This window comes from Nicotiana sylvestris, chromosome 1 (genome assembly GCF_000393655.2).
Source record: "Nicotiana sylvestris chromosome 1, ASM39365v2, whole genome shotgun sequence".
Taxonomy (NCBI): Eukaryota; Viridiplantae; Streptophyta; class Magnoliopsida; order Solanales; family Solanaceae; genus Nicotiana; species Nicotiana sylvestris.
In genome coordinates, this window is record NC_091057.1 from 49,429,399 (window position 1) to 49,501,487 (window position 72,089).

The 72,089-nt window shown below is 35.0% G+C and overlaps 3 protein-coding genes and 1 long non-coding RNA gene across 4 annotated transcripts in view; 1 reads left to right on the top strand and 3 right to left on the bottom strand.

Moving 5' to 3' along the window:
* Window positions 1-12,623: 12,623 nt before the first annotated feature.
* Window positions 12,624-16,163, bottom strand: LOC104239554 (inactive beta-amylase 9). The gene is made up of 3 exons (XM_009794210.2): window positions 15,747-16,163; window positions 13,969-14,451; window positions 12,624-13,722 (listed from the first exon to the last, which is right to left on the bottom strand). Exons 1-3 carry the CDS (start codon window positions 15,999-16,001, stop codon window positions 12,844-12,846), a joined length of 1,617 nt encoding a protein of 538 aa, XP_009792512.1. The 5' UTR covers window positions 16,002-16,163; the 3' UTR covers window positions 12,624-12,843.
* Window positions 16,164-36,525: 20,362 nt separating this feature from the next.
* On the bottom strand, window positions 36,526-41,656 carry LOC104215584 (probable serine/threonine-protein kinase At1g54610). Its single transcript, XM_009765425.2, has 7 exons — window positions 40,878-41,656; window positions 40,487-40,771; window positions 40,071-40,388; window positions 38,745-38,972; window positions 38,393-38,493; window positions 37,916-38,033; window positions 36,526-37,070 (listed from the first exon to the last, which is right to left on the bottom strand). The coding sequence occupies exons 1-7, from the start codon at window positions 41,289-41,291 to the stop codon at window positions 36,789-36,791; spliced, it is 1,746 nt and encodes a 581-aa protein (XP_009763727.1). The 5' UTR covers window positions 41,292-41,656; the 3' UTR covers window positions 36,526-36,788.
* Window positions 41,657-50,315: 8,659 nt separating this feature from the next.
* Window positions 50,316-52,892, bottom strand: LOC104215583 (uncharacterized). Its single transcript, XR_708230.2, has 2 exons — window positions 52,456-52,892; window positions 50,316-50,581 (listed from the first exon to the last, which is right to left on the bottom strand). It is a non-coding gene; the product is annotated as an uncharacterized lncRNA (long non-coding RNA).
* Window positions 52,893-71,439: 18,547 nt separating this feature from the next.
* Window positions 71,440-72,089, top strand: part of LOC138870046 (uncharacterized) — a 973-nt gene continuing 323 nt past the window's right edge. The window contains exons 1-2 of the mRNA XM_070147556.1: window positions 71,440-71,689; window positions 71,865-72,089. The exon at window positions 71,865-72,089 is cut by the window's right edge and continues 11 nt beyond it. Coding sequence (XP_070003657.1) covers window positions 71,440-71,689; window positions 71,865-72,089 — 475 coding nt within the window. The remainder of the gene's footprint in view (window positions 71,690-71,864) is intronic.

A 72,089-nucleotide genomic window follows, 5' to 3' on the forward strand; every position in this document is an offset into this window, starting at 1 on the left:
TGCCATTTTAGGAAGTTTGTGGTTATTTTAGTGTTTAAACATTATATTTTATCATTTTAATCTTTGATTATGAGTTTAATTAGCTTTTCTTCTTTATTCTCTTCAATTTCCATTATGAGTAACTAGGTTTTTACTAGGGTTATGACCCAACCCTAGTGTGTAAAACTTTAGGGTATTTAATAAATGCTTGTTTATGATTGGATGTTGATTATTTAGCTTAGTTCATGCTTTAATTTTAGAATTAATGGTTGAAAATATTGATTCATGTCCTTTTGACTTAGTCTCTACTTGAGAAAGAGGGACCTAGTCTAGGACAACTTGGTTAATAAGGAATTGGGCTAATTAAGAGTTTGATTAGTCTAATTAAAGGGTTCAAACTAGAGATAGTAAGAACCCGACTTAAGCGCATATCAACTATTTTGTTTGATACCCATTTGGACTTGAGAGGTCCAAATTGGGCAGAATCACTGTCTTACCGAGAGGTATTGAGTGGGTAATGTAGAGTTGAGAGCTATAATACACCTCAATCAATAAAACAAATATTAACGTCTCTATCCCATTATGCGAACACCTAGGTTATGGTCACATCCCTAGGTTTTTAAACTATTTGAAAAAACATCATAAACAACCGTTCATTTCTAGTTTTTTTCCTTAGCTTGCAATTGCTAGAGTAATAGTAGAAGTAGAAATCAACACTTTGTTGTGGAAGTGCAAATTTAGTTATTTCATTCACTCTTATCAAGTATATACTCCTAACACCTCTTATAACTCCTTGTGGATTCAACTCCGACTCATAGTTGGGTAATTTATATTGTATACGACCGTATCATATCTTTTATCGAGGTGTGTTGTGGAAGTCATCAAGGACTTTATCCTATTAACTATGATTTTAGTGACAAGCTTATACATAGTGTTGCACAGCCCAATTGGTCTAAAACTCTTAAGCATAGTGACATTTAGGGACCAAGCACAGGAGGGTCCTATTAGCTTCCGAGGGCATGGTTGAGGTGGTGAATACCTTCTGGAAAAAGTTGTTGACTTGGGTAGATATGATGGTCCAGTATTTTTGGTAGAAGAAAAGATGCAGCCCATCAGGCCTAGGGGCCTTAAAGGGCTTGAAATAATTCATGGCTTTCTTGATTTCTAAGTACCTAAGGGGTTGATCAAGGGATACCCTCATGCTATCATTAAGGACTAGATGGGTGTCCTCACTGTTGTACTTCTTGTAGGTAAATGAGGTATGGGATGTGGTAAAGAGGTTTGCAAAGTAGCCTCTGGTGGTTTCTTTGATGAGGTTGGGGTCTTTAATATGATTACCTACCTCATCTGTTAAACTGAGAATCCTATTGCTCATTCTTCTGTTGAGGGTGGTTGTGTGGAAGAACCTAGTATTAGAATCTCCTTCACATAACTAGCTAACTCTGAATTTGAGCTTCCAAAAATCCTCCTCATTCTTAAGGATAGCTGAGAACTCAGCTTGGAGGTTTGATTCTAAGTTTTGAAGGTAGGTGCTGAAAGGGTACGCATTAGAATTTTGGATGCCATTAATCCTAGCTAAAATGTGCTTCTTCTTATGGAAGATGTTTCCAAAGACATGCCTATTCTAGGTGGTCGCTTTATCCTTAAATATGTTGGTTTCACCCACCAGATCTTCTATTGAGCTGAAGCTATTTTGAAAAATAGAGGGGAAGGTGACCACACCACATAGATTCAAATCTAAAGGGCCTTCTATGATCACTGTACTATTGACTAGTAATGTTGAGAAGCAGTGGACAGTGGTCAGAGTGGGTTAGGGAGGTGGGTAACAGTCTCAATCCAGTCATCAGTGGCAAAGCATCTATCCAGCCTTTTTAGGATAAGGTCTTGCATGTTAGTGTGTATTTTATTAGATCAAGTGTATTTCGAGCCTTTGAAACCTAGGTCAACAAGTCTACATCGATTCAAACAAATCTAAAAACAATTGCTCCTACTATAATTAATGTTGTTGCCCCAAAATTTATCCCTGGCTTTGAGGACTTCATTGAAGTCACCTCCTACAAGCTAGCTACCTTTATAAACAGAGGCCATGTCCTCAAGGGATTACCATAATCTTATTTTATCATGTAGGTTACTACTAGCATAAATAGGAGAGAAAAGCCATTTAGAGTCATCAGGAGTTACCTTCACCATGAAATATACACCCTAGGGTGTGGTACAGACCTCCTCAAGATTCACTAGGTCATCCTTCCACATGACAACAATTCCTCTAGATTACCCAGTGGCGGGGATTGGAATTGAGCTCTGAAATAAAGCTCAACAGTCAAATGCGTATGGTCAACCATTCTTGTCTCAAGGAGAACAAGGACAATAGGGTTGTGCAGCTTGACCATGGAGGCATAGTGTCTGCGAATTTGAGCATTTTTGGCTCCTCTCGCATTCCATATTATAAAGTTCATAAGTAAAGGGTTTTGAGATGGGGCTTTCCTCTTGAGGCCCTTCCCCTTTACCGTAGGGGTCGCTCTCACTCATCCCAACACAGGGCTTATTACTAATGCCGAGTTCCATAATTTTGGAGATAAGGGAACTTGGATATTTAGTTTGCAGCTTGTTAGCTTTCTAGGGCAGAGAGCAATAAGCATTTCTCCGAACGACTCTTTGAACTCGATCACCTAGGCTTCTTACATGAGGAGAACTATTGTTTTTGAAACTCCTAGCTTTTCCAGGATATTTTCTAGGTCTGCATTCGACTCCTTAAGGTACACTAGGGTCTGGTTCTTCTCCTTGATTATTTGGTCCATTTTCGTAGACTGGGTTGATGGTAGGGGAGTATGCTAGTTTACCTGTAGCCACAAGGTGAAGGCAGATGATGGATGAGGTATGTTCAGGTCCATTATTGGAAAGAAAGGCATTATTTGACAGAGTTTCCCCATCAGGCTGTTGAGCTCCTCCAGGAAAAGGGGTTTTTGTGTGCCCATGTCTTAGGACTGAAAGAGAGTTGACAGCCATTGTTGGTGGCCGAAGTTGGACAAGCCTTTATGAAGGAAGTGGGTCTCCAGTCGTGACAGGTAATGTGGATCTTGGATGATGATGGAGATTGGGACGAGCCCAATCATCATTTTTGCAGTGATTAGGAGTGGCCATCCAGAGCTATCTCCAGCAAAGATTCCTGCATCAAATCTGGTGGTAATGGGAGAGTGGACATTATTAGGGGGTTGAGGGTTGGGGTTGTTTAGGTTCACCATTGAGAGGTGAATTTTTGGCGAGATTGCCGGTTATGCTTGAAAAAAGATGCATCTCTTCAGCTGCCTGATTATAATCCTTTTGATGGCTATTGGAATTCGTGTTGGGACGTTTGAAATCTTTGCTTAATCTTGAAGGATTGACACTCAATGTCACTTTACAACTGAGATGGTGTGGTTGAATTTTTCCAGGCAATTGATTGCCTCTATTGAGAGAGGCGCAGTCAGAGAGAGTGTAGATATGGTTGGAGTGTGGGTTTGGGATCGAGCTAGGTTGGGTTGTTGGGTTTGAGCGGTGTACCACTTTATCAAATTTTTTTGGATTTATTAGAAATGTGGGAGGCTATCAGACTCGGTAATATTACTTGATTTGAGGGGAGGCAGTTTTGGGTAGGCTCCACCCTTTTCCCTTCTCGCTGACACATTGCCATATTCTAAAAAAATGGATCTTTTATCATTGGGTCAAAGGCATGTAATTGCCTTTTTATCCCAGAGTATTTTGGATTTGGGCTTGTGTGTGCCTTGCCCGTGGTGCTGATAGGAGATGGGCCATAGTGAGCCAGGCCCAATGTTTGGTCTACATCTTTGCCACCTTTGGTTGGATTTGATGGCTACCCATTAAGCCCTATGGCATCTGTAGTCCCCTTTGATTTTGAAATACCTTTGCCGGAATTCATGGCCAATTTTTGGTTGAGATCAAGAAATGTACTTGAGGAGGCATTGAACCTCTATACCTGGGTGTTGGCTTGAGTGGCTTTGTTTGGATGATGTCTATATTTGGAGAAGGGGAAAATGCGCCATTAAGAGGTTTGGTCCCTTGTGGTACCCTTGTTGTTGGGGTTGCTAGTGGATGTTGCTTGACGGTTTTCTTGGGTGGGGATGGAAATGAACTCGCAGCTTCTCAGGATGTGGCCAATTCTCCTACATCCCGTACATATAATCCATTCCTCTTCGTACACGAGAGATTGGTTATGGGTGCCAATAGTGACGTTTGTTATTGTCGGGATATCCAAAGGAACCTAGACACATATTATGGCGTACCTTTCTCTTAGAGTAGAGGAGGTGCAAGAATCAATCTTTAGAAGCTTACCCATTATGTTGCATACTTGTTCTGGAATTGGCTTGTCATAGAATTCCGTTGGCAACTGTGGGAGTCTTATCCAAACCGCCGTTATGGCTAATTTAGAGTCTGCTGGAGCAATATTTGGTTCCCATCTGCAGATTGACAAGAAGTGCCCAGCTACAAAACGTGGCCCTTCTTGCTGAATTTGGCGATGAAAAAATCTTAACCTAGATCAATTAGGGTGAGTGGTTCGTTTGGTTTCTATAGATTGGAGAGTTTGGCCTTGAGTAAGTGATGTGGGATTTTTCCCCAAACAGTTTGATAATCAAGGAGTATTTCCAAGGTTTGTAGAGTCTGATTTTTTCTTCAATTGATAGTGAGATTGGTATGTTCCTCGGGTTTAATTCAAAAGCCTGTGTGTGCAAATCGGATTGGAGTGGATCATAGATTGTAGTGGAAACTAGTTTTTTATCGAGTAAGACTTCCTTGAAGGAATTTTTTTCAATGTTGTCTTCATCTATAGCAGAGTTTGGATCTAAAGTTAATATATTAGGGGATTCTGGGAGTTTTCCGATGTGTGGGTCACTATTTGGGTGTGGGGATGTGGCCATGCCTGTGTGACTGAGTGGTTAGTATATAGTTATAGAGAGGTGAGTCTTTCTCTCTATGTTTTCTTATTAAATTGCCTCTCTATGGATCTTTGATATGCTAACACTAACCATTTCAGCTAGCAATCGTCGCTCCATAGCACCACAAATTCAGGCTTTTAGCTATTGGACCTCCTCTGGCTCATATATATATATATATATATATATATATATTTGTGTGTGTATAACCTTGTATAATTAATATATAATCTATGTAAATCAAATAGAAAAAGACAAAACTCAAAATTAAGTTCTCAAGCCCTTGAATGGTATCAGATCAAAAGTCCTCGAGTTAAGTATTGAAAGGAGATTCTCTTTAGATTTAAGATGTTCTGATTATAGTCCTCACTGTTTCTTGAAATAAAATATTATAATTTGGTGCTTGTTATGAAATAAAAGCAATTTAGTAAAACATGAACAAGAAATAGAGATAGAGAGAAGGAAGAGATTTTCTTCTTCAATTGTGTGTATTTTCCTATCTATTACAAGGCCTTTATATAGGCATGAAAAGTGAAGAAAATATGTCATGGAATATGTCATTGAACATAGAAAATATGTCATTGAATATGTCATTAACCATTTGAGAGAAAGATCATGGAGGAAGAGTAGACATCCACCATATTTTGATTTTTATCATAACACTCCCCCTTGGATGTCCATAAATAATGTGCCTCGTTAAAACCTTATTAGGAAAAAACCCTATGGGAAAAAAATCCTAATGTAGGAAAAAGAGTACACATATTTAGAAATACGCCTTTTGGTTGCCTCGTTAAAAACCTTGCAAGGAAAACCCAATGGGACAAAACCTTGTAAGGGAAAAAGAGTACAACGCGTATTAACTCCCCCTGATGAGATCATCAGTTCACATCGTTGAGCCTTCGTATCCCAATCTTGTACACTAGTTTCTTGAAGGTTGACGCCGGTAGATATTTGGTGAACAAATCAGCCATATTATTACTTGAACGGATCCGTTGCACATTAATATCACAATTCTTTTGAAGATCATGTGTGAACAATAATTTAGGTGAGATGTGTTTTGTCCTAACTCCTTTATGAATCCTCCCTTTAATTGGGCAATGCATGTTGTATTTTCTTCATACAAAACTGTGGGTAGTTTATCACACTTCAAACCACATTTGTCTCGAATAAGATGTATAGTAGACCTCAACCATACACATTCTCGACTTGCTTCATGAATAGCAATTATCTCAGCATGATTAGAAGAAGTAGCCACGATTGATTGCTTAGTCGATCGCCAAGATATGACAGTGCCACACATGTAAACACATAACATGTTTGAGATCAAGCCTTGTGTGTGTCAGATAAATACTCCACATCGACATAACCAACAAGATCGGTATTGCAATCATTGCCATAAAATAAGCCCACATCGGTAATCCCCCTTAGATAACGCAATATGTGCTTGATTTTATTCCAATTTCTCCTTGACCAGAGCTATATCATGTTAAGACATTAACTGAAAAAGTTATGGCATGCCTTATAGTGTTAGCAAGATATATTAGCGCACCAATTGCATTAAGATATGGTACTTTAGGATCAAGAAGCTCTTCATTATTTTCATGAGGTTGGAGTGGATCTTTATTTATATCGAGTAATCTCGCAACCATCGGGGTACTTAATGGATGTGCTTTATCTACATAGAAGCTCTTTAAAATCTTTTTAGTGTATGTTGATTGAAGGACAAAAATTCTATCTTTCATATATTCAATTTGTAGACCAAGACAAAATTTTGTCTTTCCAAGATCTTTCATTTCAAATTCTTTCTTTAAACAGTCTACTGCTTTAGGAAGCTCTCCGGGAGTTCTAATGATATTTGAATCATCAACATACATGGCGATTATAACAAATTCAAATCCATATCCTTTTATAAGGACACAAGGACAAATTGAAATTATTCTTATACCCTTCTTTCAACAAGTATTCTCTCGGGCGATTATACCACATGGGCCCTGATTGTTTCAATCCGTATAAGGATTTTTGAAGCATTATTTAATAAATTTCTTGGAAACCTTAATATGCTCCAAGACAATTTAAATCTTCAATGATATCCACTATACGCATATCAAGTTTTTCATATATTGCCAGATTAAAACCTGAAGTGACTATATCCACTATAAGAGAACATGTCTCCATATAATCAATGTGAGGATATTTACTAATTTTCTTGTGCCACAAGTCGTCTTTATGTCTATCGACTTGAACCTTTTGCACAAGAACACATTTATACCTCAATTGACTTTATATTTTTAGGTGTTGGACTATCCGTCCAACTTCACATTTTTCAAGTGAAGTAAATTTCATATTTTTTATTTGGCCAATCTTTTATCCGTCCAAATTTCATAATAGATTTGATCTCAAGATCCTCGTTAATATTAATCATATTGAGCGCTACATTATATTAACAATATTGTCGACAATCATTTTATGTCGGTTCAATTATTACCCAATAACGACATAACTTATTGAGATCTCTTTATTTTATTATTTTCAGGTACCTGAGCCTCTCCCATGAGGTCTTATGAAGTGTTATGTCGTGGTGCTCTTCTAGGGCACTTGCCTCCTTATTATGACCATTTTGAATATTTGATCTTCTCCTTCTTCAAGGAGTTTTATCTTTGAAACCGGTTGGTCTGTTACACTTCATGCGTGCCATAGACTCTGTCCCTCATGGACTTTATTCTATTTGGAGCATTAGCAGCTGAAATATGACATTTAGCTTTGGGTCAGCAAATGCGTCTGACAATAATTTGTAAATGAATTATCACTTGAACTTCAAGTTTATATTTTCTTGTGCGAGGATCTATATGTATTCATAATAATTCATTTCACGTATCACTTTCTCAGCTGCCCATTTTCTCCCCCTAATGTTGGAATCACCAACACATTTCCCAACCATCTTTGAGAACTCATCTTTGTGCATTTTGGTGGCATAATTAATTCATATAGCACATCCATATTTCTATATAGAAATTATTTGGTTCCTGACCCTGAACCGATTGTGATAGGGAGAAATTTTTATAACTTGGCTAGATGCGTACAAGTATTGTTGTATATTAAATAATAAATCTCATACCAAATTTCATTTTTTTGGAGTTTTGTTCTCATAACCAATGATTTAGCTATAATTGGAGGCATACAATTTCTGCTAAATCAACTTGGATTTAAACCAGTATTATCAAGATAAATCATCATAATTTATATTCTGGAACTGTGCTCTAATAATTTGAGCAAGCAATCTTGCAAAAGTCAAACTGCAAGTTGATAACAAATGCACATGTGACCATAGAATAGATGCATCTATTAAAAATCATATATTAGTAAACGGTCCACATGGCAGGTGACTGGGCCCATATATTTATCACCTTTTATTCGTTCCAGAAATCAAGGGATTCAATCCCAACCTTAACTGGTATATCATGAGAATAAGCAGCACAAGAGAATTCTTGAAGAATCTTCTATTCTTCAATATATGTCAATGTAATTCTTAATTAATTTTTCGCATCATAATTGAACCGAGATGGTCTACCGGTCATGCCAATTAATATTTGTTTTAGTAAACCTCTAGTTTACTTGTGGCATATGATTCCATCATCATGCTTATATTTGTGTAGTACAAATAGGAAAAAAATCGGGTAACCTTTTATATTTACCTGGTATAATTATAGAAATATGAAGATATTCAATCTTCATTTCATTTATAGTCTCAATTTGACAACCACTTTGACTTATACATTTGAAATTCAAAAAGTTTCTTTTGAGACTTTACAATATTAATGTCATGAATAATTTTATTCATCTGGGTAGTAACAAATTAGTTTTTTCGGAGCTCTTAACAACTTTTGTACTACAAGATCTTTTATCATACCATTCATATGGTAAATGTCTCCTTCACGGAGAAACTTATATCATAATAAATTGTCATGGTCAAAATTATCATAAGCAAAATTATTTCTTGCTTTAATTTTGCCTTTAATAATTTTTATAAGGTATGCCAAAATATTTTGGCGTATCACATGTACGAGACCAATGACATATTCATGTAACCACACAATAATATTTGTTCTCTTTATTTCATTCAAACCTCCCTCAAAGGTGAGTTGTGTGGTACTCATCCAATCATGCCTTGTATGTCTTTATTCATTACTTTTATCACATATTACCACATTCACCTTTAGGAATGGGTCTGCATTCTCAATGCTTATCACAAGTCACATTCTCTTCAAAGAATGGATCATAATCAGCGATGTGCTTCATACCAATTTGATGATAAACATTGCCTTCACATTTTGAAGGACTATTTTGAGAACCTTGTTGTTCTCCTTTTATAATCATTGTGATGATTATTGTTATTTGGAACGCTCTCGTTCATTGTTCAACCACTTGTCTTCATTTAGACTTATTATGCACTGCTATCACATTTACTTCAAGAATGTAGCAAATCAAGTGGGACAATTTTCATGCCTTTTCATGAAAAATATATTATTTTTCTTTAGTCATCATTATATCATAAATATGGTACATTGGGACTCAAACCCAATATCTTACCAATATAAAGGTATGTTAGGTCATAATAAATTGGGACTCAAACCCAACTCTTATCATTATGGAGCATCAGGACTTGATCTCGATGTCTTACCCTCAATCAATGGCATAATAGGCTAAACAATATTGAGATTCATTCTCAAGACTTAATTTCAATCATATGCCAAGAAAGTTATACACAACTAATTTGCATCTTAGCAAATCAAATTTGCTTTGTTAAATAAGTGTACAAATCTCAAATCAGCGTAAAGCTTTATTAATCATTTGTAGCATCTATATGAAATACAACCGTTTGTAGTCAGAATATTTTTTTTAAATTCTATTAGAGTTTAAAAGGATCATAAAATCATTGTCATAATATTTATTGAGTCTCTCTCAAAAATATTGTTGTTTTCAGGGTATACCCTACCTATTGGATTTGATTAAATGTCATGACTTTCCTTCACTCAATTCAACCAAGCAATTAGTGAATAAATTTATCAAAAGTACACCATATAGGTAACAATACATATATATAGTACTAATACACAAATTCAACATTTATATTGCCTGAAAAGTGACATTATAGGTCACAACTTACCAGTTGTAGCTTGTGCATCATTCATATAAAATACTTAAAAATGGTAAGTCAGTAGCAAGCATCAAGTAGGTCATGGATACTCAAAAATACCTCTTCTAGTAGTCATACTAATCATTGTTTGCTTTCAAATGATACGACCATAAATTATGAAGTATACTTTCTCAATAGCTGGTTTGTTTTCCAAACTTCAAAGAAGTAATTAATCAACCTAGATAAAGATGTGAAGTATTTCTTGTTTTCTTCAAGATGATTTATGCTTTTAATCAGTATGACCAATTTTATTTTATTTTTTATTCCTTTTTTTTGGTGCTATATGCAAGTGTAAAAATCCAAAAGGAAAAAAATATTCATCCAAGTAAAAGAAAATGTTTAAAGCGGCAAGACAGATTGAAGATAGTTAACACATAAATATGCATAGGACAATTTATATAAAATATCCTTGGTTACCATGACATGCATCATATCAACAATTAACTGCTACTATGATTTTCACATATAGAACTTCGAAAATTTTATTCCATTCATGTGATATAAAAGATGTAATATTAATATGTGCTTATGCAATACAGGTGTAGTACGAAGTTGTGTGCATATGAGATTTTAAAGGAATGACAAGTATAAGATAATCATACCTTCTTACATTTCATTACTTACCATATGTAGTTTCTCTTTACATTTAACCATGTGATGATATGTATAGCTTCTAATTGTAATTTTTTCGGATGTAGGAAAATTTTTTGTAGGTATATATGAAATAAAAGCAATTTAGTAAAACATGAACAAGAAATAAAAGCAATTTAGTAAAACATGAACAAGAAATAGAGATAGAGAGAAGGAAGAGATTTTCTTCTTCAATTGTGTGTATTTTCCTATCTATTACAAGGCCTTTATATAGGCATGAAAAGTGAAGAAAATATGTCATGGAATATGTCATTGAACATAGAAAATATGTCATTGAATATGTCATTAACCATTTGAGAGAAAGATCATGGAGGAAGAGTAGACATCCACCATATTTTGATTTTTATCATAACAGTGCTATATTTCTTATCTTTAATTTCGCAAGCACAGAATTTTGTGTTACAATACAAATCTTTTTCAATTAATGTTTAAATCTTACCAACTTTTTTCCCCTAGCACGAGTTGACACCTTCAACAAAAACCTTTTTATCAAAATAATATTATTTTAAGCAACTTTGATATAGAAAGCAAATCTCGGCTTCTAATATTCAGCCCAGAAATTTGAATTGATACACAGAATCCACCACATTGCTAGAATATAATCAATATATCATCGATTTTCTCATTGAATTATAGGGTAGGCATTTGAATATAAACAAATAGATAAGTGGACACGCTATACATTGCCAAATGTAAGGTTTTTTTCCATGTTCACGAGGTTTCTTGTTTGTCGTATGTTACTCTATATTTTGGCCGGTAGCCGCTGTTACGATACCTACTTTCTTATCTGTACAGTTTTCGTTATCTTCAAAACCAAGGAGAAACAATATCGTAATTATCTATTTTCCTTATCCAGGCGAAATTATGATTTGAAGTTTGTAGCTTTTAAACTTGCGGTTGAATGCATAATTTATTTTAATTGTTGAATTCACAATTATATATTGATACGTATTTAATAAATATTTAATATAAATATACAGTTTAAATAAAAATTATTGAGTTCGTTCAAACCTAATTTTGTAGCTTAGCCCTGGTTTGTTGCTTGGCGGAATTGTGTTATTAAAAACTTGGCCCAGTTTTGTCTTTATAAGGCAGGTTTGTCACTTATATGTAAGAAAATCAGAGATTCTAAGATATCGACTTGTCCATCTTTGGGTACATGACAAATCTTGGGAGCAATTTAGTTTGAATCATATGCCTGATTTGAAAGAATTAATATCAATCTATTTCAAAAACGTTATGATCAGTTCTCTTAACCTAGTCATCTTTGTATACCAAAAAATGTGAAAAACATGAACAATGCTGCTTTACATTTCTATATTGGTGTGCCTATTCAATGAATATTTTGTTTCAAAACTTAGTGTTCTTCAATTGGCTGATCAAAACTATTAACTAGTATAACACAAAGGTTTTGGTCTAGCGTGAAGCAAGTGAAAATCATGAAACATCATGTTCAAATCCAAATCTACACAAACAGCTACTAATTGATTTTTAACAGGTAGAATAGTCAAAGGACGGAACCACAACATGTTCCATCCTCTTCCTCCTCCCTTTTGTTTACTTAAGAAATTTGAACTAATACAATCAAAATGTAGATATCTTGGTCGTTACTATCAGCGTCCAACTAAGAAAAAATAAGAGATATTACTTAGGGACACCAATAACGAGGAATCCAATGAAATCCCACAAGTAAAATTTAAAAAGGGTAATGTGTACGCAAACCTCATCTCAAGAATACTACCTTTTAACCGCAAAATACGAAAACCAATCACCCTTGTAATTCATGAGCTTTCAAAATAAAATCATAGTACTCGACAAGGGAATATTTGCAGAGAGACATCATTTCCTGCGGCTCATTTTGCTCTTCAAGCTCAAGAACAAACAAATAGCAGAATATCACAAAGTTATTTTCATAATTTATGCCAAGGACTTTCTCATACTAGTTATTATAATAAATATATAACAGATAAACCGAATGATTGCAACTTTCAGCTACAACCAACTTATCACTAACAAATGTGTACTACTAGCACTAGAATTTCTAAGTGATATACATAAGATGATGTCCAAATATATACATAGAATCTGATCCTAAGCTGTTTGCTTCTGGAGATTATTACCAGTAAGCGATTCAGCACGTTCTTCCTGTTTCATTGGCTGATCATCTGAATCCAATTCTGGTTGATTAAGGTTCCGAACGAATTGAGTGAATGAAGGGAAATGTTCAGGAGAAAAGAAATCAGCACCCATTCTTTGATATGTGAACAAGCTCATGACTTCTTTTTCACCTGACAAGTTCTTTATTTGTTCGAAACCATTTGAGGCATTTGCAACCATTGAGTTTTGCCCCAAGATTTCCACTCCGTGCTTTCTGCAAGATGCTGCGATTTGAGCAAGCAATAACTCCGGGCTCGAAAGGGATTCATTCGGCTGGTGCTGGTCTGAAAGATCCATCCCGGGCAAGATAATTTGGCACGAGTGCTTTGCGAGCATCTCAATAACAGCTTCATAACCATCTCTGTTGACTGTGTTATAGAAACCGGCTGTTAGCTCGCTAGGGTGGGATTGGGTTCTGTACCAAGAGTGCACAAGGGGAATTTTGCCACAAATCGAGATTGGAACGTCATTGAAAGTTTCAGAGGCAAGAGAAAGAAGTTTGCTTCCATGTGAAATCAGCTGCCCCGAGTACCAAGAAAGGAAAAAGTCACCATAAGTCGTGCCCCAAGAACCTCCATGCTCTTTGAAGAAGTTGCTTGACATGGGTGGTTGATCATAACCAGGGGCGTCATGTGGACCGCCCAACCCCCACAGAGGATTTCCACTGTTTTCAGCATACTGTTTGAGAGAACTCAACATGTATTCATCATAACACTGGAATTCACCAGCTCCCTGATGATTGTTCATTTTAGATGGATTGTGATGAGAAGGATAGCGAAGCTCACCTTCTGGTCCTAGACCAAAGGAAATTCCCTGAAAGATGACAAAATTTAGCCACTGATGAGTTTGACATCAATAGGTCACTTTAACTATAACTATAGGCAATCATTCATAAAAGCGAGATTAGTAACATTGACAAAAAATCAGGTAACTTACTACAACGGCAACAGGTTAAAATATACTAATAGTATAGATTCTTTACAATCTCAATGTATGTAAGTTAAATCCGATATAACTATAATGCTCAAAAGATTAAATGTTAAACTGAACAATTCATACCGTGATTGTGGAACCCATGAATGGGGAAAACGCATCTTTGAAGCTCTCACAGAACTCTCTGTATACTTGAACTGGAGTCTTTCCATCAAGAACAGGAGCATCAGTAACCGCGAATGAGAGACAATCTTTATAGAGTTGTCCTGACCGATCCTTAAAGAAGATACTAGGGTCAGATTCACCAATCCGAGAAACCCATTCTGGAAGTGGGATTTTCGGTTCCTCTGATGCATGGAAGCAAAGTGAGACATGAAGATTAAGACCCAGTTTTTGGATCATTTCAGTAAGCGCAAGGTAACCTGTCCAATCATACTTTCCCCTGGCTTCCTTCTCAACCACTCCCCACCAAACGGGGAGTTCTATGCCATCTACACCGAGTAACTTCAACGCTTTTAATCCAGCTGCAATTGCTCGAGCATGGTTTACCGTATTAGCACTTGAAACAGCATCAAGTGGCAATCCAACAAATAGTTTCACCCCATCATTCTGCGAAGAGCAAGAAAGTCAATATAGCAATAGAACAGTGATTTCAAAAGCAAAAAGTGCAAACAAAAGAAGATTACAAGGTCCATGAGGCTTGAAGCAAACAAAATCCATGGGGTTGAAGCAAAAGCGGGAAGTGAAGCGCACAATTAACGGAAAAAAATATCAACATATGTTGGATTTTAATATTATAATAATAGATCGTGATTAGCATAACCAATTTTAGCATCCAATATACAATAACGTTGATACTAATCCAATTTCTCAAAGTTGATTTTCAGAAAAGCGATCATTCTCGTTGGGATCACTTTGCCGCCGTTGATTAAAGAGCGCACATCTCTGAAGCGCATAACTTCACTAATGAAGCGATAACTTTTCACTTCCATAGCTTCATCGCTTTAAGCGACAAAGCGATGGCTTTTATAACATTGCTATAGATCATGCAGAATTCACAAGTACAAGAAAATACAACATGGCAAGAAGAACTGGTATTGGCCTACAAATTCATCAGCAAATAAAAGTGTCATACGTTGTTCTATTGACATTCCTAATTGCTGAACTATTTACGATTTTTGAACTCATAAATTCAAGCTCAGTGTTATCTTCAACAGTCTAAACTCCTAAGAGACAAAAGTGGCCCCCTTTTAACTAATCTAAATGCAACAACGCACTCATCATGGTACTGCAGAAGGCAACTCAATAGTCGAACTAAATGCTTTACAAAGCAACGTTAAATGTTGTATTCACACATCCATAAACAAAAGACTAGGACAATTCAAACCATAAGAAATCATATTTATTGCTTAAGGAAACAATGCACGCTCCATTAGCTTGATTAGACTGGCGAAAACACCACAGGATACAATAATATGTTACTCTCTAAAATTTACATTGTCAACTATATATCTGGATTTCAACCAAAAAACACCATTTTACTTCCTATTTACTTTTTCCCCAAATATCCAAAGCATTCTAAGTCCTTTTTTCATCACAATTTATAGCTACAAAGCTCGCTGTTCCTTGAGCCGAGGGTATATCAGAAACGCCCTCTCTAGGGGTAAGGTCTACGGGTAAGATCTGCATACACGCTACCCTCCCCAGACCCCACTTATGGGGTTACACTATATTTGTTGTTGTTATAGCTACAAAGCCTCAAATTTTAAAGCAAAAACAAGACAATTAACATATATGCTGAGAAGGTCACATTTACCAATCTTTTTTTTTTCATACAAATGAAATAATAATAGTACTAATAAACTAGAACCCAAGTGAAAAAGAAGAAAAAACAGTTAGCTTACCGGCTTAGATTTTCTGTTGCTAGAATCTTCCTCTGATATAACTGGTTCAAGTTGTGAACAAGCAGAGGCTTTCAAACTGAATCCATTCAAAGATTTTAAAGGCCATTTAATATTTTGGCCAACACATACTTTTGAAATCTTCACAGAAGAAGAGATCTTTGAATTTAAATTCTTGGTAAAACTACAATTACCAATTTCTCTGCAACCCACATCACTTCTACCCAAATTCACCTGACCAATCACTGAAACCTCCATAATTCCCAGAAAAATCCGGAAAAACTTTGAATCTTTATAAAAATTACAACCAAAAATTTATGATATGGCAAGAAAAAGGGGCTTTATTTGAAGAAATTTGGTAAAATAAAGGATTTAGAGGTAAAATTGAAGAATTTTGAAGGAATTGTAAAAGAGGAATGGAGATTGAATTGGATTTGGGACCAGTTTATAAAGAAAGAGAAAAGGAATAAAAATAGCCGCAAGATGAATGAGCCACGTGTCGCTTCCACGGCAAAAGAAAATTCAGCCGCATGATTTTAAATTTTTAAGCTTATTTTATTTCCCTTTTTTGCTCGAATATTCTGAACTGTTGCGTATGTAGCAATTTGCTTAAAGTTATTTTGATTGTTTATGGAAAAAATTAATACAAAATCTCGAAAGTTCTAATGAATTAATCAATATTGCTGGATGACTGTTGGGAAATCTAATTTAAAGTTAGTGTAGAAAATATAAAATGCTTAAGATATAATATTTGTTAATTTTTTAAAATTATATTTAAGTAGGAGTTGTAATCAAAATTATATTCAAATAAATTTTAGTTTCAAGTTAAAGTAAATTTTATATTACTATAAATATTGATGTTGCTACCAATTTTTTTGTGTGGGAGTTGTGGAAAATATTGAAAGATGTATTTCAATTTAATCAGATGTATTTATCTTAATTTGTTAAATTAATGATGAATTTATTCAATCGATATGTTTTCTTCCAGCTGGATTCACAGAATAATATGTTAAATTTAACCCCATGTTCATTGTTCAGAATGAGAGGGTACTTTTTTCTCATAAAGAATTAAGATGATGATATCTTATCCAACAACTTTAAATTAGCTGAAATAAAATTATCCTTTTTTTGAGACAATTTTTTATTTTTCATTTTTCCAAATAAGCTAAAGCCAACAAAGATTTTTGTTTGCTCATATTATACAGAAGACTATGTATTAGTAAAGTAGCATAATAATTATTGATAGCTATATGAAATTCGAAAATAAAACGTGTGAGAAACCCTTAAAAGAAAAAGAAAAAAAAAACAGAAGAAAACATTGGGTGGTAATGGGAAAGATGGATATTTTTTTGTGGATATAACAAAAGATCAAAGGTTCAATGCTGACATGTTAAAAGGGCCAGGGATGCCAACCAAACTAACGACCACTTGTTTTATTTTACTTTATATCTCACTTTTTTGTATTTTAATATAATTTCTATTTTCTACTACTATTTAAATCCACTCAATAATGCAGAAAACCATAAACGAATTGGCAGGACACGTGTCATGATCATGTGGCTCTGCTGACTCATCTCCTTGCCAGTTTGTTCAAACAAAGCATTCATTAGATTCGTTGACTGATTGGTTTTGATTGCTGACCATGTGAATAATCATTAACTGTACAATCTCAAGAAAATGTGGATAAGGTTTAGGCCTATATGGAAAATACATTGATATTAAACATAACTAGTATTATACATTGATATAATTCTATTTTCTTTTTTGGTACCATTCTCGTCATTGGATCCTGAAAATAGTCAGGAAGCAAAATAATAACTCATATCTATGCCAAAACAATCAAAGGTTGAGGCTATGAAGGATTCTTTGGATACGACTTGACTGTTATATTATTACTTGAACTCTTATTTGGTGTGTTGATATCTTTCAAAAAATATTTCTATTTTAAAATATCAGTTTCTAAAATTTTATTTTTCAATAATAATTATGTTTACAATAATGGAAGTAAAAATATTATCCTTAATTTAAAAACTCAGTTTAGTCGGGTATCTAAAAATTTAAATAATTCTTTAGCCAGTGAATTTATTTTTTCCAGTATGACTCTATTTTGATATTTGATACTAACTATATTAAACATTTGAGTTGTTTGAATTATATATAAATAACCTTAAAATTTAAACCTTCTATATAATTATAGATTAGATATTAATTAAGAATACTACATGAAAAAAAACCTAATATTTTTTCAAATCTCGTACATTAACAACAACAACCCAGGAAAATCCCACAAATGGGGTCTGGGGAGAGTAGTATGTACGCAGACCCCCGAAGGCGTAGAGAGGCTGTTTCCGAAAGACTCTCAGCTCAAGATAATAAGAAAAACAAAAGGAGAGAATATTAGTTTTAAATCTCGTAGTGATTTTTTTTTGAACCATTCTTATTGGAGCCATTGGAATCTAAAAATAGTTACGAAGCGAAATAATAACTCGTATTTATGGCAAAGTACAAAGGCTGACACAATATGAACGACTTTTTGGTTACGACATGACTCTTTTACTATGACTTGAACTCTTCTTTGGTATGTTGTCATCTTTCAAAAAATATTTTATTTTGAATTTCTAATTTTAGTTTGGTATGTTGTTATCTTTCAATAATGATTAGCTTTATAATGATGCAAGTGAAGATATCATCCTTAATTTAAAATTCACTTTAATAGACTATCTAAAAAGTTAAATAATTTTTTAGCCGACGAAACTTTATTTCAGTATGGCTCTATTTTGAGTTTATTGATATCTCTAGCCACAAATTTTAAATTTTGAATACCCTATATATACAATTTTTTTGTTCTTTGAATCATTAAATGTTAAATTAGTTGATTGTTATTATATAACATTGCACATATTGTCTTAAAATTATCAAGTAGTTTTTTCTCGACACTATACATGGCTTAACATCAATGCAAACTACTCAAATTGCATCTAAATTCAAATTCGAATATCATATCAGTTTGTTAGTAATAGTAATTTTTTTTGAAAGCGACACACAATGTAAGTTAGAAAAAAAATATATTCTAAGATATCCTTATCTTAAAATCTATGTATTTGAGTTGAAAAAAATATTTTAAATCGATGAGATCAGCTTCCAAATTTTTTATACTCAACAGAGATAAAGAGAAGAAGAAATTCGTTGTCATCTCTATTTTCTGGTTCTTAGATTTTCCATACATTTTTTCTATCTTTATTTTCTTTTATCTTATTTTTTATGTCTTTCTTTCCTTTGTAATAAAAAATTAATTTATTTTGCTATAAAGGTATGGTTTTTAATAGAAATTGTCTACATAAGAAATTTATGTATATTTTTAGTCTTTGGTTAAAAATATTTCATATTTTTCTTTTGGCTTTATCTACACAACAACAACAACAACAACGACCCAGTATAATCCCACAAGTGGGGTCTGGGGAGGGTAATATGTACGCAGACCTTACCCCTACCCCGAAGGGTAGAGAGGCTGTTTCCAGGAGACCCTCGGCTCAAAAAAGCAATAGGAGATGATATATTAGTACCATAAAAATGTGTGATAAAAATAACAACAATATACAAGAGACATGAAATATGAAATACAGCATACGTGTATTTCAGCTACATGTATATTTGGCTTTATACATGTATTTGGCTTTATCTAATCAACCTAAATATGTGCTCACCTAACCACTTAAATTAAAAAAATTAAAGAATGTGTAATTTAGATATAATCCATATATAATACGTGTATAATCATGTATCGTCAGTATATCATCTATGTATATCAGCTATAAAAGATCAACGATAAATCTGACCGGATATTTATGTAAATATTCCATAAGATTTCGGGTACTTGATTTCATCCATGATATGAGTTCTATTATAATAATTTAAAAATTCTCTACTAAAATTCAAAAATATCTTATCCTTTTATTTTTAAAATTACATTATATTTTATAAAATAATCACAATTTGAAAAAAAAAATTTACTTTAAAAAAAATATTTGGTGTCATACCATTTATTTTTAAAATATACTTTTTGTTATACTTTAAAATCGATATAGAAACTACCAATTAGAAACCAATATTCCTCTTGTTGAAATTCGAGAAACCTTTCACATAATTTAATGATTCAAAACTAATATTCTTCAATGAAAAAATATTATAACCCTGCAATGATGGCTTAACTGCAACTAAATGAAAAGGTTTCAACTTATACCTTTTAATTCCTAAAAGATGCTAAATTAAAAGTAATGATAGCAATTGTATAACCAATAGTTTGTTATTTTTTTGATGTCCATTTATAAAATTTGACTCTTCAAACAAACATTCTTCAAAAAAAAAAAAATGAATATTAACACATTATTGTGATGTTTCTTTCTATACCATGTAGCTTTACTTCATTGTATATGTAAGTAAACTTTTATTTGATTTTTAAACTCTTTTTTGTTATTTAAATAAACATAGACATGTACTCTATATATTATATTTATTTTAAAAGAAATCTTCTTTATTCAAATCTAGCTATAGTATTTTAAAGAACTATAATTATAGGGTTTTAGATGTGAAATAGTTTAGAATTATATGGAGAATTTTTTTTCCTTTTTTGCCAGAGGCAAAGTAATATTTAAATAATTATAAAAAATTAATTCAAGTTCTTAACATGATTGCATATGATCATTAACTTAATTAAGCATGATAACATGATAACAAAAGATAAATTTCCTTTTATTTTTATTTTAATTCAAATTTTAAAACTTTATATATAAAATTCAAAATTATCTTTTAATGCAAATTCAATTATATATATATATATATATATATATATATATATATATATATATATATATATATATATATATATATATATATATATATATATATTTGTATTTGACTAGCATAATCAAATATAGAATAAAGTTACCATACATTATTAGCAATTATTAGCTTGCCACTTTGCTTAACCACAATGCTAATTATATTTGGTAACTTTATTCATTTAGCATATATATAGATTTGAATTTTTTTTTTTTTACATTTAAAAAAAATATTTGGTGTCATACCATTTATTTTTAAAATATACTTTTTGTTATACTTGAAAATTGATGCAGAAACTACCAATTAGAAACCAATATTCCTCTTGTTGAAATTCGAGAAACCTTTCACATAATTTAATGATTCAAAACTAATATTCTTCAACGAAAAAAATATTATACCCCTGCAATGATGGCTTGACTGCAGCTAAATGAAAAGGTTTCAACTTATACCCTTTAATTCCTAAAAGATGCTAAATTAAAAGTAATGATAGCAATTGTATAACCAATATTTTGTTATTTTTTTGATGTCCATTTATACAATTTGACTCTTCAAACAAACATTCTTCAAAAAAAACAAAAAAATTTGAATATTAACACATTATTGTGATGTTTCTTTCTATACCATGTAGCTTTACTTCATTATATATGTAAGTAAACTTTTATTTGATTTTTAAACTCTTTTTTGTTATTTGAATAAACATAAACATGTACCCTATATATTATATTTATTTTAAAAGAAATCTGCTTTATTCAAATCTAGCTATAGGGTTTTAGATGTGAAAGAGTTTAGAATTATATGGAGAATTTATTTTTCTTTTTTGCCAGTGGCAAAGTAATATTTAAATAATTATAAAAAATTAATTCAAGTTCTTAACATGATTGCATATGATCATTTAACTGAATTAAGCATGATAACAAAAGATAAATTTCTTTTTATTTTAATTTAATTTCAAATTTTAAAACTTTATATATAAAATTCAAAATTATCTTTTAATTCAAATTCAATTTTATATATATATATATATATATATATATATATTTGTATTTGACTAACATAATCAAATATAGAATAAAATTACCATATATTATTAGTATTTATTAGTTTGCCATTTGGCTTAACCACAATACTAATTATATTTGGTAACTTTATTCCTGTAATGTATATATAGATTTTCAAATAAATGGTTGCAAATTCATCTTGTAGTATTACTTATTGTAGTGGTACAATTAAGAATATTAGTAAAGGATAAAATAACTATCTTCTCTTCCCCAACTATTTGTGAGTACATTTCTAGCTTAAGATACATTTTGAAAAGGGAAAACAATAATTAAAAAATGCATTTGTTTTGATCCTAATTCATATTATTATGGTCTTAAGAAAAGGGCTACTTATTGGACAGATCGGCCGGTTGTTTACGCTTAACGGTTTGGCTTATCGATTATCGACTTTTAAAAGTATTAATCAGCTAGCCATCTGATAAAATATCAGGCAGATTGGCATGTTAGCTATTATGGAGCGGTTATCAGACGATTTATAGCCCTATTTAAATCTGTATTACAGAGGCCTAATTTGACAACATACTGGAAAAAAAACATACAGTGATACAATGATACCACAACTGCACAAGAGGATATACTAAAACCTTTTCAACATATTGATAGTATCACAAGACACAAAAAATAATGGACAAACATACTTGAACCTACACTGAGGAGCAAGGCAGCAAGCTCCTCAAAAATAGCATGCAACCAAGCTTATGGCTCTGCAGTCTACACATTCTTCAGCTAACATAACAGTTAACACTTCTAATATTGGATAAGTGGAAGGGGTATTTAATATACATATGAATAAAAAATTATAAATATAAAAATTCATAACGGGTTAACGGTTTATCCAATAAGAAAATTGAATAATTCGCCCCCAAATCGATAAATCGTTAATAATAAAATTTTAATTCATTTACCACTCGTTAATCCGATAATCCGATACCAATAAACCATTAAGTCACTTTTGCGGTTTGGTTTTGAACACCCCTACTTAAAAATATGTCTTAAATGTGTTTGGTGGTTCAAAGTCCAACTCCGAATAGTACAAGACTATTATGTTAGCCTTGGTCGATGTCTATTTTGTTAGAAAAATTCTAGATGATATATAATCCACTAAATTTTTGATAAATTCGTGACCAAGGAAATTAAGAAATGACTCATTTATCTTGTATTATTGTTTATTATCATCGTGATGATGTCATTGATCAAATTCCCATCATCCGTTTGCAATTTGTTACATATAATAAGTGTGCTTTGTCCATCATAGATTCATCACTAAGAGGACATAAAGTTTATGGACACAAATTCCCATCGTAATATTATTTCACAACAAAATTTATGTAAATTTCTTGAACTTAATGCCAATTCAAATGATGCGACATAAAGTTCAAGTAATTACTTACATCATATTTCTTGTGTTGAGTCTGACTCCTATTAAGAATAGCTTCTCATTTTCTTGAAAATGCAACTCCAACTAAATTTTACAGGTAAAGTAAATTATAAGTAATAGCTTGGAAAATAGCAAGAATCTCGATGACTTGGAGCTAAACTATATACATTGATAGTATATAAAGTTATGATACTATATAATATATATAATCAGTTGTAACATATTAACTTATCTCTTTTTTTTAATTGATAATTAAAAAAATTTATTACCAACGAAAAAATATTTACAAGTAGGACAAAAAAACCCTAAAGTTGAACATAGGCCCCCCAACTTTAGTGTGAACAAACTAGCTACCTATCCTCCATTTTTCCAATTAATCTAAGCCAGAATAACCACCACTACACCTATTACATCAATATATCAAAAAACAACAAAGGAAAAAAATTTAAGCATATCAAGTTGTGTTGCCATTCTTGGTAGGCATGGAGCTAGGTGAGCGAAAGGTGTTCTACCGAATCCTCTTTGTTAAACATTATTTGTATGTATATATATATATGGTTAATTTTTTTTTCATATATATATATATTAGGTGCTCAATATACAGTCAAACCTTTATAATATCCTCATTTTATTTCGATATTTTTTGGCTGCTATAATAAAGTGATGTTTAAGAGGACATATATTATAACATAACATAAGAATCGGTTCCAAAAAAATATGATTTTTATAGTGAATGATTGTTATATAGATATATTGTTATAGAGAGTTCTGATTATATCCCCCTAGCTTCTTTGCGTGTTTATTTTTCTAATTTTTGAATTCCCTTAATAAAAATTCTGCTTCCACCACTTATTCTTGGTTTCCCAAACAGTCTACTCATCAATCTTGAATAATTTGTTTTACAATATAATCTCCATTCCTTGTCTTGTTCTGGAAAAGCTTGAGGTTTCTCTCTTGCCATACATGTATCAATATATCAAACAACTATTCTTTTTTGAGCTACAAAGACACGCTTAATTACTATAAACCGCCATAGTAAATCCCTATAATTAAGGCACGGATTATATATGAGGATTGAATCAAGTAGCTCCCACGTAGACGTAGTGGCCAAATCAGCCCATGCAATTTGGCCAAATTTTAACGTTTAAAATTTGTACGTCTTAAATTATTTGCTTGTCACTGACGTCTATGTTGCATGATTAATTGAAATCAAGTAATAATTAAACACCTAGCTCCCTTTCCCAATGCTTTGCACTAATCAAATTATTTTGAGTGAGCAGAATTATTAGATTTGTGACCTGGCCAAAATGAGACTATGACCTCAATTCAATGTTGTTTCACATATATAATTGACAAGTATTTATTATGTATATTAAATTTTAGATTGCAATACCGTGTCGAAACTTATCTGGTCTATCGCGCACGTTTGAACGATTGAAAGTTTGCAATCAGAGTTCTAGTACTTTAATTTATTGTTTTATTGGGTTTAAATTCTATACAGTGACAATTTAAATAATATATTTACGTAATCATATTATTTATAAGGTAATTACGAAAAAATCTCTATGATAGATATTTGATAAATAGTAATAATAATAATAATAATAATAATAATAATAATAATAATAATAATAATAATAATAATATGTTATCACATATTTAATAATCTCAGATAGTATGGCAGTAGAGAGTTATAATTATGTTATCCAGGGAAAGTATTTTATTTCACAATCATTTATCCACAAAGCCTGACACAAAAATTATTTATCAGTCATGAGAATGCAAAAACTGAATTCTGTGTCCATAGAAACCATTGGCGTTGAATATAACTAGTGCCTAGGCACCAATTGTTTTGTGACAAAGCAGAGATAATTACGTGATACATGCTAGGTAGGACTAAGGACAAGTTACAAAATAATTGTGATAATTCATTCTGCCCATATCATGCATGTACATAAACTCTTGAGAGAATTCCAATTTATTACATCCTCTGCAATCTCCTTTTTTTTTTCCTTGCTAAAATAAAATATGAGTAAACACATAAAAATGGGTGCCAACATGGATTGTCAGACTGAGATCCGTGTAGCCAATAAGGACTTAAGATTAGATGCAGGTGGGGTGAGTCATTGCTACTGAAAAATGCATAGGAATTAGAGAATTGACCAAAGGGGGACGTATCTATGAATTCACAATCCATAGATGGATAAGCTAAGCAAATATTACTATACTATATGGAATGAGATGCACAATCGTTTAACTATTCAACACAACTGCGTAGTTGCTATTCAACACAACTTGAGATCGTCTTTCTAGGAACCGATAAACTTAAACACCTGAATCTGCCTCTGCACATAGTACAAACATATAAGAAGCATTATTACGCACATGTTGCACTTTTTTCTTTTCTTTTTGGCATTACATCAAGTCATGATTGAACACTTATTACTATGGGTGTACAAAGAACACCGACAAATCGCACCAACCCGATAATTCGAGTCAAACCGAGAAAAAAAACCCGACTATGATTTAGTTTGGTGTTGGAAAAAAAAATCCTACCATAATTGATTTGGTTTGGTTTGGTTGTAACTAAAGAAAGTCAAACTGAAACCAAACCAACCCAACCCAACATTATATATATAGAAATTTTAGATATATTTAATATATAAATATATTTATTGTGATATAATTTATAAATATTTCTTAAGATTTTTCATTATTTTATCTTTTAAGATATTATTTCAAGGTTGGATTTAGAACTTTTGAATGTTCCAATAAGTTTCATAGCCATTAACATTAATAAATTAAATAATGCTAACAAAAGCCCAAACCAAAATTAAATCAATACTAATGCTAACAAAAGACGTTCAATTCAATACTACAAACGGGAATGTATTGAATATCTATTTTTTATTTTGCAATAATTTAGATAAAAATGCATAACCTATTTTTTTTAGTCTTTAGTCATGTAATTAATACTCCTTCTACTTATTTTAGCATAACTTAGTACTTTTAGATTATGTTTATTTTTATTATGACTTTTTAATTAACAATATTTATATTACATAATTTTATTATCTTTATTATTGAATATTTTAGGATAATGCCATGACACATCTCATATTTTGTATTACTTTATATAGTTGTATCTTATTAGGATTAAAAAAATATTTTGAACACAATTTATATGTTTTGTTCTACGAAGATTTTACCGAAAACCCCCGAAACAATCCAAATAACCCGAGAAAAAACAAGAGCGAAAAATCCGAGTTTTATTGGTTTGGTTTGGTCTTTAGATTTAATAATCTGACACAATTGGTTTGATTTAGTAATTGTAAAATTCGAACCAACCCGACCTATGTACACCCCTACTTATTACAAGTACCTGACTGAATATTAAATATCACAATTCACAGTAGAGTGCCCTCAGCTGGAGCGGGTGGGCCGGGAAGCACAACGGGAACATCAGGAGGTTGAGGTGCAAATGGGCTAGATAAAGGTCCTGGGCCTGGGCCTAGAGGAGGATCACGAGGGCCTAAAGCCCAACTTCGTCTGCCGACACAGTCTTCCAAGGCCCAACAGCAGCATAGGAAATAGAAGCTGCCACAACACACAATGTAAAAGTGCAACTGTTAGTAGCAATCTATGTCTTGTGCATCTTAAGCTAAATGCTTAGGTGCCCTTTGGTTTGAGGAGAAACACTGATCTCAATTGCTGCAAAATTTTGACATTTATATTTTAAAAGTTTATAATTTCCTACCGCAATCTCAAGTTAACATACAATGAAAATTGAGTTTATAATGAATTATTTCTTAAAACATGATCTGGACAAAATTAAAGCTCTTAAGTTACATGAACTCGTAAGTGACACTCTAGATCCCCCTAAGCGTGACGCTAACTACAGTGTTGTTTCAATTTTCAAAGTGAGGTGAACGTACGCGTGAAGATAATGAGTTACTATTAAATAAAATATATAATTAAAAAAAGACCTAAATAGAACACCCGTGTTTTATTTACTGATCAAAACAGTTGTACTCTCTCCGTCTCATATTAGATAAGATATTTTCCTTTTTAGTCTGTCCAAAACAAATGACACATTTTTAAATTTGAAAATAATTCAACTTTAAACTATTCATTTTATCCATTTATCCTTAATGAGAAGCTTTTATAGTCACACAAATGTATGGCTCCACAAACCTTTTACCCCTTAAGATTTTAAAATTACAAATTTTAAAAGTCTTCTTCTATTTTCTTAAACTTCGCGCCAAGGGAGTAATAAAATACAAAAGTGAATCTCCCTTTGTTGCTTCTTTAGAGTCATTTACTTAATTATTTCATATGTTATATCGTGACAACTTACCCATCCCAATTCCCAAAATATTCCCTAAAAAGGTCAAAAACAGATAAAATGAACGAACTTGCGTTAAAAATACCGTTTCAATTTATATGAACCTATTTGACTGGGCACGAAGTTTAAGAAAAAAATAAAGAATTTTAGAATTTGTGGTACTAAACAAGTCAAAAAGGAATCCAGAATATTTGCATGGTTATAAATGCTTCTCATTAAGGGTAGAGTTGGAAGTTTAAGCTAAATTGTTTCCAAATTTAAAAAAAAGTCATTCTTTTCGGAACGAATCAAAAAGAAAATAAGTCCACATAAACTGGAACAGAGATAACAGTACCAACCAAGAAGAGAGGGCAAAGCACAAGTTAGAAAAGTAGCGACGAAAAAACCCAGAACCAATGGTATTATGGTAGTGTTGATGAGTCCAACCAGATCCTGGTCCAGCCATACTCGGAACATTTGGTGGTGCTGGTGCGTACATCTTAATCTTATTCTCCTCAAATCTTCTACTACTTGCTAAACAAAACCAACTATAACAAGAATTTTATACGAATAGAGTTCTCGGCTAAGGTACGAGGATGTCTTATCTGCTTATAGTATATATGGATAGTGACCGACAAGGAATGAGATCTTATCGTACAAAGAAAGCGGTGGTGCATATCCTTTTATGTTCCAAGTGTATCGCTTCCATGCATATCCACGTATTACCTCACCTTCGTTTTCTCTTTTTATAATCATAAAGTTCCGAGCAATTTTCTGCACGCTTCAACTAATTTTACGAAATATTTAGAATATTATTTTTCACCAGCAATAATTTTATCCACCAAGACGAGGAAAGACCACTTAATATATTTTTCCTCTATTGAGATTTGAACAAGAATACTTCAGGTTTTCTCACGTTCAACTTCAAATCAAGCATAACGCAAGTAAACCGTGGGCCGGTGGGATAAACAACTGTTTTATCTCATATTTTCATGAAAAGAAAAAAAAAAAAAGGAGACGGGATATGTTTTTACGGGATAAATTAATAGTGGACTAGTGGTTAAATATACTATAAGTTAAGTTCAAACTTTAATCCCGAAAAAGAATATACACCAAGTCACTAACCCTGTGATTGCATTATAGATGTTAATTTACTACATATATAAGTAATAAAATTTGAATTTAACAGAAAAGACATATTAGTGGAGAACCCCCTGAATACACCAAATAATATTTCTTCCCTGAAGCATATGAAGGACGTTCGATAGTCTACTTTAGTAAGATACTAATGTTTTTTTTCTTCTTATGTACCAAATTAAGATTACTCGATTTAATCTAGTTTCTAGAATTGACGGTTCTAATTACGGAAAAGAACCAAATATACGCTTGAATATATCGTTCGTTATACTTTGGGTCTAAATATATCCTTACCGTAATATTAATGGTTGAAATATATCCCTCTTCCGTTAAGTTTGTCCAAGGTGGATATCCAATCCTATGTGGCACTAACATTTGAAGAAATGGATATCACGTGGTATATCACCTCAATGCCCCTAACCCATTTTACCCCTCCTCTCTATTTGTTTTTCCAACACTAAAATTTTATTCCCCATCCACCACCATTGTCACCGTAACCGCCACCAATATTGAATTCCAAAGTTTAGTGTTTTATATTAAAAAACAACAAGGCAAAAAAGAGGTGTATGTACTAATATAACTTCAACTAAAGACACTGAAAATTTGAGAATTTCCGAAGCCAGAAACGTATCAAGAAAGAAAGAAACTTGTGCTTCAGTTGAAACTCATGAACACTACCTCTCTCCCTTTGGTTGCTAGTTCCTACTTCTTGTTGAAGTTTGGCAAAATGCAAAAGTCCCACGTCGGTTGGGAGAAGAGTTGGGGGGATTTTTCCCCCTATAAAAGAAGGCCTAATGTTTAGGATTTATACACACCTTTCATTTGCCTTCTTATCTTCTTAAGACATTTGTATCTTCTCTCTTTAGTATTATTTCACTTGTATTTTGGAGTGAAATAAAATATTGGTTGTGTCCGAGGAGTAGGCAAAATTAGCCGAACCTCGTAAATTTTGGTGTTCCTTTTATTGTTGCTTTATTGTCTTATTTATTATTTGGTGGCTGTCATAATTTTTGGTATAGTAGTTGTGACTTATTCACACTATATACATTTGGCTTCCACAACAATTGGTATCAGAGCCAAGGTACTGTCTAAGTATGCTCTGTGGTTGCAGCATAGTCTGATCTTCCACATCAGAAAAGATTTATCTTGGTAACTGAGTCAAGGTTCTGTCTGAGTATGCTCTGTGGTTGCAGCTTAGTCTGACCTTCCACACCAGAAAGGAAATAATCTTGATTTGTGTCGTCAGCTATTAAATAATATTTGTGTCAAAGATGTGAGACAATAAACAAGAAGAATCTACATCAAGTGTCAACAATACGTCATCATTGGCATCTTCGCTTATGACAAGAATTGTGTCAAATGCGAAATTTGCGGTAGAAATATTTGACGGGTCCGGACATTTTGGGATGTGGCAAGGCGAGGTTCTAGATGTCCTTTTTCAACAAGGGCTAGATCTGGCCATTGAAGAAAAGAAACCAGATGTTATTGGAGAAGAAGATTGGAAGATTCTCAACCGTGTTGCTTGCGGTACCATTCGATCCTACCTTGCTAGAGAGCAGAAATATCCATACACAAAGGAAACTTCTGCAAGTAAATTATGGAAAGCACTGGAGGATAAATTTTTGAAGAAAAACAGTCAAAATAAATTGTACATGAAGAAGAGACTGTTTCACTTCACCTATGTTCCTGGTACCACGATGAATGAACATATCACCAGTTTCAATAAGTTGGTCACAGATTTGCAAAATATGGATACAACTTATGATGATGGTGACTTGGCCTTGATGTTGTTGGCGTCACTTCCTGATGAGTACGAGCACCTTGAAACTACTCTACTCCATGGAAATGACGAAGTTTCTCTTAGAGAAGTTTGTTCGGCTTTGTACAGCTATGAACAAAGAAAGCGAGAAAAACAGAAGGGCGGAGAAGGAGAAGCACTATTTGTGAGGGGTCGTCCTCAAAATCAAACGAGGACAAAGAAGGGAAGATCCAAGTCAAGATCCAGACCCAACAAAGATGAATGTGCCTTTTGTCGAGAAAAAGGGCACTGGAAGAAAGACTGTCCGAAGTTGAAGAATAAGGCCAAACATAACAATGGAAAGGCCATTATGGATTCAAATGTAGCTGATTGTGATGATTCAGACTTCTCATTAGTTACAACAGAGTCATCAACATCATCAGACATATGGTTGATGGACTCGGCTTGTAGCTATCATATGTGTCCCAACAGGGACTGGTTTGTGGAATTTCAAGAAGGAGAATATGGAGTCATCCACACAGCGGATAACAGCCCTCTTACCTCATATGGCATTGGTTCAATACGATTAAGGAACCATGATGGAATGATCAGAACATTAACAGATGTTCGATTTGTACCGGAATTTGAAGAAGAATCTCATCTCTGTAGGAGCCCTAGAATCAAAAGGGTTCAAAATCATTGCAGAAAATGGAGTGATGAGAGTATGCTCCGGTGCACTAGTGGTAATGAAGGCTAATCGGAAGAATAATAATATGTACCGCTATCGTGGCAGTACAGTTATTGGGACAGCGACAGTGACATCCAGTGACGACAAAGAGGCAGAAGCAACCAAGCTATGGCACATGCGCTTGGGACATGCTGGAGGAAAATCCTTGAAAACTCTATCAGATCAAGGATTGTTAAAAGGAGTAAAGGCTTGCAACTTGGAGTTTTGTGAGCATTGTGTCAAAGGGAAACAGACAAGGGTTAAATTTGGTACAGCGATCCATAATACTAAAGGCATTTTGGATTATGTACACTCTGATGTTTGGGGTCCTTCCAAAACACCTTCATTGGGTGGGAAGCACTATTTTGTAACCTTTGTTGATGATTTTTCCCGAAGAGTATGGGTGTATACAATGAAAAGCAAAGATGAAGTGCTGGGAATTTTTCTCAAATGGAAGACGATGGTGGAGAATCAAACAGGCAAGAGGATCAAGTGTATTCGCACAGACAATGGAGGTGAATACAAAAATGATCATTTCAATAAGGTCTGTGAAAATGATGGCATCGTCCGACACTTCACTGTTAGACATACACCACAACAGAATGGAGTGGCAGAACGTATGAACCGGACCTTGCTGGAGAAGGTACGGTGTATGTTGTCCAATGCTGGCTTGGGCAAAGAATTTTGGGCTGAGGCAATTACATATGCATGCCACCTCATTAATCGTCTACCATCTGCTGCTATTGATGGCAAGACACCATTTGAAAAATGGTACGGAAAGCCTGCTATAGATTATGACTCTTTGCACGTGTTTGGCTCAATTGCATATTATCATGTGACAGAGTCAAAATTGGATCCAAGGGCAAAGAAGGCTATTTTTATGGGAATTACTTCTGGAGTCAAAGGATATCGCTTATGGTGTCCTATGACAAAGAAAGTAATATTCAGCAGGGATGTTACCTTTGATGAATCTGCTATGGTAAATAAGGTAACAGAAGATACCAAACAAAATGAAGGTGCTTCTAAGCAGGTGGAGTTTGAGGGAAAATTTATTTTTCCTACACAAGAAGCAGAGGAGGAAACAAATGAAGATTACCCTCTGGAAGGAGAGCCAGTAGAGGAGATTCCAACTCAGGAACCTCAACAACAACTTGAATCAATAGCAACCAGCAGGCCAAAAAGAACAATAACGAAACCTGTTCGTCTCATAGAGACGGTTGCTTGTGCAACCTCAATTGTAGCTGATGATGTTCCTACTACTTATAAAGACGCTGTCCAAAGTTCAGAAGAAGATAAGTGGAGGATTGCCATGAATGATGAAATACAGTCCCTTCATCAGAATCATACATGGAGATTGGCCAATCTCCCGAAGGGAAAGAAAGCAATTGGGTGCAAATGGGTATTTGCAAAGAAGGAAGGATTTCCTAACCAAGTAGATGTTCGCTACAAAGCAAGATTGGTGGCCAAAGGATATGCTCAAAAGGAGGGAATTGATTACAATGAAGTGTTTTCTCCAGTTGTAAAACATTCCTCCATTAGAATTATGTTGGCTTTGGTAGCACAATTGGATTTGGAACTAGTTCAGATGGATGTAAAAACTGCATTTTTACATGGAAACTTGGAGGAGGAAATCTACATGACTCAGCCAGAAGGATTCAAAGTTGCTGGAAAAGAAAATATGGTATGCAAACTTGAAAAATCGTTGTACGGATTGAAACAATCTTCTAGACAATGGTACAAGCGATTTGACGAGTTTATGTTGCGGCAAGGGTACAAGAGAAGCAAATACGATCATTGTGTGTATTTGCGCAAGCTTAAAGATGGTTCCTTTGTATATCTTCTCCTATATGTTGATGATATATTGATAGCTTCCAAGAATTCGGAAGAAATTGATAAGTTGAAGATTCAACTGAAGAAGGAGTTCGAGATGAAGGATTTGGGTGAGGCAAAGAAAATTCTTGGCATGGAGATAATTAGAGATAGACGTTCAAAGAAACTCTGTTTATCTCAAAAGGAATATTTGAAGAGAGTACTTCAACGTTTTGGCATAGATGACAAGACTAAGCCAGTTAGTACTCCACTTGCTTCCCATTTTAAGCTAAGTACTACTATGTCGCCAATGGATGAAGCTGAACGAGAGTATATGTCAAAGGTACCATACGCAAATGCTGTTGGTAGCTTGATGTATGCAATGGTTTGCACAAGGCCTGACATTTCACAAGCTGTTGGAGTTATTAGCAGATATATGCACAATCCAGGGAAGGAGCATTGGCAAGCTGTGAAGTGGATTCTACGGTATATTCATAATACTGTAGATGTCGGGTTAGTTTTTGAGCAGGAAGACAATCAGTCTGTAGTTGGATATTGTGACTCAGATTTTGCGGGTGATCTGGACAAACGAAGATCAACTACTGGTTATGTGTTTACTTTTGCAAAGGCACCAGTTAGTTGGAAGTCTACTTTGCAGTCAACAGTTGCTTTGTCTACAACAGAGGCAGAGTACATGGCTATTACAGAGGCTGTGAAGGAGGCAATTTGGCTTCAAGGATTGCTAAAGGAGCTTGGTGTTGAACAAAAAGGTATCACAATTTTTTGTGATAGTCAAAGTGCTATTCAATTAGCGAAGAACCAAGTTTATCATGCAAGGACGAAGCACATTGATGTTCGGTATCATTTCGTACGAGAAATCATAGAAGAAGGTGGAGTCACGGTGAAGAAAATTCATACTACAGAGAATCCTGCTGATATGCTGACAAAGGTGGTGACTGCGGTCAAGTTTCAACATTGTTTGGATTTGATCAACATTGTTGAACACTGAAGATTGAAGATGAAGACACAACCAAAATTTGTTATTGAGAGAGAATTGAAAATGTGGAATTTTGCCAAGGTGGAGATTTGTTGAAGTTTGGCAAAATGCCAAAGTCCCACATTGGTTGGGAGTTAAGTTTGGGGGGGATTTTTCCCCTATAAAAGAAGGCCTAATGTTTAGGATTGAAACACACCTCTCATTTGCCTTCTCATCTGTTTAAGGCATTTGTATCTTCTCTCTTTAGTATTATTTCACTTGTATTTTTGGAGTGAAATAAAATATTGGTTGTGTCCGAGGAGTAGGCAAAATTAGCCGAACCTCGTAAATTCTGGTGTTCCCTTTATTGTTGCTTTATTGTCTTATTTATTATTTGGTGGCTGTCATAATTTTTGGTATAGTAGTTGTGACTTATTCACACTATATACATTTGGCTTCCGCAACAATTGGTATCAGAGCCAAGGTACTGTCTAAGTATGCTCTGTGGTTGCAGCATAGTCTGATCTTCCACATCAGACACAAGAAAGAACTTAAAACAAGATCCAAAATATATAAAATTCCAAACCTTTGGAAAATGAATAAGGAAAATTATTACCAAAGCAAAACAGAACCCCCTCCCAAAAGAAGTTTCCTTCTTTATTTGGGCATTATTATCTGATAGGAGTTAAAATTTTATTATGTTTAAATAATAATGGAGAGAAAGTTAACTTCTTGAAGGAATTTGAATTTTTCTCCATAAAAGTGGAGAAAATAATCCTACGGTAGATAATATTGGAAAGTATTGAAAATGTAGATAAAAGATTAATAAGGTAGAAACAATTGTTTTAACAACCAAATATAGAAAGCAGAGGCGGAGCTAGGATTTAAAGCTTGTGGGTTCGGGATTCTACTTCATTTATATTACTGGGTTCTAAATTAACAATTTATACATATTCAATGAATTTGTACGATAAATACATGGTTTGGATAAAAGTTATTGGATTCGGCCAAACCCACGAGGCCTATGCTAGCTCCGCCCATGATAGAAAGTATATAAGCGAATACAGGAGAGAGTAGAGACCTAGTATTTTGAACCAAAATAACAACTATAAGGATAGACATGCATTCCATTTTATACTCACTCCCGAGTGAAAAACTCATGACCAGCATGAGCGGAAGATAGTCTAATTAGTGAATAAACTTTCCCTTTTAATTGGGTTTTTGTGTTCAAGAAAACTGCAAAGCAGTTTAAACATTGATCAGTTTTTGACCTTTATATGATAAATTTCTGCTATAGTTAGGTATTGCCTTTATGCTCTTTTGGATCAAAATCAAAAGAGGATAAATAGAAAGGAGGGGTAAAATGGGTTAGGGGCGCTGAGGTGGCATGCCACATGGCATCCAACTCATCAAATATCAGTGTCACGTAAGATTGGGTATCCACCATGGACAAACTTAAAGGACAAGGAGTATATTTGAACTAATAGTATTACATCAATGGTATATTTGGACACAAAGTATAAAACGAGAGATATATTTAAACATTTTCTCATAATATAGGGTATATTTGATCCTTTTCTGTTCTAATTATGACTCCCGCTAGTATCTTCAAAGAGATAGGGGTTTGGTAATATGGATCTGTAGCTCAGCCTTGTCAGAAATTCTAGAAAATATTCCACAAACTAGTATTTTGGGAAGGAAAAAAAAGACAATTTTAAAATTAAAGCAAGCTTTTCGTTTTCGACTTAGTTTTCAGATGATCCTGGAAATTTTATGTCATAGAAGTGTTGAAAGTTTTAGGAAAATACTGACAGTTCTATGCGTGGAAGTACCCTCCAAACGGCAGCCGATGTACAGAACGAATTCATGAAACGATTGAAATGGAAATTTACAAGTAATTGCTCCATCCATTCCAAGTTATGTTACCCTATTATTATTATTTTAAAAAGGAAGGAATAACCTCTTTTCTTTGATAATAATTTAACTTACACTTTCATTTGACTCCTAATAACAAACTTTTATAGCTCCACATATAACAATGGTATGTTTAAGACCAAAAATTTCAAAAAAAAACTTATAACTACATAAATGTTATGATATGTAACATGTTTAATACCACAAGTATCAATGATCTTTTCTTCTTTTTTTAAACTTCGTGTCTAATCATATAGGTTCACAAAATTCGAACGGTGTGAGCACGAGCTAGTACCTTCTAGTTTGCTGCAGCCACCCACCCACATATCATGCACATATTAAAGAATTGCACACAATATTCTCTACTCATTCTCATGTAATCATTAATGTACTCATTCACTAGCAACAAAGAAGAAGAAGAATAACAAGATTTACTTTTACAGTATGGATTGCAAACACAACTTATAACTTTTCATCATACATACTGTTCTCTCCAACTCTTCTCAAAATCTAACTCAACAGGTGCTGAGTTTGGAATTCCATTCTAGCCAAGTATTCTTGAGGCATCAGAAAATATGAACTGGGATACCAGGGAATTCATTAAGGAGATACATTTAAATAGATCAAGATATCCGAGTGTAGATCTTGCAAGAAAAACGGAAGACAACATTATTTCAAAGTCATAACTATGTGGGCAGAGTCTTTCTCTTCTTCACCTTTTCTTGGGCTGCGGGTCTACGGAAACAACCTCTCTACCTTACCATGTAGAAATAAGGTCTGCGTACATACTACCGTCCCAGACCCCACTTATGGGATTAGACTAGGTCAGTTGCAGTTGTTGTACTATGTGGGCAGAACATGCAGATATAAGAGGATAGAACATTTCTGAGATTGTTTAATGTTTATTATGATTTTCATTGATCTAAACAGAGTCTGCTAATATGAAGAAACAAAATTTACATGTACAATAATGAAAAGATTCTCATTATCCAAAAGAATACAAAGGAGAATACTACGATAAAAATGCTTGTTTACCTCTCTATGCTGTTGAGAAGCTTCTTGATTTACGTATAGGACAAATAATCTGTAAGTTTTGCAGCTCCTTGAAGTATACCATTGTAGAATCACGTCGTTCATTATAGACTTTACAGGCTTTCTTTTCCTTTCTTGTTAGAATCCTTCTTTGATGGCTTTGTCTTTCTTCTTGGAGCACCAGTTGCAGGTTCCACCAATGGGCCGGACCACGTTTGGATCGGTTCTTTTGAATATGAGAAATTAATGGATGTGAATGGAACTTCTGAGGGTTCATAGGCTGGATCAATGTGATGTGAAGAACCCAAGGTATAACCTAATGTTCCATCCTGGTGTGGGGGAGGAAACTTTTCACTCTTGCTCTTCGCGTTTGCTTGTGTTACTAGACGCCGCCTCTGTTTAAGCAAGTTAAGAAAAAGTTAGTAACAACCTTGCCAGAATGCACTAAAGAAATGAATTGAAGGATTGAACGGAAAAGGAATTATATTGCCCTCCCGACTTTCAAATTTATATGACAATTTCTATTTTCCAACATGTAAAAATGATCCCCATTCCACCAGTAGTAGTATTTATTACAACTCCTAAAGTTTCAAGAATTTATATTCATCAAAGAATCAAGTTTAAACTTCGATGTGTGTTTTCTCTATCAAACATTGTTCAATTACTACTTTAATAATCCTTCCTTTGTCGCATGTAGAATACCTACGTCAAATTAACATTTTAAAAATTGTGCACCGCCAAATGTTATCACATAAAATGAAACAGAGGGAGTATATTTAGCAGATGTTGTAACACCAAAATAAACATTTGTTTGCTTATTAAAATGGAATCAGAGGAATATTGTGTATAAAATGTGAAACTACTAGGGAAAAGCAAGGCCGGATTTGACAATCATGTCAGTAGCAGACAGCAACTTCGTATGTTTTGCGTTGGAACTACTACGACAGATCCAGATTTTGCATAAAATGCATATGCAATTTTACAACACTTGGACGGTAAAATATTAGAAACATGACATGACACAGAGGCATACTATTTAACCCCGGGACAGAAATTAACTGAATTTGAATATTTGACCATTTTTATATTTTATTATCTTTGCTTTATTAGTTTCACATTGGAACTACTCCAACAGGTTCACATTATGCACAAAATGCATATGCAATCTTACAAGACTTAGATAGTAAAATATTACTAGAACATAAAGGTAATGCTGAAATGAGCTTCTTAAATGACATACATCGATATTGACTTGCAGCTCCGCATTGGCTTCAGGAGCAGGGATTGCCCTCACTGCTCGATCACGGTGACGATTTCTCCTTACACCATCAGCATTAGCTTTCCCAGTAGCTCTTTGTCTATTACATAGCAAATAGTTCAGGTAAACATTTTAGGAGGAAAATGACAAACTGCTTCTGCAGGTAAACGAAGCAGATAGAAGAAAATGAAGTTCCCCTACTTAATATCACAAAAATATGCTAATTGAGAAGGCAGATTCATGTTTTTGTAACTGGTTCCATTAGCAGGTCCCAACTATAAAAGGGAATTTGCATATGAAACAAAATAATTTTAAAGAAATACTGATGAAATATAAAAAAGTATACACAGCAAATAGCTATCTCGACAAGAATGGTTTCTTCTCTATACAAAATAATACATCTAAATATACAAATGTGAAATATTAAGAGTGGATATAAAAGGATCTAGATAACTAGACCTTCGAGATTCTTCGTCTCGCCGTTTTGCATCCATTTCTTTGCTGGGTGGATATTTGGGAAGGCTGGAAGGTTCACAGGCGTAAGGTTTGGTAGTAAAGAACTGCACAAGAATAAACGGAACAAATATTGACAGTCCATCAAAAGTTTCTATGAAACTAAATTTTAGAAAAGTGTAAAACTCTGGCATCAAATGCTCCACATCCATCCTTGTGTAACTAAGACAGGTCAATCAATCCTTTAGGTTTCCTCAAGAGCATGTGAAAGCAAAAGCGGGAGACTTTAAAACAAACAGAGACTTCATCACTTAAACAGTTAAGTGATGAAGTAACAAAATGGATATGAACAGCTTACTGCACTCTGTAATGCAGTTGTAGCTGTCTGACGCTCAGCAGGATCAATGGCCAGAAGAGTCTCAATCAATGGCAACGATGAAGGCGGAAAATCTTTAAAAGTTTCTGCTATACATCTTCTGTATGATTGCTGAGGCTTGAATATAGTTGCATGTGGAAGCCTTGACTTTATCCAATATTCTTCTGACGGAGATCCGCATAGCTTGAAGATCTTGTGGAGCTGTTCAACCTGAATATTATGGAAGTTTAAATTAATCAAATCATGAAGCTCATTGCTAAAATCCAGTCCATGGAAATTTACTCAATAGTTACATAATACTGATTGTAAAACAATCATAAGTGGCAGGGTTACTTTTTGGTTCATGGTCCTCCCACCACTCTCAGTCCAGTGGGAAGGAGGATTTGCACATTGAGGAAAAAACAAAGACATTTAAGCTAAAGCTGGAGCAATGCTCAGAATTTTTTTCCCAGGCTTTTAGTCCTTTGGTTTGTGGTCCTGCCACTCCTTCCGATAAAAAGTCACATACACGTTTAAGCCCAAGGCGCTATTATCCCAGATTAAGCTGTATGCAACCATGTCTCAATCGGACTCGAAGCTAAGCACATTGTGTCATACTTCCATGTGAGCGGTCTGCTCTGACTGCTTTGGTTTCTTATGCTTAGCATTGTGTGACAGGGGAGAACCTACTAAAAACAGCAATATATAACCAGAGGCGGATCTAGGATTTCCGGAGGATGGGTGCACTATTAGTTTTTTAAAAAAAAAATTAAATAAAAAGGTTGGTAGGGGATTTGATCCCTTGACCTTAGGCTATTGGAAATAAGAGACCAAAACTAGTGCACCACTTAGTCTCTTTTGACCATGGGTTCCATCAAGTATATATATCTATTTTCGCCAAATTATATACATCATATCTATACTTTAACCCGAGGACCACGGGTTCACGTGAACCATATTTTACATGGTAGATCCGCCCCTGTATATAACTAATCTGAAACCAAAGTCTTTCATATCTCTACATCGCTTTCCTATCATGCTATAGAAAGTTATTTAGCAGTTCACTAAATCTTTATTAAATTAATTAAAGCTACATCTTCCACAAATAAAGATTTCTTTTTGTAGTAAGGAGAACTTCGAATGGAGAGAAATTAGTCATATAAGCAAATGTACCATAGTTGAAGGGAAAAAGCTTCTCTTTAACCAAAAGAAGCACAAGCAAGCAAATAATTTGATGCAAACAACAAGCACGGCAAAAACAGCATTCCTTTTTCTGGTATCACCCAAGACCTGTCACACTATCAGATTGTTTTTACCAACAAACTGTACCTCTGTACGACCAGGCATAATGGGTTTCCCAGCTAATAGCTCAGCTAAAATACAACCAGCACTCCAAAGATCAACACCAACACCATAGTCGGTGGCTCCAAGTAGAAGCTCTGGTGGTCTGTACCATAGAGTAACCACACGACTAGTCATGGGCTGCTTTTTATTGGGATCAAAGAAAGAAGCCAACCCAAAATCAGCAATCTTGAGTGCTCCCCCACTGTCAATAAGAAGATTTGATCCTTTTATATCGCGATGCAACACAAGACGGTTATGACAGTGTTCGAGCCCTGCTAATAGTTGATGCATGTAACATTTAACCTACAAATATTGACCAAAAAATAATGTAAACAATTTGGAAGCCAAACACTTATAGCTAAAAACTCAACAAGCAACTAATACAAGTATATAACCCCAACCTGAGCCTCTGTGAACTTGATTCCAGGGCTTGCAGCAAGTCCAGCTAAATCATGATCCATATAATCAAACACGAGGTACAAACTACAAGACATCCTTGACGTAACCAATCCTTGCAACGTAATAACATTTGGATGATCCAAGCGGCGCAAAATCAAGATCTCTCTTGCCATAAATCTCACACTCTCTGGCTCCAAATTATCAAATCTAACCTTCTTCAGTGCAACGATGTTCCCCGTTAGATTATCTCTAGCTTTATAGACATTGCTATAAGTACCTTGCCCAATCTAAATAGCACAATAAATACAACACAGAAATGACAATGAATGAGATATTAATCAATCTACAAAACAAAAACAAGTAATTCAACCAATGAGGTTAACAATTGCTTGCCTTAGCTAGCTTCTCAAATGCATCCGCCCTGCGCGGAATCCAACCATTGATAGCCTCTCCAGCTACATCAGAAAGCCATGACGGCCATCCAGCCGCCACTTGCTCGCCGTGCACATTCTTAGGTGGGTTGCTTAGCCTTGGATTAGGCTTAGACCTTCTCCTCTCACCCCTATGCCTTGCATTCTCACCCTTCTTCTCATCCTTCTGATCCCTACCATTCACAACTTCACCAACATCACTACCTCCTCCGCCGCCACCTACGGCATCCACTTTATTTACAGTACCAACTTTCTCTCTCCTCCCAGATGGGGCAGCCAAATCTCTATCTACCCCATTTTCTCTCCTACTTCCAACTACAACCTCCCCATTAGGTGTCTCAGAAGATGAAATCTCTTTCCCAAATACACAACCCATTTTCCTACAATCTTAACCCTCATATCTCATCACACTGGACACCCTTTTTCCTCATTCAAATACTCACAAATCCCGCCACACAAAAATAAACCCACATGCAATAAGCTCAAAAAATGTAAACTTCACATGCGGAATAATCAAATGGAGCAAGATTGAGCTTAAAGATTTGAACTTTTGAGCAAAACAATCAAATGGAACAAGTTTGAGCTTAAAGATTTGAACTTTTGAGCGATTCAAGAAAGCAAAAATATAAATCAATCAAGCTATATCAGAAGTAATAGCTTTTCGAGAATGCAAGCCAAAAAAGGAAAAATCTTGAACAACAGCAAATAAAAATAAGATTAAGGGAAAAGGGGTTGTTAGATAAATGTGTAAAAAAGTGGGATACGCTAATTGAAGAACCCTAGCTTAAGTGCCCAAGAAAGGAGAAGCAGTAATGATTTGGAGTTAAGCCCACCATTTATGGCGGTCAAAAATGGAGTTTGTATGTAGCTACAGAAAAGGCAAATATGCATAACACAGTAAACTAAGCTTTATTGCACTTCTTTTGTGGGATTGAAGATCCACACATTTATTAAAGTTTCAAACTAATATAGTCCCACACTTCCACCGTAAGAAAATATGCAATAAATATTTCTTTCTTTTTTTTTAAATTCAAGCAGAGATATTTGGTTTGAAGCCTACATGAATTGATATTTTTTATGCTGAGTCAGTTTGTCATTATCATTTTTAATACAACTAATACTATTATAAGTTATACATTAATTTAAGTATTTAAGTACTTTCTAGTTTATATTAAATATTATGGGTGTATATAGGTCAGGTTGGTTCGGATTTTATAATTATCAAACCAAACCAATTGTGTCGGGTTATTAAATCTAAAGACCAAACCAAACCAATAAAACTCGGGTTTTTCAATCTCGGTTTTTCTCGGGTTATTCGGATTTTTTTTCGGTAAAATCTTCGTAGAACAAAACATATAATTTGTGCTCAAAATATTTCTTTAATCCTAATAAGATACAACTATATAAAGTATTTTTCAAGAAAATAATACAAAATATTAAATGTGGCATGGCTTGTCCTAAAATATTCAACAATAAAGACAATAAAATTATGTAATATAATTATTGCTAATTAAAAAGACATAATAAAAATAAACATAATCTAAAAGTATTAAGTCATGCTAAAATAAGTAGACTAATAAGGGAGTATTAATTACAAGACTAAACGTTAAAGAAGAAAAAAAAAATAGGTTATGCATTTTTATTTAAATTATTGCAAAACAAAAAATAGATATTCAATACATTTCCGTTCGTAGTATTGAATTGAATGTCTTTTGTTACCATTAGTATTGATTTGATTTTGGTTTAGACTTTTGTTAGCATTATTTAATTTACAAATATTAATGGCTATAAAAGTTATTGGAACATTCAAAAGTTCTAAGTTCAACCTTGAAATAATACCTTAAAAGATAAAATTATGAAGTTTTTTAAGAAATATTTATAAATTACATCACAATAAGTATATTTATATATTAAATATATCTAAAAAATTTATATATGTAATGTAGGGTTGGTTTGGTTTCGGTTAGACTTTCTTTAGTTAAACCAAACCAAATCAATTATGGTCGGGTTTTTTTCCAATACCAAACCAAATCATAGTCGGTTTTTTTTTCTCGATTTGATTCAGATTATCGGGTTGCTGCGGTTTGTCGGTTTCCTTTGTATACCCTTATTAAATATAATATACGGTGTTAGTATTAAATACTTACCACCAAAGGTTACCGTGAGATGAATATTATCCTTTCGCTCTTAACTATAGGTTTTTGGTTTGAGATTGAGGATAATTATGATATCACTGAGATTATATACTCCACTAATTCAGATTGCGAGTGTTTGTCCATATGAATTAGTCGGGGCCCAAAACGGTTGTTGTATATTGGATACTGCATGTGAAAATCAAAATAGTATTATTAATCACTGTTAATAGTTTTGATATTAGAATTTATAATTCCCTTACTGAGGAAGATAACTAGAAGCAAAGGAAAAGAAGAGATGAGCTCAGCTACTGAACTTTTTTCTGGTCTTTGGTGGCTGCAGGTCAAAAAAGCACCTCTCCTTTTCTTTTTCTCCTAAGTTCTCTCTTCTTCTTTTTTTTTTTCCTTTTATTTGTTGTATAATGGAAAAACGTGAAATTGAAAGAAAGAATCTATTTTTTCAGAAAGCGTATATTTGTCAGTTGACAGAGAGTTATTAAAACTTAAAAAGAATGCTTTGAACAATATAAACGGAGTAAAATTCATAGAATGTGACTTTCTTTCCTATTTTCCCCTTTAATATAGAAAGATTAAATTTCTTTATTTAATTAGAGTTTGTTAATCAATATTTTACAATTAGTTTTATTCGGGTTGGTCCGCGAGATATTATATGTATGATGAGATACTCTATGTTTGATCAAACATCATTCTCCAATTTATCTTGATTAATTATTTTTCTATTTACTTATACTTTTTTCCTTTTGACTTGTGTTGTATTTATTTTTATAACCGTATGTCTGAGAGCTACACTGTACAAAGTTTCTGTGTCAAAAATTGGAAGTTGGTTTTGATTGCTGTATACTTATTTTATTTATGATTTTTTAGATAATAAAAGATATACAAGAATTATATTGGTCATACTATTATTTTGTTGTAAAGTTTAGTATTTTTTTTTCTTGCAATGAAAAGTTAGTTTAATAGATGCTTATTAAACTACGCTAAGAAACCTAAAGACAACTAGCATATTCGAACATAATCATTACAATTTTCTTCTTTTATACTTCAATAATATTTGATAAAAGTGATTGTTTAGCATGATCTGTAGACTGTAATCGAAGTTACTGTGTATAGCTCCTTAATCACTTTCAATGCCAAAATGTAACGAAGCAAATAAGCATACCTAGAGTAAAGTTTAATTGTACGTTGATTCGTGTAAAAAATATTTACTCAATTATATCATTTATAAGATAATTACAAGTAAATTTATGTGATAAGTTTAATTTGATAAAATGATAAGCGACACGTTAGCACATATTAAATTCATTTGATAATATCAAAAAAATTACCACTATCAGTGTTATATATATATATATTTTCGAAATAAACCTCAAGTACCAGAAAAGTACAAAGAAAGAAAGGAAAAGGACATTTGAGAAACACGCGAAGATTATCGTAGAATTAATATTTCGTTCAGGAATGTGTGTACTATGAGAAATAGTCATTTAATAGCCTATTGTTTATTAAAACTGTGCGTTTGATTGCTTGACAGCAATTGTTTTGAGATTTGCTCCACCAAATTTTTAATTTAAAAAAGAAAATAGTGAATTCTAGAGATCTGATGTTTGGTGAATCTCGCAACTACTGCTAGTAAATCTGAAGTTTAAAACCGTAAAAGTTTAACTGTCGTCAAATGGCTGTTAAAATAATTTTAAATGCCTTAATAATTTGATCAAATTTTCAGCTTAATGGGAGAAAATAAGAAGAAATTATCTTATTAGAAATTACAGTAAATAAAACTCAACTCCACCAAGAAAAACTAAGAACAAAAGATGAACTTTACCGCCTACCCACCACTTTTTATTAAGAAATTTTACTTTTATCTATTTAGGTTTTTTTTTTTTTTTGTTAATAAAAGGGATATATATTATATAAACTAGAAGTCATTTTGCTTGTTACAAGTAGGTGAAAATTCTCCACTTATTATTGGTGGAATATCACAAGCGATATTCTGATTCCCTAATGTCCTCAGCATATTACAAGCCAAAGTAGATAAAGTTTTTTCAAAAAGACATTCTCCATCTTGTTCCTTAGCCATCTGTTGGTTCACAAAAAGTGGTGGAGTTGCATGGAGGTTTGGCCTATCCGGACTGAATTGCGTAAAACTTTTGTTGGTGGCGTCCTTGCCTTCACGGAAATTGTGTCGAAGCAGGGAGTCCTTCAGCTGGTGCTTTCAGGATCTGCATGCATAAATAATATTAGAAAAGATTATTTGAGCATGAAGTATTGCATTGATGACCTCCGTTAAATCAGTTTCAAGCTCAAGGGGGAGAAGGTTGAATTTTACGGCAACTTGAAGCCCCTCATATATTGCCTGCAATCTATTTAGGTTATCTATACTGATAGAGAGACTACCGCTCTAAGGTTGAGCTTAAACCTTTTGTATCAGGTCAACAAGATTTTGAATGTTGGATATATACTTAGATTGCCATCTTTACATTTCCAAAAGTCTTAGTAAGATACTATTGAAAAATCTTTCAATTGAATCTTAAATGTTGCTATTATAATATCAATAGCTTTTCAAATATACTTTTTTTCCCTGTCACTATTTTATTATTATAAAGAGATAATAATGTCAAGACACTTGACAACATCATTGATTTAATGTGATGAAAGAAATTAATTGCATTTGCATATGATTAGCTTTAAAGGAGCAAGCATGCGTGGCTTTCCATCATGGAGCTAATAGTTACATGCATAAATTGTTGAGTAAGCATGCATTAATTAGTATGTACTATTATTCTTACCGTTAGAGTAATTAAATACAGCTAACCTAAGGTTTTTAATATCATTCCAATTGTATTTTCATAATCTTTGGCCTCCAAATGGGGACCAATTTTGACTCTAAATGCCTAAATACTTTCTTTTTCAACCAAAAAGATATTTCAAAGTTAGAGCTAATATACGCTGCTTGTGACTCATATGTATTTTTTGCACTACTTCATTGGATAGTTAAAGGAGGGAGAACAACTTCAATCGCTCCAATTAGTAGCGAACGATGTACTTTTCTTGAATGCAAAGAGTTACTGATATTTTAGACAAGTCGGAACTCCTTAGGGACCGTTTGGTTATCAAAGTTAGGATACTAATCCTGCTATTATGAGATTATATTTGTTCCATATGTAGTTATGGGTATTAGCTAGTGGTAGGATAAATTTTATGCCAAAATGGCAAGTTATTAGCTATCTCATAAAGAAAGTAGAATAACTAATCTCATGATATATCCTTGCCTATTCCACCTGATAACCAAACGACCCCTTATAATACTATAGAGAAAGTGACACTTCCATAGCATATTGTGATTTCGACGCTCTTATAATAGGTGATAAATTTCACGCACTCTAATTCGACCTGCAGTTGTTTGATCACGCTCAACTATGTCTTATAAAAATGACTAAGTTGTCGTTATAAATATAATTCGGTTTAAGAGTCCGGAGTCGAATCCCACAGAGAACTAAAGTTTTGCTACAACTATTTATTATCATTAAGAAGACAAGATCGAACAATTTCTAAGTTATAAATATTAAGATTTTTATATCTAATTAACTAACAAATTAAAGGAGTAGAATAACAACTACAGATACTAAGTACTGGAGAAAAGATTGAGGAGGTCGAGAGTTATGATTTCCCCAATTGTCGGAATTCTTCCTGCTATGCCTAATTATTCTCTACCGATCGTGAGTACTTCAGATGTCGTACTTCTCTCTCGAGCAACTACTACAATTTACTAGACATATTCTCTCGAACTACGCTAGCTGGCACTAATTCACCGCTCACTACGATCGCACCAAGGTTTCGTTATCTCTAATCCCGCCTTTAAACCCTCCGTATTGATCTCTCACATACATTAGGAGCAATGTTATTCAACAACTACCTAAATGTGTACTCTCTCTCAAGCAATACACATTAAATAGGCACAATCAATTGATGGTCATTCAATCAACAACAACAAATGCATAGTTGAACAATAGAGAAATCTAACGGCTCAATTATATAAAAACATAACAAAAAATTATTCTACAAAAGGTTCCATCAAATTCCTAGTTAATAAATTAGCTATTCATAATAGTGTGCAAAACTACAATACTAGAATTTATAACCAATAATGAAAATAGGAAGAAGGAAGTGAAAAACTCGTAGAAGAATTCTCCATCTTGCTCCTAGCGTGTTCTTGCCTCCTTGGGTCGAATCCCCTCTCCAAAAACGTCTCTCATCTAAGAAATAGGTTCAAAACCCCTTCTGTACATGTTGGGGTGTGTAGGGTCGAAACTACCAAGTCTTAGCCAAATCAGAACAAAATTCGTCCTTAGCCGTCTTGCTTGGCGCCATGCGCCAACCTAGACACTAAACTTTTTCCACTTTTGTGCTCTTGTCACGACCCAAAATCCGACTAGTCGTAATGACACCTAACTCAACCCGCTAGGTAAGCCAATTAATAACTATCCAATTCCAACGAAACTAATAAAACAATTAAATAGAATAAATTATCTGAATCTTATACATTCCCCAAGGACTGATAGTACAAATCATGAGCTTCTAAGATTAAAATTTACAAAGCTGGTAAGGAATAAATACATCATCTGTTCAAAAAATATATAAATACATTTATATATTCTAAGGCTACCATGAATAAGAGGCAGCTACAACCGGAATGTAGGTACGTCTTCAATTCCAGCTCCCGTCGATCATAGCAACATCAGCAGTCAATATATGCACACAAGGTGTAGAAGTGTAGTATGAGTACAACCGACCCCATATACTCAATAAGTAACAAAACTAACCTTAGAGATAAAACGTAACAAGTAAAAAAAGAGTAACTTAGAGATAAAATGCTCAACTTATTCATAGTTCCCGAAAATAATTCTACTTTTCAAGTATATCAGTGAAAACCCAAGTCTTTTACCGAAGTTGCCAAAAATATGAGTAAGTTTGAAAACTGTAATTTTTTCCAAAAGCTTTCCACGGTAAATGCTTCAGTTTCAAATGGCATGAGGAAAATACATCTCTATGCCTATATGTTAATATGTGTGAGAAGTCACGAATGATGTGATATCGTACAACATGAAGAAAAATGCATCTCTATGTTTGGATGTCAAGTGTGCATGTCAAATGCGATGCAACTCAGTGATAAAAACATATGCATACTCTCTAGAGTATCAATTCACTTAGTCCTCCCAGTCACTCAGTCCTCAAAGCCACTCAGTCCTCCCAATCACTCGGCACTCACACTCAGTAGGTACCTGCACTCACTGGGGGTGTGTACAGACTCCGAAGGGGCTCCTTCAGCCCAAGCGCTATAACAAGCCAATCATGGCATAAATCAGTAAAACATGTTACGGCGTGCAACCCACTCCCATCATAAATATATAAAATATATTGCGGCGTGCAACCCGATCCTATAAACATCCTCACCATCAGGCCCTCGGCCTCCTTCAGTCATCAATCTCTCCAGTCTCTCGAGCTCACAATATCATGAAAAATCAGCCCAAAAATAATGATATGATGTATCAATAAATGACAAAGAGAGTGGGATACGCTATGTATACGAATGCGTATGACTGAGTATGTAAATGCAATATAAGCATGTAACTCCACAACATAAATGACCTTAGTGGGTCCCAACAGGATAAGCATGTAACCTAGACATGGTTTCTAATATGGGTCACAGCTCAGTAGCTCTAATACGTAGAGGTTTCATGGTTACAAATACGATCAGGTAACTACACAATACCACAGAAATAATGGAGTCACAATTCACACGGTGCATGCCCACACGGGCATCACCTAGCATGTGTGTCACCTCGACACCAAGTACATAACACGTAATTGGGGGTCTCATACCCTCAACACCAAGTTTAGAAGTGTTACTTACCTCAAACAAGCCAAATCAAATACTGAGCAAGCCAAGTGATGCTCCAAATATGCCATCCCGTGCGTTTCAACCTCCGAACGGCTTGAAACTAGCTAAAAACAACTCAAATACATCAAACAATGCCAAAGAAACCGATCCCAATGATCAAAGGTCAAATCTTGAATCAAAAGCCCAAAATCAACCAAAAGTTCATCCCGGGCCCGTACCTCGGAACCCGAAAAAACTCATAAAATTCGACAACTCATTCAATTATGAGTCCAACCATACTAGTTTCACCCAAATCCGACTCCAAATCGATGTTCAAAACTCAAAAATTCACTATATAAAACTTTAGGCTAAAACTCCCAATTTCTCTTTAAAATTCATCAACCAATTTGCCAAAAATGAAGATAGATTCATGAAATAAAAATCAAAACCAAGTGTAGAATACTTACCTCAATCCTTGTGATAAAAATTACTCCAGAAATCATCTCAATCCGAGCCCTCAATCTCAAAACATGATAAAGAACCAAAACCTCGATTTTTATAGCCTCTGCCCAGCAGTTTCCGCATTTGCGGACAAATCGTTGCATCTGCGACCACTGCATCTGCGGTAACTGTTTCACTTCTGCGACCACAACTAACAAGCCGACCCCTTGCACCTGCGGAACAATTTCCGCTTCTGCGCACTCGTAGGTGCAGCTCCTTCTCCGTATCTACAATGATCTCCAACCAAGCCTGCTACGCTTCTGCGACCAATTGTCTGCATCTATGGACTCGCATCTGCGTCTATTCTTCCACAGATACGGAAACACCAGAACCAGAAATCTTCAGCAATGATTCAAACCATGTCCGAAACTCATCCGGGCCACTCGGGACCCCGTCCAAACATGCTAACAAGTCCCATAACACAAAGGAGACCTAATCGAGGCCTCAAATCACACATAACAACAATGAAACGACATATCGCATCCCAAATCAAACTTGATGAACTTTGAACTTTTCTACTTTCATAACTCGTGCTGAAACATAGCAAACCACCCCGGAATGAACCCAAATTTTGCACACAAGTCCCAAATGACATAAAGAGGCTATTCAAATTCCTGAAACCACAATCTGAATCTGATATCCTCAAAGTCAACTCTCGGTCAAACTTATGAACTTTCTAAACCTTCAAATTTCAACCTTACGCAAATTTATGCCGAAACTTCTAGAAACATCCAAATGCAAATTCAGGCATACGACCGAGTCTTAAATAACCATCTGGACCTAAAGGAACCATCAAAATTCCGTTCCGAGGTTAAATTCACAAAAGTCAAACTTGGTCAACTTTTTAAAGCTTCCTAGTTGAGAATCGTTCTTCCAAATCAATTCTGAATAACCTGAAGACCAAAACCAATGATTCACACAAGTCATAATACATCATACAGAGCTATTCATGCCCTCAAACTACCGAGCGAAGTACAAATGCTCGAAACGGTCAGTCGGGTCGTTACAGCTCTGCTGCCCTTGGCGTTTTGGTTGGTGCCTGGCGCGAACCTGGGCACCAAAGTCATACTCCCTCCAAATTCTTCTGTTTTTACTTCAATTTGCATGCAAGCTTTCCAAATCACTTCCAATTGACTCCTACACATATAAACACCATTATTAAGTTCGAGTCTCAAATATTCACACCAAAGTTAACAAGATCGAGGCATATTTCAAGGCAAATCACATGCAAAAATATAGATTTTTAGCCTGACATCATCACCCCACACTTAAACTCTTGCTCGTCCTCGAGCAACCTAAAACCATGCTAACCAAACAATGCACACAAGACATTATACGATGGAGGAATATTTGGCAATTCAACACACTACACTTATGGCCATGGTTGATACCAACAATTAAGCCCCTGCATACACACTCATACCAATTACACTAGAGTTAACTGAATTTTTATCCTCAATGTCCTCGATTGACTCTAGTATCACGCCTTCAATATTAGCATCCTCAAATTCTAGTAGGCTAGGTTGTTGGTGTTCTACTACGATCTCCTCCATCAGAGTATCAATTGCTGACTCTAATTCACATTGTTTTTTTTGCTACTATCCACCATATTGGCTTGCTAAGCATTCAAAACTTCGACCACTTGACTCACTTGAGTCTTCAAGTTGTGAAGAGTTGTCTCTTGCCTTTGTATCTGTAATTGTGTCTTATTATTTTATTCCATAAGGCACATTAACATATCCTTGATCTCCTTTAGGTCAAGATCCCCAGGTTCTTTGTTCCTAGTAACTTCCCAAGTAAAAGTAAAACCATAAAAGTGATCATCTTGACCACCACACATATCATATATATTCCACACATGAGATTGAGTTGGTGCATATAACTCGCTCACGGGACTATATTTGTCACACCCCTTTTTTTACAAACTTAACCCTCTTAATAATAATAAAAGGATTTTGTGAAGCTCAAAAGGGTTTTTAATTAAAAAGTGACAAAATTGTGTTCAAAAGGATTTTTCAGAGTTGCCACCTAACATTTGATTTCGGTGTGTCAGGTCACCGTTTTTTTAAAAATGATTTTTCCTTTTAAAACATTTTGGACTCCAAAACTGAGTCTACACCAGAGATTTGGGTAAGGGGGTTCATTTGATTCGGGGAGAAGGTGTTAGGCACTCCCCAAGTCCCGTAACTAGTACGGTTGCGTACATGATCAAGTTGGCTTTTAAAATATTCGAATTGAGGTAAAAACACACAAAAAAGAAAATTAAACACAAGAAAGGATCGAGGTCGTCCCCACTTAATAAAAAAAAATAGGAAAAGAAAAGTAATGTAAAATCCTAAATACTAATACATACTATGCTTTTCCACAAGTTCGTCACGGCCTCCAAATACATGATACTAAGGGGCATACCCCTTATAATATATATATATATATATATATATATACAAAGTCTACCGGGCATTCCCCTGAATATGAACTAACTAAAGGGAACGACCTCTCGCCTTGAATAAGATAAAAGAGAAAAACCTAAAGTTTGCCTACCCGAGTCATCGGCCTAAACATGCTACTAGCGGGTAATAATAAACGTAAAGAAAGGAATAACAGAAATCAATTTAAAGTAAAATCATTTTAATTGTTGGTTATCAAACAATCTATCTTAAGCATCCATAATCATTTTTAAAACCTCCAGATCCCGAACCCCACGACCCAATTTTATGGCCCGCCAGGTAACAATTCTTCCTTACATTGTCGTTTATTTATCTCACTAAGATTTATCATTCAAGCAAACGGGTTTGACAAAATAGCTTCAAAGTGAACCAACTTAAACAAGATGCAAAATAAACTGAAGAACGAAATGTTTCCTACTTAACTTAAATGAGTGCCATGATAACATAACAAACAAACTAAAATCAAAACAAATAAGCCTTGCACCAAATCACTTCATTAAATAATTTTATCAAAAACACATTCAAGCCAAAACGTAACTAAAGGAAGAGAGTAAGAGAATGGACCTTTAATTGAATTTGAAACCACAAGATCGCGAACAGGACCTCGGCTACAACGGACACCTCGACTCGACTCTTTGTGTTTAGACTGGAATGCTCGATTTCAAAACAAAATCGAACAGTTTGCCTCCGTGAGTTCTGAAACGAGAATCGATTGAAGCTTTGAGTAACAAATAGTTCCAAAACTCATAGAATTGGATGGAAAACAGAGATCCATCCACCAACTCGTCGGTGGCCAAAGCAGCAGCATTGGGTGGCTATGTAGTTCCGATGTGAAGTTGACTGTGAAAAGTTAATGAGCTATGGACGTTTCACGGTGATTTTAATGGCTATAGTGGCTGGTTTAATTGTGGAATTTGGTGTGATAGAAGTAGACCAAGGAGGGATTCATGCGGCACTCGAATGGAATCCAATTGAAGTTGCCTCATTAGGGTTTTTTCTCCCCTCCTTTCTGTTTCTTGACCGTGTCCCCTTTTTATTTGTGAATCAATTGTGGAGCCAATTTTTGAATGCTCCTGCACGTGACTCATCTTGTGAATGTGGTGAGGTGATAAAGTGGCACTGGTTGATGAAGAGGAAAAATAGGAAATTTATGTTCTTGATTTCTTTTGGAAGAGTAATCAAAATACTAGTTAATATTTTTAGGCAAGACATAATATGAGAAAGACGCTAACAAAAAAATACTCATTTATTGAAAACTAAATTGACAGAAAGACCTTTTTTTTTTTGTTTAAGCTTGCTTTCCTTATTTTTGCCTTGGCTTTTCGTTCTTTCTCTTTCTTTTTTTCTTTTCTGTTTTTCATTTTATTTTCTTCTAAAGGTGAGACAAAATATTAATTATCTAAAATAATAGGAATACTAAAGAGAAACAAAATAGCTATATTTAGAAATCTAAATACTAATCAATATTTTATCAGAAACCTACAACTTAAAATTCACACTACTAAGTAAAAGTATTTTTTGAAACTTTTCTTTTTATCTTTTGTAAAAATAAAATAAAACTAACTAGTCAAATATCAATAAGCTAAAACAAACTAAATATTTTTGAAATTTTCATTTTTGTGATAAAACAAAGTAAAAGAGTCAAAACTAGTTAAAATAGTGATATTAGACCTAAACTAAACATTTAAGTGCTAAAATGTGTAAAATCTCGGGGAGGGTCAAAAATTACATGTCTACAATATTGATAATTTTGGCATAAGTGATTTCCTCCACAATATGCATAAGAAAGATCAAAAGTAGAATTACCAATATTAAAACTCCTATAATGCCAAGATGCCATGTTTCTCAAATCAATAAGTAAAACTAAAATTTAAAAAATTCAAATACTAAAAAATAAGTTCAAACTTGAAACCTAGCAATATGTACAACTACAGCTACACGATTAGTTCCCCAGCAACGGTGCCAAAATTTGATCAACGCCCAATTATGCCTTATAAAAAGAACTAAGCGGTCGTTGCAAATATAATCCGGTTTAAGAGTCGGGAGTCGAATTCTACAGAGAACTAAGATTTTACTACAACTGTCTACTATCACTAAGAAGACAAATTCGAACAATTCCTAAGTTATAAATATTAAGATTTTTATATCTAATTAACTAACAAATTAAAGGAGTAGATTAACAACTACAAATACTAAGGGTTGGAGTAAAGATTAAGGAGGCCGAGAGTTATGATTTTTTCACCTGCTATGCCTAATTATTTTCTACCGATCGTGAGTACTTCAGGTGTCGTAGTTCTCTCTCGAGCAACTACTATAATTTACTAGACATATTCTCTCGAACTACGCTAGCTGGCATTAATTCACCGCTCACTACGAGCGCACCAAGGTTTCGTTATCTCTAATCCCGCCTTTAAACCCTCCATATTAATCTCTCACATACAAAAGGAGTGATGTTGTTCAACAACTACCTAAATATTTACTCTCTCTCTCTCTCTCTCTCTCAAGCAATACACACTAAATAGGCACAGTCAATTGATGGCCATTCAATCAACAATAACAAGCGCATAGTTGAAAAAGTAGAGAAATCTAACGGCTCAATTATATAAAAACATAACAAGAATTTATCCTACAAAAGGTTCCATTAAAACCCTAGTTAATAAATTAGCTATTCATAATAGTATGTTAAACTACAATACTAGAATTCATAACCAATAATGAAATAGGAAGAAGAAAGTAAAAAACTCGTAGAAGAATTCTCCGCCTTGCTCCTAGCGTGTTCTTGCCTCCTTGGGTCGAATCCCCTCTCCAAAAACGCCTCTCATCTAAGAAATATATTTAGAACCCCTTTTATACATGTTGGGGATGTATAAGATCGAAACTGCCAAGTCCTAGCCGTCCTTAGCCGTCTCGCTTGGCGCCAACCTAGACACAGAACTTTTTTCATTTTTGTGCTCTGCTGCCCTTGGCGTTTTGGTTGGTGCCTGACTCGAACATGGGCACCAAAGTCATACTCCCTCCAAATTCTTCCGTTTTTACATCAATTTGCATGCAAACTTTTAAATCACTTCCAATTGACTCATATACATATAAACACCATTATTAAGCTCGAGTCACAAATATTTACACCAAAGTTAACAAAATTAAGACATAATGCAAGGAAAATTACATGCAAAAATATGGATTTTTAGCCTAACATCATTGCTACTTTGATTTGCAATATTAAAGAGGAGTAAAAGTTCTCATTAAACCTTCTTTCCGTTTTTCGTATATATATACCACCTCAAAAAGGACAAAAAGGAAATTAAAAAAATAAAAAGAAATAAGAAACAAAAAGAGAGGAAAGTGTTGGTTCCATGTTTGATTTTGACTTAGATCCCCTTTAAAAGTTTACTAGATGCTATAAACACTCAAGTATTTTCACACCTCTTTTTTACCTCATTAACCCTCTTAAAATAATAAAATATTTTGTTAAGCTCAAAAGGGTTTTTAAAATTGAAAGTGACAAAATTGTGTTCAAAAGGATTTTCCGAGTTGCCACCTGACATTTGATTTCGGTATGTCAGGTCACCGTTTTTAGAGATGATTTTTTCTTTTAAAACACTTTGGACTCCAAAACTAAGTCTGCACCAGAGTTCTAGGTAAGGGGGTTCATTTGACTCCGGGAGGAGGTGTTATGCATTCCCCAAGTCCTGTGAAAATTACGATTGCGTACTCGATCTAGCTGGCATTTAGAAATACTCGGATTGAGGTAGAAATACACAAAAAGTAAAAATAAACACAGAAGAGGCTCGAGGTTGTCCCCACCTAATAAAAGAAAAATAAAAAATAAAAAATAAATAAAAATCCTAAGCTAATCTACACTATACTTCTGTCACGCCCCGAACCTGGGCATGGATGTAACACGACACTCGGTGCCTGACTACATGTGACCGAGCGAACCAACTGGCTGACTGAATCAACATGTGATATCATAACATACTAAATGCGGAAGATAAACTAACACATGCTGATATACTGAAAGTCTGAATGATAAAAATCAATGTGTGGAAACACTAATACAAGTCTGAAACATATCTGTATCTAACATTGTTTAACATGAAAGTCTTGCGACTCTGTATAACTGTTACTCTAGTCTATGAAGCCTCTAATGAAGTACTGAAAATATTGATTGTCTGAAAATACTGAAGACTATAAGATAATTATAATTCCCCGAAAGAACTGGGGATCACCAAACAGCTGATACGAGAGTCCTAGCGCTCTGAATCGTCAACCTGTAGATCATTACCTGCATTGTGAGATGCAGGTCCGGGCAAAAGGGACGTTAGTACATTTGAATTGCACTGGTATGTAAAGCAACTAAAAGAAAGAATTAAAAATACTGAAACTGAAACTGAAACTAAGCTAGTAACTGAGAATTGATAATTGATAACTGAAATGATAACTATTGAAACTGAAACTTAAATGTTAACCGATAACTGATAATTGAACTGATAACTGATAACTGAACTGATAACTAGTAACTAAACTGATAACTGATAACTAATAGATGAATTGAACAAAGGAAGTAAAGTTATGAATACTCCCTCTTCTGAATGATGATCAACCTGTTTATCTGAATAAGCTATGGCCTCGGGCCCAATATATATGTGCACAAGCTACGGCCTCAGGTCCAAGTATACGTATACATAACTACGGCCTTAGGCCAAAAAATGCATAAAGCATAAACTATAGCCTCAGGCCCAAACATGCATAAAGCATAAACTATAGCCTCAGGCCCAAGTATGCATAAAGCATATAAACTATGGCCTCAGGCCCAAATACAGGTGTTCGACATTCAGGAATTTAAAATCAGGAACTGAAAATCATACTACAATACATGATAGTGAAATACTGAATCACACTGAGTTACATGATACTAAAATACTGAATAGGACTAGGCTGAGATATGTATTCTTGAACTGATTATGAATACTGAAACTTCAACTGTTTATGGCATACTGAGTAATCTATACTAAGACTCGGGGGCATCAAACCCAAGTCTATATTGAATACGCACTGAGCTCACAACATTCAGAATGAAAGTCATGAACGAGTTACAAAGCTAGAGAATAGAAGTTCTGCAACTATTCAAGGAAACTAGGCTTAACTATATTTCTGAGGCAATTGGTAACGTGGTAAAAAAAACATAGTGTAGGGAGAATTATTAACATTATCAAACATAGAGAGTTAGTCTCACATACCTTAACTTCCTGCTCTTGAGCGTAATACAACATTCGCCAACTCTTTCAACTTTAATCTATATCAATACAAGTCAAAGAGATTCCATATTAGCAATAATTCTCATGTTTTGGTCACTTAAGCATTTTTTCAAACACTTGGTGACATAAAGCTTCATAGTCCTTATTAATGGTGTCTCTACACCCAATAACCCATTCTCTTGCTCCTAGATAAATTCTAAAGTCTCAAATGGTTATAATCAACATCATTCTTTATCACCCATAAGGTAAACAACACCCTTAATCAATAATCAACAATCAACAAGCCAAACCTATAATTGTTCAAGCTTTTCTATCAAACCCATAAACTCATATCTCATGAACTTGTAGTCTACAATCATTAATCCAACGCTATAATCAATTAGAGGGTGAAGATATTACCTTCTTGACGTTCAATCTTCTTGAATTCGAGTTCTAGGGTTCCTTCTCTCAACAATGATGCCCCAATCAAATATCTAATGATTTGGAGGGTTTACCCATGTTAATAAGATGTTAGGAAATATAAATTAACTTAGAATCACCATTAGAACTTACCTTGGGTGGTGGAGGGACCCTTAAGGAGTTAGGTATTTGAGAGCTTCCCTTTCTAGAGCATGTTTTTATGTTTTGGGACTGTGGGGGATGAAGTAGGGCTTTAAAATGACCCACCATGAGCGCCCCCGTGCACCTGGTAGGCCTGACTGCGCAAAATAGCAGTAACACTGCCTCAGGAGCGCAGCTGCGCTCGGGGCGCACATATCGCATACTATTCTGTAAAATGCGGATAACATTTTGCACAGATATCCGTTCAGGCTCCATAATATATCGTTAGAAAGCTATGTCAAAGTCATACAAGTTTCATGCTTTGAGTGTTCCCAAATTCCTTACACATTTTCATTAAAACTCAGCTGGAAGACAGACCTTCTGTTAACTTAGTCCATTTTGTCAAATCTTATGTACCTCACTTTCCATCTTGATTTTGAAACAACTATTTTACCTATAATCATCCCGATGGGACTTAACATGTCCATAATATAACCTTACTACTCCTTTAACTCATTCATACCTAAGCCGAATTTACGGGGTGTTACATTATCTCCCCCTTGGGATTATTCATCCTCGAATGATTGTCCTGACTGTAACTTCTGCTAACTCCGGACCTTAAACGGGTCTGGTGGAAACATGAACTTTCATTAACACTCGCATATTAAACTGGATGAATACATGATTACTGAACTGTTGGGGTACTGAACTGAATAACTACTGCATTGACTTAATATTGGTCTGCCATAGATACGTGAATACTAAGCTAACATGGATATATGAATGTTGAACTGACACGAATATTTGAGTAATCTGAGTACTAAGCTGGCATGAATGTCTAAGTATTGGACTAACATGAGTAGCTGAGTATTGAGCTGACATGAGTATCTGAGTACTGAACTGACATGAGTATCTGAGTACTGAACTGACATGAGTGTCTGAGTACTGGAAACTTGAATGTTATAACATGACACGTGAAATACTGGCTGTACCACCACTAATTATGGTGGCAACTCCAACTCATAAGCTAATTGACCGATCCTTCGCAAGAATCTATGTAGCCCAATATAGCAGGGACTATGCTTTCCCTTCTTCCCAAATCTCATAACGTTTTTCATAAGTGAAACTTTCAGAAACACCCAATCATCAACTTGAAACTCTAGGTCTCTATGTCGCACGCTCGAATAGGACTTTTGGTGGCTCTGAGTTTTCTTCAAACGCTCTTGAATCAACTTAACTTTCTTTATAGTCTGATACACCAAATCGGGTCCTAACAACTCCACTTTTCCAACTTCGAACCAACTAATTGGTGATCTACATATTTGCCCATACAGAGCTTCGTACGGTGCCATCTTGATACTAGAATGATAGGTTATTATTAGCAAGGTCAATGAGAGGTATGTGATCATCCCAATTACTTTTAACATCAAGGACATATCCTCAATGCGCTCTGCCTGGCCATCTTTCTGATGATGAAAGACGTGTGCCTAATTATTTCTTAAAGAACTTCTAAAAGTTCATTTTAAACTGAGCACCACAATCCGAAATGACGGACAATGGAGTCCCATACATCAGGCGATTTCCTGAATGACAACTTGGTATAATCTTCTACTGAATTTGTAGTTTTTACTGGCAAGAAATGTACTGACTTGGTAAGTCGATTTACAATCATCCAATCAAATCATGCTTTCAAGATGAGCAAGATAATCCTGTTATAAACTCCATATTTACCAGCTCCACTCAAAATATATGTATTCTATGATAAAACACTAGGCTTTCTGTTGCTCGACTTTCACTTGATGACAATTCAGACAATTGTCCGCAATGTTTGCGACGTTCTTTTTCATGTCGTTTGACCAATAAATCTCCTTGGTCATGATGCATATTTGGGGAACCTGGATGGAAAGAATACCTGGAATTATGGGCTTCTAACATGATCTTCCCTCTTTAAGTCCATTTATGTCTGAAACACACAATCTGTTTTGGTACCTCAGAGTACCATCATCTCCCTCTTATTCAAAATCCATCGTCTTATACTTGTGAATCCCCTCTTTCAACTGCAACACATAGGGATCATCACATTGTTTCTCCTTATCTTCAGCTACTAATGGGGAACAATTCATATTCTAGACAACAACTCTACTATCTTTGGAGTACGCAAATCGAACTCCTAACTAGGCTAAGCGGTGAACTTCTTTCACCAGAGTTGTCTTATCTACCTCAATCATGAGTTATACTTCCCACACTTGATTATCTTCTTAAGCACTTCCTGAAGACACTAATAGCATTGTTGCGAGCTAAGTCTTTGGCTTATATTCCAAAATTAGAGTCTCGTGCAATGCCACTACCCTCATAACACATAAATAGGCATGGTTTTACAGCCTTTCTGTGATCACTTTATCATCAATAACTAAGCTCGGTGACATTCTAATCACTTGTGTTTCTTACACATGCTAGACATAATCCCTGTGGTAATTATACAATTTTCCCTCAATACCGAACTGATTTTCTTTTTCATATTCCATGCTAACTATTCGAGTTTCATATCTCCATCTGGACTTACTGATGGTTTTCACATCACCCCTTATACCAAAGGTCTCATACTTGGGGATTCTCCCCCCCCTTTTGGGATCCAAATAACTTTTCTTATTTTCTGCAATTCTTTGCACTCTACGTCAATGACGACTAATCTTCCAACTTACTTCTGAGAAATCTTCCTTTTTTTAGGAAAAACTAAATTATTCACATAATGGAAAGCTAATGTATTCACAACTATCATACACAACTTAATAATTTAACTCTGCTCACACTGTCAATCTTGAGGAAACCCCTTTTCGATAACTCTTAAAGGTTATTCTTCTGTAGTTTGCTCTCTCACTACCTAGCTGATTTTTTTTCCTATTGTCACTGTACTTTAGGTTTAACTTAAACTCTTTGGGTTCTAACACACGTTCGGTATTTCAAATTGTCATCCACTCACTATAGTTAACCTGGCTAAGTGCATCAAATTGTACCTCTACTAGCTCTGCTGAAATTGCTAATTCATTGTATCAACTCAAAACTTACTTACTATCCTTTTTACTAACCACATGCTAGCATCATATTTTCTTCTCCTGCTTTGAATAACTAAATGAAGCATAAGGTTATTCCTAACTTCCCTCATCATCTGACCATATTCCTTTTTCGCACACAATCTTTTTTCTTCTTCTAAACTATATGCATGGATCACACTTAGGGAATTCATCTGCCTTAAATGAAATTTGAATATTTAGCCCCAAACTTTTTATATAATACAAAATCATGTCATACTATAAACATCTACGGTAATCACTTAGTCACATAACCTAAGGGGGAATTGCCATATCTTTTATCTTACATCAATAGCTGCTTCTTGTAGTAACTTACTAACGTGGTACTTCTAGTTCTGATTTGAATAATATGAACAACTTAAAATCGTTCCTTGAAATTCACTATTGGCTGCTCTTGGTTCTCATTGTATACATCATATCTTCTAGTCATTTGCATGAATTGTATTTTTGGTAATAATAAACGTTTCTGACTCCTAGGTATTTTACCCTTAGGCTCTTTTCTGTCCAAAGCTATAGTGACCAATATTAGGGTCTGACATCTGAACTATCATCATCCAACTTGTGGCTCCATTTCCAAGAATTAAAAATGAAATTATTTCATGAGGTAAAACACATATGAATACGCTACCATACACAAACTTGTCCTTCAGAGCATATCATTATCTAATAAATCACTTCTTGCGCCATTCGGTGAGTCTTCGGTCTTAATCCAGAACTAAAATATGCGAAGGTTTCTCTATAATCATTGATACTTACATTTTCTTTGAGAACCCATATGCATCACTGTATACTCACCAGTCACTAGAATTTTGATGCACTGGAAATTGGAGATCTGGTAACTGAATAACTGATAATCGGCATACCAAATAACCATAAACTTGCTAACTGAAAGGCCGCTAACTGGTAACTGAGATAAACTGATAACCATAAAACATGATAACTACTTTTTTACTTTCTGATAAGGTTATGCTCTAATCTGTACTACTATCCATTTCATCCCACTTCCAACATCCTCTCAAGTCTCATTTGTTACTAACTTGTACTCCATAATTATATCCCAATAGGAAATCATCCTCTCTAGAACCTTGGATTTTTCTTGCCCATCGCTTGGGCATTTAATACGTCAGGAATTCGATAGGAAGAGAAGGTTACCTATTGCTCTAAGCTTTATGGCACGATCTAGAGTAAAAAGAAATGAGACAATCCTGGATATCTTGGTAGTTAACCGTTTATATGAGTGACCGGCACACACATATAAAGGAAACTCCACTGGACACGGCTTCATAGACTCCATAAGACTCTTGAATCTAGTGCTCTGATACCAAGCTTTGACACGCCCCGAACCTGGGCATGGACGTAACACGATACTTGGTGCCTGACTGCATGTGACCGAGCGAACCAACTGGCTGACTGAATCAACATGTGATATCATAACATACTAAATGCGGAAGATAAACTAACATATGCTGATATACTGAAAGTCTGAATGATAAAAATCAATGTGTGGAAACACTAATACAAGTCTGAAACATATCTGTATCTAACATTATTTAACATGAAAGTCTTGCGACTCTGTCTAACTGTTACTCTAGTCTATGAAGCCTCTAATGAAGTACTGAAAATATTGACTGTCTGAAAATACTGAAGACTATAAGATAATTATAATTCCCCGAAAGAACTGGGGATCACCAAACAGCTGATACGAGAGTCCTAGCGCTCTGAATCGTCAACCTGTAGATCATTACCTGCATTGTGAGATGCAGGTCCGGGCAAAAGGGACGTCAGTACATTTGAATTGCACTGGTATGTAAAGCAACTAAAAGAAAGAATTAAAAATACTGAAACTGAAACTGAAACTAAGCTAGTAACTGAGAATTGATAATTGATAACTGAAATGATAACTATTGAAACTGAAACTTAAATGTTAACTGATAACTGATAACTGAACTGATAACTAGTAACGGAACTGATAACTGATAACTGAAATGATAACTAATAGCTGAATTGAACAAACGAAGTAAGGTTATGAATACTCCCTCTTCTAAATGATGATCAACCTGTTTATCTGAATAAGCTATGGCCTCGGGCCCAATATATATGTGCACAAGCTACGACCTTAGGCCCAAGTATACGTACAAATAACTACGGCCTCAGGCCCAAAATGCATAAAGCATAAACTATAGCCTTAGGCCCAAACATGCATAAAGCATAAACTACGACCACAGGCCCAAGTATGCATAAAGCATATAAACTACGGCCTCATGCCCAAATACATGTATTCGATATTCAGGGATTTAAAATCAGGAATTGGGAATCATACTGCAATACATGATAGTGAAATACTGAATCACACTGAGTTATATGATACTGAATAGGACTAGGCTGAGACATGTATTCTTGAACTGATTATGAATACTGAAACTTTAACTGTTTATGGCATACTGAGTAATCTATACTAAGACTCGGGGGCATCAAACCCAAGTCTATATTGAATACGCACTGTGCTCACAATATTCAGAATGAAAGTCATGAACGAGTTACAAAGCTAGAGAATAGAAGTTCTGTAACTATTCAAGGAAACTAGGCTTAACTATATTTCTGAGGCAATTGGTAACGTGGTAAAAGAAACATAGTGTAGGGAGAATCATTAACATTCCCAAACATAGAGAGTTAGCCTCACATACCTTAACTTCCTGCTCTTGAGCGTAATACAACATTTGTCAACCCTTTCAACTTTAATCTATATTAATACAAGTCAAAGAGATTCCATATTAGCAATAATTCTTATGTTTTGGTCAGTTAAGCATTTTCTCAAACACTTGGTGACATAAAGCTTCATAGTCCTTATTAATGATGTCTCTACACCCAATAACCCATTCTCTTGCTCGATAAATTCTAAAGTCTCAAATGGTTATAATCAACATCATTCTTTATCACCCATAAGGTAAACAACACCTTTAATCAATAATCAATAATCAACAAGCCAAACCTATAATTGTTCATGCTTTTCTATCAAACCCATCAACTCATATCTCATGAACTTGTAGTCTACAATTATTAATCCAACGCTATAATCAATTAGATGGTGAAGATATTACCTTCTTGACGTTCAATCTTCTTAAATTCGAGTTCTAGGGTTCCTTCTCTCAAGAATGATGCCCTAATCAAATATCTAATGATTTGGAGGGTTTACCCATGTTAATAAGATGTTAGGAAATTGAAATTAACTTAGAATCACCATTAGAACTTACCTTGGGTGGTGAAGGGACCCTTAAGGAGTTAGGTTTTTGAGAGCTTCCCTTTCTAGAGCAAGTTTTTATGTTTTGGGGCTGTGAGGGATGAAGTAGGGCTTTAAAATAACCTACCATGAGTGCCCCCGCGCACCTGGTAGTCCTGACTGTGCACAATGGTAGTAACACTGCCTCAGGAGCGCGACTATGCTGGGAGCGCGCGTATCGCATACTATTCTGTAAAATGCACATAACGTTTTGCACAGATATCCGTTCGGGATACATAATAAATCGTTAGAAAGCTATGTCAAAGGCATACAAGTTTCATGCTTTGAGTGTTCCCAAATTCCTTACATATTTTCATTAAAACCCTGTTGGAAGATAGACCTTCTGTAAACTTAGTCCATTTTGTCAAATCTTATGCACCTCACTTTCCATCTTGATTTTGAAACAACTATTTTACCTATAATCATCCCGACGGGACTTAACATGTCCATAATATAACCTTACTACTCCTTTAACTCATTCATACCTAAGCCAAATTTACGGGGTGTTACAACTTCCTTCACGATGTAGCCTCAGCCTCCGTTTACATTCACTTTGGGGCATATCCCGGATAATAATAATATATACAAACTCTACGGGGCATTACCCTGAATATAAACTAAAGGAAACAACCTCTTACCTCGGCAAAATAAAAAGAAGTGACCTACGGTTTGCCTACCCGAGTATTGACGGCCTAAACATGTTACTAGCGAGTAATGTAAAAAATAGAAATAAAATAAAGCTAAAACTAAACAAGATTACTTCACGCATTGTTTTCTTTTAATGCTTGATTCCATTCATTTAGACCAAATCCGACTCCTACCACATATGAGCATGAATTAGTTACTTATGAGTTGATGTTTTCCCCATTTCCATGACTAGTCTCAAACAATAATCATCTGAAACAAAGATATATCCTCAACATGACAAATGAAATATTTGGGCATACAAACATTTAAAGAATGAGAGATAAGGAAAACCATCATATAATAATTAAAAGAGTGAATAAACTATGGTACTGTCCCATCACAACTTTAGGTTCAAAATGACTTCCACAAAATGAGCATTTTACTCTTGAAATCTTTTAGCAAAGGACAAGATTCTCAAGACAATTTCCCATGAAAAAGAATATGTGTGTTAGCCTAGCAGAAGCATCACGCGAATTGAATTAATATGCCATCATTTTTCTTGGTAAATTAACTTTTAGTATTCAGCACAAATACAACACAACAGTTGTATAGAATTGCAAAATACTAAATCAAAGCAAACAGATAATCCAAAGGCCAGTAACACACTTATCACTATAGAGATTCAAACTAAAAATTTAGGAAGGGGAAAGAGAGATGAACCTAAAATTGCTATTTAATATAGAAATTCCAGTAGTTACAATAATAAAGTAGGGCAAGATTGAGCGAACAATGAATCTGGAACAGTGGATCTCAACAAAGCTTTTGAACGAAAACAGCCTACCCCGACCGAAAACTCGAACGACGATCAACGACAGTAGCAAACCCGAGATCAACCCGGTTCAATAAAATTCCATATTTAAAACCAAAGAAAAATCAGAATCAAAGGAAGGAGCAGAAATATGTATTTTTTTCTGGAATCTAAACTAAAATTGGACTATCGAAAAAGGAAACATCAAGAAAAAAACTCCTCTTTCTCGTCAATCTCTATCTATTTGTGCCATCTCTGTTTTTCAAAAATTTCCTTCTTGTTCTGTTCTTGCTGTTCCCTTATGTCTCTGTGTGTATTGCGGCTGATTTTTTCCTTGTAGTGTGCGTGTGAAAGGGACTGAGGGTACGATAGTTTGGTTGAAGCAAAAGAAGGAGCAACAATGGCTTTTGGAATTATGTTGAAGGGAGGGGAAACGGTAGTCTTCTCTAATGGTGGTAGGCGGATGTCAAATTCCTTGAAGAGGAGGCGTTGGTTAGGGTTCTTTGTTCTTGTTTTCAAAAGATATCAGGCAAATCCCTTTTTGAGAGGTTAGGGTGAGCCGCTAAATGTCGCTTAGTGAAATTAAGTCTTTCTCCTTTTAGGGAAGTGGGGATATGGGCTAAGGGATTGGGCTTGAATTTAGGAAATTGGGGCTGGGTCTATGTCTTGTTGGGTTTTAACTTTGGGGTAAGAAGACTAAATAATATAATGTATCTATAAAATATAAAAATCACTCTCAATTGAAATAAACTACTCAAATAAAACTAAATAGTAAAAGTAAAACCATTTTTGTATTTTTTTTTAAATTTTATGAAAGGTAGATAAACTTAAAGTAACTAGATAAAATATCAATTAGCTAAATAAAAGAAAATATTTTCGTAATTTTTATTTTTGTGATAAAATAAAGTAAAAGGGTCAAAACTAGTTAAAATAGCGATATTAGACCTAAACTAAATATTTAAACGCTAAAATGTGTAAAATCTCGGGGAGGATAAAAAATTACATGTCTACAGCTGCCCCTCTTTGACTGAAAATATGAAGAGTTTTCAGACAAAGAACTACGAGACAAGTTTTTTGACCCAACCCTTATTTAGAGAGACCAAAAACTAAAAGAAAGGAGAATGTGACCGAGCCCTAATATCTGAACTGCCTACATATTCTTGGCTATAAAGGAATTAGGCCACGTGTAGTTCAGAAGTGAGAAGAGCGATAGAGTATACCAAGGTGGAGATTCGATTGAGGTGTCGTCGAGGTGTCAGTCCGCGGTCCTGTTATTACATCAAATCAAAATCTAAAAGAACTAAGCAAGCCTATCAGATATGAGTTACAAGATTTCTATCTATAAGTCTACTGAAGCTTGATCTTGAGTCTTGAGAGGTGATTATAGGCTCTCCTTGATCCGAATGTTATCTTGAAATCATCCATAGCCTACCAATGATAATATCTCTAGTCAACCCCTTTGAGCCATAGCCCTTTTTCTTTCAAAGACCATGATACAAGCATTTACCTGTTCTGAAAAGACCCTCTCTTGGCACCCGATCTTTCCTTAGCACAAGGCAAAAGTATAAGTTTGGGGGGAAAGACGAGGAATGCAAAAAGTGGTAAAAGGTACAAAATGAAGAAAAGGAAAGGCACAAAAAAAAAGAAAAAGAAAGAAAATCAAAATATCAAAAAAGAATGAACAATGTAGAAGAAATGAAGGGATTCAATAAAAGTAAAAAGATGAAAGGCGTGGAAAGATTAGAAAGGAGAAAAAGGTTTGAAATGAACAAGAAAGAGTGACAGTGTGTTTCTCTAACCCCTAAGAAATAAGTAAATGACTCAAAGAGTCAAGAAAATGTATGCCAAAATGAAGCAAATGAAGTGCTTAAGGGAAGATAAAACCTACTTAGACCAAATATTTCCTACCCTGAACCAAAAGCCTTAATTTTATCCCCACAAAATCCCTATATGATCTTGAGTTGAGTGAAGCTTACATTAGTGGTGACTCACATAAGGGACAAGCTTATGGTACTTAGAACCGGACTTGTGACCTTTCTTTGAGAGAGATGAGTGTATTTTCCACAATCCCCGTTCTAAGTGCTACAATCTAAAAGTGAGGTTTTGCTTAAGGAAGAGTGAGGAGTATGAGTTTGGGTTCCACAATGACCAAAGTAGTAAAAATAGTTTTCTTGATGAGTTGAGTCAACTCTTGATGCCTTTGTGTCGCACTAAAACCATGGTGCTTAAAAGGTTGAATGTTGTTAATGATTTATTTGAATTGAGGGCAATTATTCGTCCCAATTGATGCTAAATGAGGTCACTTTAGGTCAGCTGAATTTTTTTGGTTTTATTCTTAAGGAGGTGGGACTTACTTTGTTTGTTTGAGGACAAGCAAAAGCTTAAGTTTGGGGGAGTTGATAACTAGGGATTTTAGTCTATTTTATACTCCTTTTTGCTTGAGTTTTGGATTGAAAATGTATACAAGTAATCCCGAAAGCTTACATGTTGTGCTTGTTTGCAGTGTTTGGTCAAAAAGTGACAAAGAAGTCAAAACCAGCTCAAAAAGGAGTGAAACCTACACAAGTGCCAAGAACAAGTCAAAGCACCGCTGCAGCAGTAAATCTACTGCGGTTGCGATAGACCCACCGCGGCCGTGGTCTATTTAGTGCGGTCCGCGATGGCAAAGATCAGAGAAGATGCAACTTTGGAGATTCAAGCAATACGGCCCGCGGTAGATTCTTCGCGGCCGCGGTAGCCTCATTGCAGCTGCAGTCCATTTGTTGCAGTTCACGGAGAAGGGATTCAAAGAGCTAGGATTTTGGAAGTTTCAAGACACCGCGGTCCACGGTCCATTTGTTGTGGTCCGCGGTGAAGCCATCGCGAACGCGGTCCATTTACTACGATCCGCGGTGGCTAGATTCAAAGACCAAAACCTGAAGCCAAAAAGCCTCACCGCGGCCGCGGTTCATTTTCCGCTGTTCGCGGTACCTCCATTAGGGGTATTTTTGTCTAAAAAATTCGGCCTTGTATAAATATTTCTTTTTCAAAATTTTAGGGTATCTTATCTGTAGCTGAGCACGTGAACGATGTTTTTAGCTATTTTGAGCAATTGTGTAGCTAGTTTAACATTGAATCTTCAAATCTTAGCTTGTAATTATATTTTATGGGTTATTCTTCATCTCAATATCTCATTTCTTCCATTATTATGAGTAGCTAGACCCATTAGCTAGGCTTGTGGCTCAACCCTAGTGTGGATATTTGATGGGTCTCTTGTTTTAAGGATTAGATGTTTATGGGTGGTTGATATTTGGACTGATTTGTGTTTTCCATGTTGAATTAGTGATTGCAAACACTAATTTGTGCCTTTTAACTTGGGTTCTTCTTGAGAAAGAGAGTTTGAGTCTAGGAAAATCAGGTCAACAAGGAATTGAGGCGTATTCAAGAGATTGATAGCCCCAATTAAAGGGCTAAACCTAGAGATAATAATACCCGACTTGAGCCTATATTGCTTGCACAATTTTGACACCCAATTGGTCTTAAGAAAGTCAATTAGGGCAAAGTCACTCAAGCTACCGAGAGGTATAGAGTGAGTAGTGTCGTGCATTGGCTATATCGCGATCCCCAACATAACAACTTTGCCTTAGACTTTAGAACCCGTCAAGTATTTACCTAGGGGAAAGTCACTTCCCTAGTGCCTCTTTAACCATTTAAAAAACCCTACAAGCATTTATACTTGGCTTAGTTTCGCATATAATTAGTATAAAATTAGAAGTAACAAACAAACAAATATGATTGGAAGTGTAATTAAGATCACTACACACTGCTAGATTAGATAGAAATCCAACTCCAAACATTGTTATAGCTCCATGTGGATTCGATCTCGACCTTCTTAGGTAAAAGCTGCATCGACCGCTCTCACTACTCTGTAGTGGTGTAGGGTTGGACTCGATCACTTTTTGGTGCCATTGTCGGGGAGCTAAGCGATTTTGGCTATCTATCTGAATAGTTTTGTGTATTGTTTTTTTTCCTTCTGTGATACTAATTTGTGTGTATCGCCAATTCAGGTACAAAATGGCGGCAAACAACAACAATGACCCTCTTGGAAACGTGATCCTGGGGGAGGAAGTTGATGATAATGGTGAAGATGAGGTGCCTTTAGTACCTCAAGGACAAAGAAGAGGCCGCCAGACCAATGATAATATTCCAGATCCTCCCCCGCCACCTCTAAGAGTGGCTCCTCGGGTGCTTCCAAACCAAGGATATGCTAGTGCAATTGTCCCACCCCAGATCCGGGCGGGCAATTTCCAAATTACAAATGTGATGTTGACTTTGTTGGAGCAGCGAGGGTATTTCACAGGTGCTCCCCATCAGAATGCTTACAAACATCTTAAGGGCTTCGTGGATACCTGTTGGGGGAGCAAGCAAACAAATATGTCAGAGGATGCACTTCGGTTGAGATTATTCCCCTTTTCACATAGAAAAAAGGCTTTGGAGTGTATTGAAAGGCTTCCCAACCATTTCATCACTACTTGGGATGAGTTAGCGGATAAATTCATTGCAAAGTTTTTCTCGTCGGGCCACATGGCGACCTTGAGGGATGAAATCTTAGCTTTCAAATAGGAGCCCAACGAACCACTGCATGAGATAAGGGAGAGATACCGGACTATGGTAAAGGAATGCCCAAATAATGATATGACTGAGGCAATGATACAACAGACATTCTACCAAGGCATTAACACAACAAATTAGTGCATAGTAAACCAACTCGCCGGGGGCAATTTCATGAACACACCGTATGATGAGGCTAATGCAATATTGGATGAGATGGATGACACGCAGGTTGACCTCACGGTCATTCACTTGCACAAAGAGCTCAATGATCATGAGCAGGCAATAGTAGAACTTACAACAACAATGAACCAACTAGCAAAGGCACAATTACAGCAGGTTCAAACTCCACGACAAGTGAATGCTATGGAAGGTGTCAACATGTTAGTAAACAAAAGAAGACAAAGAGGTCAACAGAACCAAGGGAGCTCGGATCAATATGACCAAGATAGTGGTGGGTTCCAAGATGATGGGTATGAAGAGCAGAATGAAGAAGTGCAATACGTGAACAACTATCAGGGCCAAAAGGGAAATTCTTCTAACCAACAACAATGGAGACCCCAAGGCAATTGGGGAAATCAACAACAACAAGGGAATAGTAATTGGGGTAAGAATATCCAAAATTTAAATTGGGGCAACCAGAACAATCAGGGTAATTGGAGTGGCAACAACAACAACTGGGGTGGAAACAACAATCAGGGTGGTTGGAACAATAGCAATCAAGAAAATCGGGGGCAAGGCTTTCAAAGGCCCCCGATGTATCAACAACCGAACAATCCACCCCCATTTCCATCCCAAGGTCCTAGTTCATCCAACAATGAAATGGGGAGAATTGAAATAATGTTTGAACAGATGATGAAAAAGAATGCTGACTCTGACGCCCAGTTGGCATCCCACAATACTTCAATCAGAAACTTGGAGGTTCAATTAGGCCAAATCTCACAATCCTTGAATACTCGCCCTAAGGGGGCTCTACCTAGTGATACGGTAGTCAACCTGGAGGGTGGGAATAATGTCGGGCATGTAATGGCGGTAAATACAATAAGTGGACGAGGCGGTGATGTGAATGCCTCCAAACAAAAAGAAATTTTGAGTGATGAAGTTGAGTTGCAAGAGGATGATATCCCTTTGGTGGTTGAGAATGTGACTGATGAGAACTTAAATGAGGAAGTGAGGATTGATATCTAAGATAACAAAGTGGAAACTCAAAATGACGTGAACCCGTCTAGGGAACACGTAATAGACATGCCGGAAACGGTTGTGCCTAAAGCCAAGGCTCCTTTGCCAAGGCCACAACCACCTTATCCTCAAAGGCTTGTAAAGCAGAAAAATGAGAACCAGTTTAAGAAGTTTATTGACATGATGAAGAGCTTATCAATCAATGTGCCTTTGGTGGAGGCTTTAGAACAAATGTCGTGTTACGCCAAGTTCATGAAAGACTTGGTGATAAAGAAAAGATCCATGGATTGTGAAACCATCAAGATGACCCACCAAGTTAGTGCAATAGTGAACTCTATGGCTCTGAAGCTAGAAGATCCCGACGCTTTCACCATTCCTTGCACCATTGGGAGTGTTAACTTTGCAAATGCTCTATGTGATTTGGGTGCAAGTATCAATTTATCCGTGTTTAAAACTTTGGGTATTGGGTAACCTAGGGCTACTTCAATGAGGTTACAAATGACGGATAGAACTATGAAGAGGCCGTTTGGTATTGTAGATGATGTTCTTGTTCGGGTGGACAAGTTTTTTGCCCACTGATTTTGTGATCTTGGATTGTGAGGTAGATTTTGAGGTTCAGATCATATTGGGAAGACCTTTCCTTACAACTGGGAAGGCCTTAGTTGATGTGGAAGCAGGGGAACTCACCTTCCGGGTGGGTGATAAAAAAGTGATCTTTCATGTGTGCAAGTCAATGAAGCATCCCAATAGTACTAAAGTGTGCTCTTTCGTGGATCTTGTCACAACAGTGATAGTTGATGATACTAGTGCAATGATCAATGTGGAGGACC

Bases quoted from the DNA above. Each gene is read 5' to 3' on its own strand.
- LOC104215584 (XM_009765425.2), bottom strand. From the start codon at position 41,291: ATGGGTTGTGTATTTGGGAAAGAGATTTCATCTTCTGAGACACCTAAT. The intron at 38,973-40,070 runs GTACAGTTTGTT...CATAATATTCAG, and splicing joins TTATGCCTGGTCGTACAGAG to GTTGAACAGCTCCACAAGAT. The intron at 38,494-38,744 runs GTAAGCTGTTCA...ATTCTTGTGCAG, and splicing joins CAACTGCATTACAGAGTGCA to TTCTTTACTACCAAACCTTA.
- LOC104239554 (XM_009794210.2), bottom strand. From the start codon at position 16,001: ATGGAGGTTTCAGTGATTGGTCAGGTGAATTTGGGTAGAAGTGATGTG. The intron at 14,452-15,746 runs GTAAGCTAACTG...TGCTCTTCGCAG, and splicing joins GCAACAGAAAATCTAAGCCG to AATGATGGGGTGAAACTATT. The intron at 13,723-13,968 runs GTATGAATTGTT...GTCATCTTTCAG, and splicing joins TCATGGGTTCCACAATCACG to GGAATTTCCTTTGGTCTAGG.